Genomic DNA, 72,089 nt, shown 5'->3' on the forward strand with positions numbered 1-72,089 from the left:
ATTATTTCTGTGGCTACTCTTGTTTGGAAATAAATAAACAAGCAGGATATAATTGAGGGCTGGTTTATCCTTGAAGATTTTTTTTTCCCTCCCTAACCTTGGGGAATTTTTTTTAGAGAAAACCAAAGCAGCTATTCCCCTACCTGTTAGACTTATAATAAATAAGAAATTTGGGGAGTTAAGCTTGAAAATCCTGGTGATCTATGACCTCATGTGGTTATCTCCATTCCTGTTTTTTTTTTTTTTAATTAAGATTTAAAGATCTTTTTGATGACAGGTCACACCATATGGCACTTGGATGGATGAAAAACAGAGGTCTATTATTTAAAGCTCTGAAAGACAGAAGGCCCCCAGGCAGTGCTAGACAAGGGTTTGAACTGGGAAAGAGAGATATCTCAGTGGGGGATAGAGGGGGTGTCGGCAGATCAATAAGGCAAGTGTATCAGGAGGGCCTATGGATTAGCTAATCAAGCTCAAATAGAGAGACTGCTGATAGTTGTTGGGTATCTAGTCCAGGGTGATGAGAGATGTCCTTTAACAACCCAGAGCTAAAGGCTTGATAAGGGAAGTGTTTGGAGTGCAGATTTAGATGATATTCAAGAAAGCGAATTGACAGGCTTTGAAATAGTAGAAAATGCTACAGTCAAGATAATATGAAAAGAGAAAAGAGAAAACTTTGTTTACCTCTGTGCCAGGCATCATGTTTGCACTAGGCAGTTTGCAGGAAGTGTAGACTGGCCTTGCTGCAATGAAACAAGTTCCAGGAGAAGAGTGAATGTTGATAGGGTTAAAATTTATTTATATGTCAATGGTACACAGTAAAGAGAAAAAAGTGTTAAGATTGCCACTGAGGCAATTAAATATAAAAGTAAATATTCTTCAGGTGGTTGTCTCTTTCTACAGATTTTATTAATTTCTTTCAAAAGTTTACTTCCTTTTGGAAAAGACTTTAGTGAAATGTCAGTTACATGCTATAAAATTTAACCAAGTATGCAATTTGCTGATGTTTAGTAATAATACAGGATTTTGTGCCCATCATCTCAACTTATTCTTAGAACTTCCCAATATCCCTGAAGAAATCAAGAGCATAGCTGCTAATAGAGTTCTCTTCCAGTCTTAGGCTGTAAGCCATTTATCTGCTTTTTGTCTGTTTGGACTTGCTTTTTCTAAGCAATAAGTATAAATGATATTAAGCAATAGCTAATCTGAATTTTTATGTCTAATGTTGGATCAGTATAATGTTGCTGAGACTTATCTGAGGTCCAGTCCTTGCCAGAATTTTTCCCCCCTTTTGTTGATAAAAGAATTTCACTTTCTAGGTATGCCACATCTTTGTTATTTATTCACTATAGAGAGACATTTGGTCTGTTTCCAATGTGGAGTTATTGTGTTTGGGGCATCCATGAATGTATGCATACAAGTCTTCCATTTCTCAGGTAAAAACCTCAGAGAAGAATTGGTCTTAGAATATGTGAACATATTTTAACAATAGCTTAATATTCTAGATTGGCAATAATTCAATAAAGTCCCAGGTATTTTCTAAAATGTTTTACTCTCCATCACTAATATATGAGTTCTAATTTCTCCACATCTTCACTAATACTTTTCACTGTTTATCTTTTACATTGCTCTTCTACTAGGTGCATGTCAGTATTTCTTCTTTATTTTCTGTTGGTATTTTTTTTTGTCAGAGTAAATAAATAAAATGCTTGGTCAGAGTAAATAAATAAAATGCTTGGTTCCAGAGTGGAAGGACAAGACCACAAACTGGAATGAAGTTTAATACTTTAATTCGTCTGCCAAAAAAGCCCCCACACCGGACATTCAGGGCCATCTCGTGAAGGAGATGAGGTCATGAGAAAGATTACATAGGGAAAGGATGTAGAGAGGTTCCAGCTTTCTGATGATATTTTAAATAATTGGCTATTGTCTAGGGGTAACTACCTACTGCTCCCTTGTCCCCTTTTATGCTACCTGGTATGGCCAGGTTGGTTGGGGCAGTGTCTATAAAAATAGGCTTGTGAAGACCTACACCATGTGGTTCTTACAAAATGGCATCTCTCCCTGTTCAGAACCTGAGAAGAACCCATCCATGTGGCCTTTACAAAATGGTGTCCCTCCTTGTTCAGAACTTAGGTCCCAACATGATAAAATCAATCAATTTGAAATTGAGAGACAAAATTTGTTAATAGAGAAAATTTTAATTTTATAAACAATTATTTAGAATTATTGCAGAAACTATTTTTTATAGGGTGTGCTTCATCATTCAATGAAACTTACCTTGAACTTGTGCTAGGTATACAAAAGTGAATGAAAAAGGGGAGGGAAGTGGGGAGAAGGGGAATGAATTAAGCAATAACTGATCTTTACATGTTACTGTAACATCTGAAGGGGGAAGAGAGGAGGGCAATCTTGAAAGCTTAAAGATAAGGACAGTTTATACTCAGTTTACCCTTCCCCCCAAGAGCCTACCTCTTATTTTGTTTAGGTTTGTGGATAAGATGGCCTGTGCCTCAGGAATTCAGCCCTTTTATTGCTTCTTTGGTGCCCACTGGTCTGTAGCACATCAATTCACACTATCTTCTGTTTGTCCCAATAAAAACCCCTTTAAAAAATTTTTTTTGGTTTTAGGGTACACTCAGCAGTGGAGCTCAGGAATTACTTTTGGCTCTGTGCTCAGAAATTGTTCCTGGCAGGCTCAGGCAAATATGGGATGCCAGGAATCAAACCAGGGTTCATCCCAGGTCGTCTGCATGCCAGGCAAAAGCCCTACTGCTGTTCTATCGCTCCCTCCCCTTAAAAATTTTTTAAACCGGGGCTGGAGAGATAGCATTGAGGTAGGGCATTTGCCTTGCATGCAAAAGGATGGTGGTTGAAATCCCAGCATCCTATATGGTCCCCCGGGGCCTGCCAGGAGTGATTTCTGAGTGTAAAGCCAGGAGTAATCCCTGAGTGCTGCTGGGTGTGACCCAAAAACCAAGAAAATAATTTTTTAAATTATTTTTTAACTCTGAATCACTGTGAGGCGCAAAATAAATAAGTCGTAGTTATGTTTCATAGAATATTTTAAAACTTATCCCTTCATCAGTATTTATTTTCTACCTCCAAAGTCCCAGATTTCTCTATCTTATTGGCTTCCCTAGAGCCTGCCCCTATGACAGTTTTCTGGTTCCTTTCCCCACTCCAACCTCCCCCTTTTTTCTTTTATTTAGGTATTTGGTTTGCAATACAGTTACTAAGAGGGTATCATGCATTACACTTTACCTCCTTTCAGTCTTCAGTTCTTGTCCAGAGTGATCATTTCCAACTATCATAGTCATATCATTTCATAGTTGTAGAGGCCCCTTCCCTGTCCTAACTGCAATTGCCTCACCCCTTCTTTAAAATTTATTACTAATTATTATTTTTTAAACAACTGTGTTACATACATGATTGTGTTTGGGTTTCAGTCATGTAAAGAACACCACCCATCACCAGTGCAGCATTCCCATCACCAATGTCCCAAATCTCCCTTCTCCTCACCCAACCCCCGCCTGTACTCTAGACAGGCTTTCTATTTCTCTCATACATTCTCATTATTAGGATAGTTCAAAATGTAATTATTTCTCTAACAAAACTCATCCCTGTTTGTGGTGAGCTTCATGAGGTGAGCTGTAACTTCCAGCTCTTTACTCTTTTGTGTCTGAAAGTTATTATTGCAAGAATGTCTTTCATTTTTTTTAAACCCATAGATGAGTGAGACCATTCTGCGTCTTTCTCTCTCTCTCTGACTTATTTCACTTGGCATGATAGATTCCATGTACATCCATGTATAGGAAAATTTTATGATTTCATCTCTCCTGACAGGTGCATAATATTCCATTGTGTATATGTATGACAGTTTCTTTAGCCATTCATCTGTTGAAGGGTATCTTGGCTGTTTCCAGAGTCTTGCTATGGTAAATAGTGCTGCAATGAATATAGGTGTAAGGAAGGGGTTTTTGTATTGTATTTTTGTGTTCCTAGGGTATATTCCTAGGAGTGGTATAGCTGGGTCATATGGGAGCTTGATTTCCAGTTTTTGGAGGAATCTCCATATTTCTTTCCATAAAGGTTGAACCAGATGGCATTCCCACCAGCAGTGGATAAGAGTTCCTTCTCTCTACATCCCTGCCAACACTGCTTGTTCTCATTCTCTGTGATGTGTGCCAATCTCTGGGGTGCGAGGTGGTACCTCATAGGTGTTTTGATTTGCATCCCCTGATGATTAGTGATGTGGAGCATTTTTTCATGTGTCTTTTGGCCATTTATATTTTTTCTTTGTCAAAGTGTCTTTCCATTTCTTCTCCCAAGTTTTTGATGGGATTAGATGTTTTTTTCTTGTAAAGTTCTGTCAGTGCCTTGTATATTTTGGAGGTTAGCCCCTTGTCTGATGGGTATTGGGTGAATAGTTTCTCCCACTCAGTGGGGGGCTCTTATATCCTGGGACCTATTTTTTTGAGGCGCAGAAGCTTCTCAGTTTAATATATTCCCATCTGTTAATCTCTACTTTCACTTGCTTGGAGAGTGCAGTTTCCTCTTTGAAGATGCCTTTAGTCTCAATGTCCTGAGTGTTTTACCTATCTGTTGTTCTATATATCTTATGGTTTGGGGTCTGATATCAAGGTCTTTCATCCATTTGGATTTAAACTTCGTACATGATGTTAGCAGGGGGTCTAAGTTCAATTTTTTGCAAGTGGCTAGCCAGTTGTGCCAACAACACTTGTTGAAAAAGCTTTCTTTGCTCCATTTAGGATTTCTTGCTTCTTTATCAAAAGTTAGGTGATTGTATGTCTGGGGAACATTCTCTGAGTATTCAAGTCTATTCCACTGATCTGAGGGCCTTTATTCCAATACCATGCTGTTTTGATAACTATTGCTTTGTAGTACAGTTTAAAGTTGGGGAAAGTAATTCCTCCCATACTCTTTTCCCCAATGATTGCTTTAGCTATTCTAGGGTGTTTTTGTTCCAAATAAATTTCAGAAGTGCCTGATTCACTTCTTTGAAGAATGTCATGGGTATCTTTAGAGGGATCACATTAAATCTGTACAATGCTTTAGGGAGTGTTGCCCTTTTAATGATGTTAATCCTGCCAATCCATGAGCAGGGTATGTGCTTCCATTTCCACGTGTCCTCTCTTATTTCTTGGAGCAGAATTTTATAGGTTTCTTTGTATAGGTCCTTCACATTTTTAGTCAAGTTGATTCCAAGATATTTGAGTTTGTGTGGCACTATTGTAATGGGGTTGTTTTCTTAATGTCCATTTCTTCCTTATTACTATTGGGGTATAGAAAGGCCATTGATTTTCGTGTGTTAATTTTGTAGCCTGCCACCTTGCTATATGAGTCTATTGTTTCTAGAAGCTTTTTCGCAGAGACTTTGGGGTTTTCTAGGTAGAGTATCATGTCATCTGAAACAGAAAGAGCTTGACTTCTTCCTTTCTTATCTGGATTCCCTTGATATCTTTTTCTTGCCTAATCGCTATAGCAAGTACTTCCAGTGCTATGATGAATAGGAGTGGTGAGAGAGGACAGACTTGTCTTGTGCCAGAATTTAGAGGAAAGACTTTCAGTTTTTCTCCATTGAGGATAATATTTGCCTCTGGCCTTAACTATACTAAGAAAGGTTCATTCCATTCCCATCTTGCTGAGAGTTTTGATCAAGAATGGGTGTTGGACCTTATCAAATGCTTTCTCTGCATCTATTGATATGATCATGTGATTTCTATTTTTCTTGTTGTTCATGTTGTGTATTATGTTAATATTTTTAAGGATGTTAAACCATCCTTGCATTCCTGAGATGAAACCTAATTGATCGTAGTGGATGATCTTCTTAATGAGGCATTGAATCCTATTTGCCAGGATTTTGTTGAGGATCTTTGCCTCTGTATTCATCAGCAATATTGGTTTGTAATGTTCTTTTTTCGAGCATCTCTGTCTGGTTTAGTTATCAAGGTGATGTTGGCTTCATAAAAGCTATTTGGAAGTATTTCCATTTGTTCAATTTTATGAAAGGGTCTTGCCAGGATTGGTAGAAGTTCCTCTTGAAAGGTTTGAAAGAATTCATTAGTAAATCCATCTGGGCCTGGACTTTTGTTTTTGTGCAGACATTTGATTACTGTCTTAATTTACTCAATAGTGATGGGTGTGTTTAGGTATGCTACATCCTCTTCATTCAAACGTGGAAGATTATAAGAGTCCAAAAATGTATCCATTTCTTCCAGGTTTTCATTTTTAGTGGCATAGAGTTTCTCAAAGTAGTTTCTGATTACCCTTTGGATCTCTATCATATCAGTAGTGATCTCTCCTTTTTCATTTCTAAAATGAGTTATCAAGTTTCTCTCTCTCTCTCTCTCTCTCTCTCTCTCTCTCTCTCTCTCTCTTTCTTTGTTGGTTTTGCCAGTGGTCTATCAATCTTCTTAATTTTTTCAAAGAACCAATTTCTGCTTTAGTTGATCTTTCGGATTGTTTTTTGGGTTTCCACTTCATTGATTTCTCCTCTCAGCTTTGTTATTTCCTTCTCTCTCCCTATTTTTGGATCCTTTTGTTGAGTACTTTCTAATTCTATGAGCTGTGTCATTAAGCTATTTAGGTATGCCCCTTCTTTCCTTATGTGTGCTTGCAAAGCTATAAGTTTTCCTCTCAGTACCGCTTTTGCTGTATCCCATAGGTTCTGATAGTTTGTGTTCCCATTGTCATTTGTTTCTAGGAATGTTTTGATTTCCAATTTGATTTCATCTCGGACCCACTGGTTATTCAGTATTATGCTGTTTAACTTCCATGTATTAAAGTTTTTCTTCTGTGTCCCTTTGTAGTTCACATATAATTTCAGGGCCTTGTGGTCAGCGATGGTATCCTGCAAAATTTCTATCCTCTTGATATTATGGAGGTATGTTTTGTGTGCTATCATGTAGTCTATCCTGGAGAATGTCCCATGTACATTAGAGAAGAATGTGCATCTAGACTTCTGGGGGTGGAGTGTCCTATATATATCTACTAGGCCTCTTTCTTCCATTTCTCTTTTCAGGTCTAGTATATTTATGTTGGGTTTTATTCTGGTTGACCTGTCAAGTGTTGACAATGCCATGTTGAGGTCTCCCACAATTATTGTGTTGTTATTGATATTATTTTTCAAATTTGTCAACAATTTTATTAAATATTTTGCTGGCCCCTCATTCGGTGCATATATGTTTAGGAGAGTGATTTCTTCTTGCTGTCCGTAACACTTGATTTATACAAAATGTCCATCTTTGTCCCTTAAAACTTTCCTAAGTATAAATTTTGCATCATCTGATATTAGTATGGCCACTCCAGCTTTTTTATGGGTGTTGTTTGTTTGGATGATTTTCCTCCAGCCTTTTATTTTGAGTCTGTTCTGACTATTCAGGTGCGTTTTTTGTAGGCAGCAGAAGGTTGGATTGAGTTTTTTGATCCATTTTGCCACTCTGTGCCTCTTAACTGGTGCATTTAGTCTATTGACATTAAGAGAAAGAATTGTCCTGGGAATTAGTGCCATCTTTATATCGAAGTTTGGTGTGTCTGTTGGTCAGTCTTGTCTTAAAGTAGGCCGTTCAGTTTTTCTTTTAAGAATGGTTTTGAGTCTGTAAAGTTTCTGATCTGTTGTTTGTCTGTGAAACCATGTATTGTTCCTTCATACCTGAAAGTGAGTTTTGCTGCGTGCAGTATTCTAGGCAAAGCATTTATTTCACTGAGTCTTGTCACTATGTCCCACCACTGCCTTTTGGCCTTGAGTGTTTTCAGTGACAGGTCTGCAGTAAATGTCAATTACATCCCTTGAATGTAATTTCTCTTTTCAATCTTGCTGCTTTCAGAATTTTGTCTCTATCTGTGGGATTTGTCATTGTGACTAGGATGTGTCTTGGGATGTTTTTTTCTGGGGTCTCTTTTAGTTGGTACTCTTCAGGCATGCAGGATTTGATCGCGCATATTCATTAGCTCTGGTAGTTTTTCTTTAATGATGTTCTTGACCGTTGATTCTTCCTGGAGATTTTCTTCCTGGGTCTCTGGGACTTCAATGATTCGTAAGTTGTTTTTGTTGAGGTTATCATAGACTTCTATTTTCATCTATTCCCATTCTTTGAGTAATTTTTCATTGTTTGATCTTTTGCCTTAAGGCTTTTTTCCAATTTTTCTGCTGTATTGAGTTGTTATTCATCTCATCTTCCAGTGTACTAATTCTGTCTTCAGCTGCTGTTAACCCATGGGAAATCTCAACCATGTTTTTTTCAATTCATCTACTGAGTTTTTCAGACCTGTTATTTGACCTGAAATTTCAGTTTGGAGTTTTCTGATTTCTATCTTTATATTCTCTTGATTCTTGTTAGTGTTCTCTTCTATACTTTCTTTGAGTTCTTTGAGCATCTTCCATATTGCGACTCTAAACTCCTTATCTGAGAGACTGACTAGTTCGTTGGTCATGTTCAAGTCATCAGAGTTGCCATCATCATTCTCTATGTCTGGCACTGGCCTGCATTGTTTCTCCATTGTCACACTTGTATCGTGGTTTTTTTCTATGTGTTGTGGTTGTATTCATTGGCTAAATGTTGTGCACTGCTGCAAAGCGAAGTGGAGCGGCCATGCTCCTCTGGCTTCTCCCTTTCTGGGCATGTAAAGTCACCTCCAGGGAAGGCTTTAGGGAAGGCAAGCAGTCTGCAGATGATCCACACACAGGATGAAACCAGGCCGAAAATGGAGCACAGCACAGAAGACAGGCAGATAGGGGTGCTGGCATCTGAGTTCCAGCAGAATTCAGCAGCTTCCTCTTTCTGGGCTTTTAAACTCACCTCCAGGGAAGGCTCCAGGGAAGGCGAGCAGTCCACAGATGAGCCACACACAGGATGAAATCAGGCCGAAAATGGAGCACAGCACAGAAGACAGGCAGATAGAGGTGCTGGCATCTGAGTTCCAGCAGAGTTCCTCAATTCTGTCTCTCACTTTGAAACAGGCAGGATTACTGGCAGGAACGCTGATGAAATCCAGTCTCAGGCAGCTGAAAACTGCATGGCCCAAGATGGCTTCTGTGCCCTTCTGACTCCCAGCAGAAACCAGCAGGAATCAGTGTGTCTGAAGCAGGCAGGATCACCAGCAGGAACGCTGATTAAATCCAGTCTCAGGCAGCTGAAAACTGCATGGCCCAAGATGGCTTCTGTGCCCTTCTGACTCCCAGCAGAAACCAGCAGGAATCAGTGTGTCTGAAGCAGGCAGGATCACTGGCAGGAACGCTGATGAAATCCAGTCTCAGACAGCTGAAAACTGCATGGCCCAAGATAACTTCTGTGCCCTTCTGACTCCCAGCAGAAACCAGCAGGAATCAGTGTGTGTACATCTGACCCACCTCTGAAGCAGGCAGGATCACCAGCAGGAACGCTGATGAAATCCAGTCTCAGGCAGCTGAACCAATTATTATTATTATTATTATTATTATTTTTATTATTATTATTATTATTATTATTATTATTATTATTTTGGTATTTTGGGCTACAACTGGTGTTGTTCAGAGGCCACTCCTGACTCTGCACTCAGAAATCTCTCCTGGCAGGCTCAGGGAACCATATGGGATGCTGGGCTGTATTGAAGGCAAATGACCTCCCCCCTTCTTATCACTCTGGCTCCTATTATTATTTTTTAGACTTAGTCATTGTGAGATATAGAGTTAAAAAGTCCTTGATACGATATAAAGCTTATCACAAAGAGTGGTGAGTGCAGTTAGAGAAATAACTACACTAACAATAGTCATGACAATGTTAATGAGTGAGAGAAGTAGAATTCAGGCAGGGGCTGGGGGAGGAAGGGTATTGATGATAGGAATGTTGCACTGGTGAAGGGAGGTGTTTGTTTTATGGCTGAACCTCAACTACAAGCATGTTTCTAATCATACTGCTTAATTAAATATATTATTAAAAATAAAAAACTCATGAATGAATTTAAAAAAATTGTTGATAGTAAAGCTTCAGTCATACAATGTCCCAAAACTCAAACCTTGACCAGTGTTTATTTTCCACCAATTTCCCTCCTCTAATCTTATAAAAAAGACTTTGTATAGAGGACACAGAGTGCCCCATCTTCTAACTGCTGGCTTTTTGACCACAAAGCTCTTTCTTATTTTTGTTTTTGTTTTTGTTTTGGGGGCCACACCTGGCAGTGCTCAGGGGTTATTCCTTGCTATCTGCTCAGAAATAGCTCCTGGCAGGCACGGGGGACCATATGGGATGCCAGGATTCAAAACAACCACCTTAGGTCCTGGATTGGCTGCTTGCAAGGCAGACACCGCTGTGCTATCTCCCCGGCCCCACAAAGCTCTTTCTTGATCTGCATGGAGAAATGAAGGTGTTTTTGGGTTTCTCCCTACAACAACACATTTAGTCCTTTGGCCTGTAAGGGAAAAATATCCACTTGTACATTTTTGGAGACCAAGACAATAATGAGTCCTTCAGTATATATGATACCTCACACGTGTTTTGCTGATTCCTCTCTCCCTGAGCTGCCAAGGTGAGCCCAAAGGACTGAAGTGCCCCGGCCCCAACTCCAGAGAGAAAGAGAGAGGCTGGTTCCGGAAAGAATGTTCAGAGCCTAGAGTTGGAGTGCTGTGGTCCTGCTGTTTGGAGTGCTGCTAGAAGAACAGCTAAAAAACCACCTAGACAATGCTAAGGCAGCTAGACGCCAATTGTTGCTAGGAGAGTGGCTGGCCATTGAGATAAGGCCAGAAAGTCGGGAAGGGAGGAAAAACAGCGGCTCCCACCACAGAGTAAGACTGGTCAGGGAGTCTGGGACAGACTCAGGACTTTGGAACAAGAGCCCTAAGACAGCAGGAGGGAAGAAGCCCTGAGACTGCTAGAGAACAAAAGGGGCAGCTGAGCTGTGTGGCTCCATTGAAGAGTGGCAGATTCCTTCCCCCTCTTGGCTGGTTTTCCTCTTTGGTTCCATCCATTCCTGGACCTAAACCCTTAGGAAAGACTGGATGCTCTACAAATGGAAAGAAGAAAGGACAGCTCAGCATGACAACCATAGCGGGGGTAGAGGGGAGGAAAGAGGAAGCAGGGGGACATGACCAGTCACTGTGTCTTACATTTGATTTGCCCTTGAGTTGCCTTGGAATAGAAATTTTATGGTTTCAAGCTCAGACAGAAAATAACACAAAGCATGTCTTTCAGAGAGGGTCTTTTCTTTCCAATTTATCTGAAATTGCCCCCTCTGTAGCAGGCTTTAAAGATGCCATTGAAAAACTAGCTAATGTGTTTGGTGTGTGTGTGTGTGTGTGTGTGTGTGTGTGTGTGTGTGCGCGTGTCTGTAGCATGTTCTTAGGCAATATTTCTCAACCATTGACCATATGGTCCCCTTTGGGGCCCTCAAGATAATTCTATGAGACCACAGGTGAAATAGTTTAAATGTGAATAGCAGAGACCTAATGGTAGGAGAGTGGAGAGCACAGAAGAAAATAAGGTAAGAAGAAGCCATGGTGAGAAAAAAAAAAAACCCTAAGAATGGCACTTTGGATCTGTGGAAAGGTCCTGAAGCATGAAGGTGATGGTAGCTTTGGAGAAGCTGTAAGATGACCATACCTAGAAAATAGAAAACCCAAAAGATACTGGCTCAAAGTGTGCTTGGAAAGATAACATGTCCTACAGGTGTCAGAGAGCACAAAGAAGAGTTCAAATTTTAATCCGAAGAACAAGGAGAGTTTAATGAGTTGTTTAACTGAAGTCCGACAAACTTCAATCTGCGAAACGTATTTGCTTAAGTAATATATGGGATCAAGGAGATTACAAAAGTACCAACTGAGCATGGATAGTTGTCACCCCCAAAACAAAAAAAGGTTTATTTTTTTTTATAATTTTACAAATATGGAAGTAGAAATGCTCAGGTAGGTAATTTAGTCAGACATGAGCTGATGTCCAGTGTAGCTGTCATTGTTGTGGAGGTTGTTCATGAAGTCAAAGGTATGGCCCAGGATGTTGGAATGCTGACCCAGTTAGGAAAACTGCCAGGAAACTAGATTGCTCAGGGTGGGGTGCAATCTCGAAGAATGCCAAAAATTGGGATTCTTGAAATTAGCACACCCTGAGGGGGTCAGATTACCTGGCACTGAGGCTTTCCCCACCCAGGAAGTTATGCAGAGAAGGGAAAACTAGGGCAACACCCATAAATGCAGACCAAGAAAGAGATGGTCAGATAAAACCCCACCCAGCAGGCCTGTCCCTCCTCAAACCAGCTCTAAAAATGCTCTAAAAATGACTGGAGAGAACTTGCCTTTTCTTTCATTTTTCCCAGTAAAATTCCTCTCACTTTTTCCTGTTCTGTGTCTGCTGAGTGTATTCTTTTCTCAAGAGAGATAAGAATCAAGGGCTGACGCACAAATCCATATACCATTAACATTGGGGTTTCCAGTAACACAGACAAGTCAGGATTCAATTACATTATTCAGATGAGGATGATTTAGATGATTTTACCCACTGAGGTAGAGACAGGAAAGGAGAAGAGAGCATGGATCTGAGAGAGGTGATGAAGTACAATTTACAGAACTTGCTAGTGTATGGAATGTGACAAAGAAAGAAAAGGAAGGATGAAGTTTCTATTCTGAGATGAATTCTGGATGGTCAGTACTATCCTTAAGCTAAACAGAAGCGAACTGAAGTGGGAATGGAAAAAAGAAAAAATGAAAAAAATAATTAAAAAGAGAGTCATTTTACATGTCTCTTTTCCTTTGTCCCTGGGATAAAGCTATGTGGAGATGTCAAGTGGAGATCGCTGTAGAGAGAAATCTATCTGGCACTTCACAGAAGAATGACTCAAGGATTGAAATGGGAACACAGAAAAGCAGCTTCATGCAATACGGAATTTGAAAGCCTAACTAGTGGAGAACTCAATTACCAAATAGATCATGCTCTTTGAACTAGAATTGAAGAGTTGCCATTATAATTAAAGTTGTGTTTTCCTACCATGGAATGAAATTTGGACACGCGAGTGAATATTGCAGAAACAGTCATAAAAAGGAAATAAGTCTTTATTTCTTTTTGTTGGTAAATACTGTGTCTACCCTACCAGGCTTTTCTCTATTTCAGCTCTTGGTTAGGCCAATGATTCTCAAAGTTGCTCACACACTGGAATCAATTGAATATACTTAAAAAAATTCTCTGTCCCACATTCAGAGATGATTCTGTCTTAGTGTTTTGGTTGTGGCTTGCCTCTCAACCAGGTGATTTGAAATATTAGAAAGACTTTCAGGAGTATTCAAAGCTCCCCAGGGGATTGAAGGAAAGTTTGAGAAGCTCTGCCTTAGAGATAACCTTAAAATAGGCCCATTTATAACAACTGTGAGACCAGGCTGGGTTCATTCTAACAATCTATCTTATGATGAATTGTTAGCTTTTGATTTGTATTTCCTCACACCCAGCATGCTTCCTGCCTTAGGTAATGATCTCAATGTCCAATGTATTTTCTTTCTTGTTTTGCCAGGATGCTGGAATTTACCATATGCCAAATGATTTACCTCTTCTAACTATTATTTCAAATGTAAATTTTTTCCCTACTGAGAATGGTCCACCTGTCCAACTGGTGCGTAATTGTTTATGCCATAAACCATTTGCAGAGGAAAGGAGATGATGGGCAAAAATCTATGTCAGTTGCTTTTTGGGGTCATTTCTTAAACTCAGAGAAAATAATTTAACTTTCCAGGCAGAGCTGTTTTTTTTTATTTTTAGTTAATATGAATTTCTCAAGTAAGAAAAAAATTGCATCTGCATTTAAATGATTGCAAATTGGTGATTAGTATCCAAGGATAGAAAAACTACAAGGTGTCAAGAATAGGACCATTATCATAGTAATGGAATGGTTGGAAATCTAGTTGGAAATGTTCACTCTGGACAAGAACTGGGAATTAAAAAAAAGTAAAATGATATGTATGATGCCCCTTCAGTAAACATGGTGCCTAAAAGGGAGAGAGAGAGAGAGAGAGAGAGAGAGAGAGAGAGAGAGAGAGAGACAGAGAGAGACAGAGACAGAGAGAGACAGAGAGAGACAGAGAGAGAGACAGAGAGAGACAGAGAGAGAGAGACAGAGAAAGACAGAGAGAGAGACAGAGAGAGACAGAGAGAGACAGACAGAAACAGAGACAGAGAGAGAGAACAGAAATAGAAAACCAAGAGAGTGAGAACAGAGAGAGAGAGAGAAAGAGATGAGAAAGAGAGAAACTGAAAATATTGGTGGCAGGAAATGAACTCTGGTGAAGAAATGGGTATTGGAACATTGGAACATTGTATGACCAAAATTCAGCTATCAACAATCTTTTATCTCTGTATTTCATGATTTAAAAAAAAATCAAAACAGGTGTCAAGAAAGGCCTCAGAAGAATAACAGAAGAGACAGAAAGAAATGTGCAATTTAAAATCAAGCATGCAGCCAATGTGTTTGTCTCTCTCTATTTCATAGTTATATATATATATATATATATATATATATATATATATATATATATATATATATATATATATATATATATATATATATATATTTGGGGGTGGAAGGTGGAACTAGGAGTGAAAAACTGGTAGAGTATTTCCAGTGACTCCAGAGCTTGCCCCAGGTCTCTCACATGTAGAGTATGCAGTCCAGCGCCCTGAGCCACCCCTGACCCACATATCATAATCTGAACAAAGTTCTTGTTGACCCTGACCTGGGTTGCCATGATAAGAAAAGAGGGCTGTAAATATACAAGTCAAATATAATTTAATTTTCAGTATTTCAAAATGTATTTGTTTGATCATATGTGTCACAGTAACTTTTTAGAAATAACAAGATGAGAAACATGGCTTAAGCTAAGGTGGATGAAAGTATTATTTTATTATTTATTATGATTTTCCCCTCTTCTTGCCTTATTTGACTGTGATTTCCGATACAAATACTATTTATATTTATTAATACAAATATCACCAGATTTCTTGCAGTGGAGTTTATAAGGCAAACTTCTCCAAACTTCCACTCTCTTATTTTTTTGATGTTTGGGCCACACCTAGCAGTACTCAGGGCTTGGGAACTTTATGGGATGTGGAGGATTGAACCGGGGTTGACCGCATGAAAGGCAAATGTCCTCTCCAGTGCGTTATTGCTCTGGCCCCAACTTCCACTGTCTTATGGCAATAGTTTTCTTCTTTTTACTTTTTTTTTAGTATTTTTTTCCTAGTATTTTCTAATATTTTTTCTAGTATTTTCTCTTCATATTTCTAAATAATGAATGTTTATGGTTACATCTTAGAAACATTATATAGATATTACCTATGAACATTTTTATTTTATAAATTTTGAAATTTGATACATATAGAAAAAGATATATGTATGTTTGAAAGAAATAATAAATATATTTTATAACTATAAATTATGTATAAGATTGACATACAAATATATTATCAATGCTAAACCTATAAATTTATGATATAGTTACATATGTAATATACAATATGTAAGAAAATACGTTGTATGACATACATTTTAATATACATATGTAGTAAAATATGCTGTTTCAACTGTATGAATACACATATGGTTCATAGATATGATATATGTATGTAGTTAATTTACATGTCACTGCATGTTAACCTGTATGATAACATGAATACTATACTTTAGCAATAGAGTATCATATAAATAATAAAAATTCTAAAATCATGTTTGTTTTATACCATAGAAAGTGAAGATGCTATTTATCAATGACGATTGCTAAACATAAAAACACCTTCAATTTATGGTGTTTATGTATATGGCATCATGGTGAATTTGCTGACATTTAAGTCATTTAGCCATAATTATTATTTTTTCTGTTAAAAATAAAGGCAGAAGGACTGGAGCGATTGCACAGAGGTAGGGCTTTTGCCTTGCACGCAGCTGACCCAGGACAGACATTGGTTTGATCCCCGGTGTCCCATATGGTCCCACAAGCCAGGAGCAATTTATGAGTGCATAACCAGGAATAATCCCTGAGCGTTACTGGGTGTAGCCCAAAAACCAAAAAAATAAAATAAATAAAGGCAGGGAGGGAATTTAAGAAGAAAATTGTTTACTTACATTTTGTTATATTCTTAGTATCTGAGGATGCTATCTTTTATACATCCTCATTCACTTTTGTGATATATGAAAGCATCTATTATTTGGCCTGTAAATATAGCCAAAGCCTACAAATATAATCAAATATAATGGACACTTTTGAGTTTTTCCCTGGGGATATCCTTCTTTTTCTCTCTGCTTGTAGCTGAAATAATTGATAGTTTCAAAGACAGGTGGAAAAATATTCCCCATCTCTCTTCGCTATCATCTTGAGAATCATTTTTAAGTCTTTCCTGTCTAAGATTCACCTGTTTCCTGGATTTTTTTCATTTCCTTCCTTAGTTTGGCTTCAGCTGATTTAGGAACGTAACATCATGGAGAATTTTATTTTTTTCATTTTTTTTCATTTTTTTCATTTCCTTCCTTAGTTTGGCTTCAGCTGATTTAGGAACGTAACATCATGGAGAATTTTATTTGCTTTCTCCTAACAAATTTTCAATTCCCAAGAATACTTCCTTCTTTTTTTTTTTTTTCTTTTTTTTAAATTTTGGACCACACCCAGTGACACTCAGGAGTTAGCTCCTGGCTATTTGCTCAGAAATTGCTCCTGGCTTGGGAAACCATATGGGACTCCTGGGGTTGAACCCAGGTTTGCCCTGGGTCAGCTGCATGCAAGGCAAATGTCCTACCGCTGTGCTATCGCTCTGGTCCCCAAGAATACTTTCTTAATCCTTAAGTGCTCTATTTATTTATGTAGCTCTTTCTGTTTGGAATATTGTTTTATTGCTGCAAGTAAATTAACTATAAACTTTCTGCATTTTTTTCTTATATACTTTTTTATTTTTTGGTTTTTGGGTCACACCGGCAGTGCTCAGAGGTTCTTCCTGGCTCTACACTCAGAAATCGCTCCTGGCAGGCTCGGGGGACCATATAGGATACCAGGATTCGAACCACCATCCTTCTGCATGTAAGGCAAACGCTTTACCTCCATGCTATCTCTCCTGCCCCTTATATACTTTTTCTTTGTCTTGATTCTCTTCACTCTTTATTTCTCGTTTTCTTTAGGTTTGTTTTTGTTTTGTTTTGTTTTGTTTTTGAGAGTGCTTTCCTTAATGTGCCATTTCATTTTTGCCTACTTTTATGTTTATTTATTTAGGTTTTATTGCCACATCTAGCCTTGTTCAGGGCTTAATTCTGGCTCTATGTGATCAAGAATAATTCTGGTGGAATTCAGTTGGCCATATGTGGTGCCTGGGAATCAAAGCAGAATTAAAAGTATGCTAGTCGTGTGTCTTACTTCCTTTACAATCTTTCTAGTCCTGCTTGCCTTTTCTTTGGTGGAGATGAGGCATGGACAATCTCTAGCTCTGCCTGCTTTTGGGGGAGTATTGGGAGGCCTTGACTTTAGGTCATCCCCAGTGATGCTCAGGGTTTACTCCTGGTTCTGCCTGCACTCAGGGGTCACTCCTGGTTGGTGTTGGGGGACCATATGTATACTGGGACTTGAATCTGACTCAGCTTCATGCAATGCAAAACACCTTTCCCAATGTACAATTGTTCTAATTCCCCTGCATGCTATTAAAAATGAAACACAAAGAGGCTGATTGGCAAGTTTGTACATGCAAGGAGAAAAAAACAGGTATGGAAACATTTTAGTGACAATCTGCCTCACCCCAATGTTGATATCTGAGGGAGTGTGTGTGTTGTGTGTATATATGTGTGCATGTGTGTTTTGAATTTGTTGTTTTTATAGAAAAGAATCTCAAGTCCTTGCCTGGGACAAATAATACTGCAAGACATCCATTTGAGATCCTAGTTTGGGATCAAAGTTAAGTTCCCACTATCTTCAGACAATCTTCATTGAATTCTTTTTTTTTTAATTTTTAAATTTTGATTTTTGGGCCAGATCCGGTGGCATTCAGATGTTACTCTTGGCTCTGCGCTCAGAAATCGCTCCTGACAGGCATGGGAGACTATATGGGATGCTGGGATTCGAACCACCTTCCATCCTGGATTGGCTGTGTGCAAGGCAAATAAATGCCCTACTGTTGCACTATCTCTTCAGCCCTGTGGAATTCTTTTGATTCCTGCAAAGGTCTCTATTTCTATCTTCAACTTTGCTTACAGCCAAGTCCTCAGAGAATCTCATATTTATTTATTTATTTATTTATTTATTTATTTATTTTTGTTTTGTTTTTTGGGGGGGTATTTATTTTTAGTATTTGGGGCACACCCAGCAGTGTTCAGGGATTACTCCTGGCTCTGCAGAATCTCATATTTCTGCTGAAAGTAAGACACCTGTATTTTGGTGACAACAGTTCAATCAGCTGGAGATGTACGATGAAGTCTAATCTCTTAGACTTTGAATCAATTCTTTTGTGTAGTCTTTAAAAATTACCTGCTGCCTTTAATTTCTCAGTTAATTCTAGTCTATAAGAAATATTCTGTGTTGCTTGAAATACTCGGTGTTGTAAATTCCTATTAGGTGTATACTAACACTTGAAAATTGTTAATTTAAGTACTTTGATTATACTCACAGAGGACTTGATGGAGGCCAAGAATCTGCATTTTAAACGAACCCTCTAGTTCCATTGGGTACACATAATCCTCAGAAGTCTGAGATATAGACTAATGGGAAAAGCCAACCCCCTACTCATGACATAGAACACAGGGGCTCTCTGACTTGAAGTCTCTCTGGCCCTACCTAATTTTAATCCCTATTCCCCTGATCTTGGGGTTCAGCTCTTTCCAGAATTGATCATGCTGATTGCCTCTCAGTTCTCCCATAATGTAGTCATTTCATTTATGATGCCTTTTAACTCATTTGTCAACAAAGCATAATTTCTTTTGAGGCTCTCAGCTCAAGGACCAACTCCTCTGATGGGCTGATCTTAGCATTTACATAGCTATTACCATACATATTGCTTTCATTAGTTTGTCTACCTCTTTTATTCGATTGTGAATTTCAGCACACAGGGGTATATCTCTATTTATCTATGCCCCTATTTTAGAGTATACACTAAAATTAAATAGTGAGCACACTATCTTGGTTGATTTGGTACTAGAATTAGCCTAGGGATATTATGTTTTATGAATAAACTTACTTGTTGAGAGAATCAATTAATCATACAGATATTAGAAATTTGGGTGCTTTTTCCCCCACTCTGCATGCTGCTTCCCTAATACGAGTAAATCTTGAATCCTGGAAGTGGCCCATGGGACTTTCCAATTGGGGAATTCTCATTGGATCTGTGGATTATCTAATGTTGTCATTTCTCAGCTGACAAATGGTTGAAGCAAGTCAGTCCAAAGTCATTGCTCACAGCTTGGCCTCTACACTGTTTGTATTTTTGGCTTGTTTCTTAAGGCCACACATTTCTTGGCTTTTTTTTTTTTTTTTTTCAAGAATAAAAATTGCATTTACGTTGTCTACTTTTCCCATGTGAATTGTATGGTCAGTAAAATGATAATTATTAAGACTTGACAACCAGGTCTTCAAGAGAAAATAGATACTTTTTTGGTGGCAGTATAAACCAGGCATACTGACATCCTCTCCCCCTTTACTTCTCACATGGCACTGGAATTTACAAACCTTTTTATACAAGACTTCAGCTGAGATTAGGGCACTGGAATCCAGTAAAATTAAACAAACTTCTAGAGCACTAGCCTGGTTTCAACATAACCATCTGGGAAGAAGGTAAATACTAATTTGTGATGATTTTCAGCAGATAATGAAAGGGATTATGTGCTAAGAAACAAAGACACATGGACTTCCAGAACTGTCAGTATGCAGTTATTCAGTGCTTATTTCTTTTACCTTGAATAATTTCTGCTCACCAGTAAGTAGAGTACTTCTGTTAATTTTACTTTTGTATATAGTAAATACTCAGAAGTTCATAAAGTGAAATAAATAGCTAAAAAAACTTTACTTTAATCTTTGACTTTCAATCTGTGTCTCAATCTTGATTAAATCATAAAATGCCCAAGAAGCAGAGAGCCAGACACAGAACGACAGGGTGCATTGGAAACTATCAATTATCAGCAACCTCAGAAAATTGAATGTCTAGATGTATATTTGTTTCTTTATGATAATAAAATGTAGGAGTCAAGAAACCAGCAATTTGGAACTTTAATGCAATATTTTTATATTTCCTTGATCATTATGTTTTACATAAATAATGTGCACTTGCAACATTTGCATTTTCTTAAAACACTTAATTATTCTTGCATGTATTTGAAAAATAAGCAGCTTCTCTTCTCTTAATTTAAATTTTTATTGATTTTATATACACGGAGATTCAGCAACTTCAGTAGTTGCCACTTTAAGTGACCACAAACAAAATATATCATTACTTTACATAATTATATTACATTTTATAGTTAGCTACAACATGCCCATGTTTTGTTATAAATTGTATTCCTTTGGCTATATGTTAATACTAATTGGTGCTTGAACATAAATCCATATCAGCAGTGTAAAGGAGAAGGAAAAAAAGGCTAAAATTCCTTATAAATTATTTTTATTCTTTAGCATTTGTATTAGCACTACTTTTGTCTATTGCTATATTAAAGTTTTTGATATTAGGAAATATTTAAAAAAAACAGTAGCACCTTTTTTTGTCTTGCCTTATTTTTGCCAATAAATCATATGTTACTCATCAAACAGTATCAGTATGTTAAATTGTTTAACATTTTTAGGAAAGTTACAAAATAAAATTTTATTATAGTATACATACAGACTCCATGTGTGCAGATAAAATATTTGGCAAGGTGAATGTAAATCTTGACACTGATGTGAACAAGGAAAATTAGGATGGAAATAAGGGAGAAACAATACATATTGCGTTGGTTATGAAAAGGAATTCTTAAAAATAGGAATTAAAATATATTAACAAATTGAAGTGTTAGGGCCCAAAATGATTTGGAATTCAAAGCTTTAAAACTTTTGTGAGAATAGACATCTGAAATGACTGGGAAGAAGTCAATAAAAATAAACTGGGGCCACAGTGGTAGGGCATTTGTCTTCACATGGCCAACCTGGGACTGACCTGAGTTCAATCCTTGCATCCCATATGATCCCCTGAGCCTGCCAGGAGCGATTTCTGAGCAAAGAGCCAGGAATAACCCTGCCAGTAACACACTGCCGGGTGTGGCCCCAAAACAAAAACAAACAAACAAAAGATCTGGTGATTTGTAAATAGAATTCATTTAGCATGTGAATTATTGCCCCTTCTTTTTGACCTCATTGTTGAATTTGCATTTACATTATATGATTGCTGAAAACAACACTATTGCTTATTTTCAACATGTGTCCCCAAGTTAGTAAAAGGGGGGAGGAGTAGCTCTGTTATATTTGGGGGGGAAAAAAGTAACTGTTATATTTTAAGACAGAGTTAAAGCTCTTGGGTCCAATTTGTTCCTGATGTCATTCTGAGAACATTGCACTGTGTTTCACTGGAACAAAATCAGGACCTTTTGCATTGATGTGATGGGCCAATGACGAATGTCAAGCTAAGAATGGGAATCTGTCCCCCTGGGTTCACTCCCACCCCACCTCATTTCCTCTCTCTTCCTTTTTCTCTTATAGACACTTCCATCCACAGCTCATCCTGAGCTAACCCCAAAGGCACTTTGTGGAGGGATTAAAGAATTACAGGAATGCTTAAGGCAAGTGATTCTTTAAAAGCCTTTCAAAAAAGCAATTTGGCCTGTGATAGAAAAGCATCAATGCCTTTTTTTTCTAATTTTTTTAACAAAAATTATATCAAAATTAGTAATAAGCTTTACAAATTGCTGATAAATGGGCTACTTTGTGTGATCTTGAAAAATAAAGATATTGTAACTATGCTATGGTACAAGTGCCACAGGCATTTTCAATGCAGCGTGGGTGAGGGGATGCCTTGTCTGTCTGTGGCCAACTGCTCCAGGCAACTCACATTCTGTCCATTATGTGGTTTCTGTCATATCTCTTCCATAAAGGTATAAACTTGGGGGCCAGCCCATTGTTTAATCATCTACATGTAATACTGTCACGTAGCTGAATATTTACAGAAGACAGACCCAAATCCAAGAGCATTTCAACTACCATAGTGAAACAAAAGACATGTTTTAATTATCCTAAAAACATTATAGGTAGCAATTCCTTTGTAGAATATATGAGTGGGAGATTTCAAAGCACTTGTCAGATAGCATCCTAACCTCTCTTCTTGGTGTCTTTACATCATATAATCATATATGAATATAATAAGTCTAATGATTTTAAAAAAATCAAAACAACCTTGATCTCTTTCTGACACAACCCTTTTAATCACTTAGATATATTTGTGATGTTCTCAAAATACTGTTTTCATATTTTATCTCTAAGTATGTCCCAACCACAGGTAAGGTATGATACTATGAATGAAATAGTTTTTAAAAATGTTTAAATGTTTAAATTGAGTAATTTAAAATGCATTTAAAAATTGTTTTACAATTAAACATTTTTCCGCTTTGTACGAGTCACTAATTAAAAAACTCTAACAGGAATTCTCAGTGAACTCATTTTAAACTTAAGTGGCTTGTGAATATTCTGGAAGTTATCAAGAGTGTGATAGGAGTGCTATCTGTAAAATATTAAGTGCTTTCACAGTGAAGCTATCAATTCTCACTGCTTTGCTTCTCTTGCTGGGCACAGCCAGTAGAAAGTCATGTGTAACAATGAATGCTAAGAAAACAATCACTCTCCCATTTTTACATTGTTTGTGCAGACAACACAGCTGTTTTGTTTTGTTTTGGCAAAAGCATCATTGTTTTAATGACTTCTGTCCAAAAGAAAGACTGTGGAATTAAGTGAATATTCCTCTTCAGGATGAGCTGTATTTATTACTGGAACGGAAGTTGTCATATCCGTGATCATTAGCTTTGAACTTTAGGCATGACTGCTTTTCCTCCACGGACTGCTTTTCTTCAAATGACTGGCACCAGCAACATAAGCATGACTGTACAAAACAAAGTAACTCATTATGTGTTTAGCTTTGGCTCACCCAGAATATATTGGCCAGGCTTCTTTCTATGTTCTTTTCCCTCTTAAGAATGTATAATCACATAACATATGCTAATTTTTAAATTAGAAAATATAAGAAAACATCCATGTAATTAATTTGTGTTATTTACTTTCTTTTTAATTGAAGTACTATGATTTGCAAAGCGATTCGTTGACTTTTAGACATAAAAGTTCCAGCAGCAATCCTACCACCAGTGTCAACCTCCACCAATGTTTCCAGGTTCCCTCCCATAATTCCCCCCCCACCCCCCATTTAGATAGGCATGTTTTTAAGTTTGGTTGTTAAAAATTTGAGTCTCATGACTTCAGTGTTGTTGACTTTGTGGTTTGGATGTCTAGCTCTGTCCTTCCTTAACACCACCAGTATACCTGAATTTTTTTGATCCATGCCCCTTTATATCTCATTATATTTGTCTTTCTTCATCTTCCCGTCACTCTATTTCTTCCCTTCTCCCTATACTCTGTGACCTATACTCTCTCTCTCTCTCTCTCTCTCTCTCTCTCTCTCTCTCTCTCTCTCTCTCTCTCTCTCTAATGCTATAATATATTGTGCTCAGGGCTTACTCCTGGCTCTGTGATGAGGGACCACTCCCAACAGTGCTCAGAGAACCATATAAGGTGCCCATGATTGAATCTGGGTCAACCACATGCAAAGCAAGCACCTTACTTGTACTAGCTATACTATTGCTCTAGTCCCCAATTATTTATTCTTGATTACAAGAGCAGATAGAAGTTAACTACTTTTTCCTTATGCAAATAGACATCTCTCATCCACACATATCAAATGCATGTGTATAATTTATCTTCATAAGATCATGTTATTTCAAATTATACCATAACTTGCCTGTTCTCACTTGCTAAGTGTAAGAAACATCTTTATATGTCAATGAATTTAATATTACATTGCCATTTTTAAACCACATGTTATTCTCATGTTTTAAAATAGTTATACAGCATGGTTATAAATTATTTAGTCTTAGTTTTATTCTTTTTGTTTTGTTTGTTTATTTTTCAGCCACACCCAACCGTGCTCAGGGGTTGCTCCTTTCTCTGCACTCAGAAATCATTTCTGGCAGGCTCATGGGACCATATGGGACACTAGGGATCAACTCTTATTCAGTCCCAGGTTGGCTGCATTAAAGGCAAATGCCTTACCATTGTGCGATTGCTCTAGCCCTATTCATTAATTTCTTATTGAATTTTGTTTTTTAAGCACAGGTTTTATTCAACTTATTTTCATGCCCTTTTCTGGTCCTTTATTTTGTTTTTTTTTTTCACCCAGAAAAAAGAATATCTAATATTTATTTATTGGAATATCTAATAGATATCTAATATCTAATATCACTTTCCATATGTACTTATATGTTTATGTATACATGTATGTAAATGGAAAGTCAATATTGCTTTCTATTCTGTAAAATGGTATAATTTACCTTTATAAAGATTTTCTTCCAGCTCTGTAAAATTATGAATCTATAACTGGGCAAATATTTTTATAGATTATCATAGATTTTGTAAAATATCAGGGTTTTGACTTTCCGATAATGGAAATAAATGAGTAAATAATATGTCAGAGATCAATACATGTAATTTCATTACTAGACCTCCAAATAGAAATATTAATATATTGAGAGGGTTATATTGGATGTCATACTAAGAAGAACTTTTAACACTTTAATTATTTTATTTATTTTTAAACATATTTTGGCTTTTAGGCCACACCAGCTGTTCTGGCTCTACACTCAGGACAGATTTCACTCCAAGCAAGGCTCAGGGGATCATAAATGATTGTCACAAGAACTTTAATATCCTCTTACCTTAAAGCAGTTTTTGAATCTTTTGCTCACCAGATACAGAGCGATTGGATTAATGCAAGAATTCAAGGATGCCATGTTGATGCCGATGTAGTCCAACACCAACAAAAAGCTGTGAAAATAATCCAAACCATGTCCATGAAAAAAAAGGTGCATGTATTCTTTTGGAAGAAAAAAAGCCCAACATAATGGCTTTAATTGTTTTTAGCTGATAATGATCCTTATCTCTGTCATCCACACCCACTTTCATGCCCAGTTCTCTATTTCCAAAGGAAATCTAATTTGGAAATGCTAAGGTTGCTGAAAAGATTAACCAAATCAAAGGACATTCAAACCTGATATATTTAAGTGTTATTCTCTATTCCTATATGCAACTTTGGTTCTCCATCCCTAGTGCTCATTAAATTCCCTTTATTCCTTTTTCTAAAATAGGAGTAAAGAATTAAAAAAAAAATCAGAATCATAATTGATCCAAGGATTAAAAAATGGTTTTCTCGTTTTGTCTATGAGAGAAAACTAATGGGGAGACTACTATAAGATGTTTATTTACAAAATGATTTCTATTTTGTCTTTCTTACCTCAAAAGTTCACATCTATTTGGATCATTCGGATCATAAAGAGTGAGCTTCAAAATCCTGCTGAGGTGGAGCGGAAGCCAACATAAGGCAAAGACAAGGACCAGGCAAAATACTGTTTTGGCCACTTCTCGTCTCTGAAATAAAACCATAGTCAGATCCTTCGAAAATGACTCATTATCATCACAGCATTCTCATTTCCCAAGTAGAGTATCCAATATTCTTTACAAAAAGTCATGGCATTTGTAAGAATTCAAGACACTATTTTATTTTTATTTATTTATTTATTTATTTGTTTATTCTTTTGGTTTTGGGGCCACACCCTGTGACGCTCAGGAGCTACACCTGGCTATGCGCTCAGAAATCGCTCCTGGCTTGGGGAACCATATGGGACGCTGGGGGATCAAACTGTGGTCCATCCTAGGTTAGTGCATGCAAGGCAAACATCCTACCTCTTGGGCCACCTCTCCAGCCCCAAGGACACCATTTTAAATGGAATGTTTAATATAAGTATTTAATATAAGAGAGTCATCTTTGGGGCTGGTGTGGTGGCACTAGAGGTAAGGTGTCTGCCTTGCCAGCACTAGCCTAGGACGGACCACGGTTCGATCTCCTGGTGTCCCATATGGTCCCCCAAGCCAGGAGAGACTTCTGAGCGCATAGCCAGGAGTAACCCCTGAGCGTTACCGGATGTGGCCCAAAAACCTAAAAAAAAAAAAAAGAGAGAGAGAGTCATCTTTAATGCTGTCTTTTTGTAGGCTCTTTTAGGTTACATAGAATCTCTCTGGGAAGATCAATAAAAAAGAATTATGCTCTAAATATGAACATTTTCCTTTATTATTTTCCTATTAATAATTATAATAAGTTAGAATTTCTTACCTGCTTTAGGTGATCATTTAAAGCAATCTGCATGCCACTTTTCTTTCTCAACATTTCACATGTCATCAGGGTATAAAAAAGGGCAGTGATAGCCAATGGCAAGCAAAAATAGAAGCTAAACAGCCACCAATCTTTAGCTGTCTTGTAAAACTAGGGGGGAAAGAGAGAATTGTAGTTTAATACTCCTCAGTAAGAAAATGTATGTATCAAATGTTAAAGTACAACACACACAACGTATACATCAAAGAACATAACTGACTATTTGTATTAAATGAATCAAACTTTTCCCAGAGGATCTCTCCTTGCAGGCTCAGGGGACCATATGGGATGCTGAGAATCAAACCCACATACAAGGCAAGTGCTTCAATAGTTGTATTATCTTTACTGCCCCTGAAGATGAACGTCACTGTGTCATTATTCTTTCCTAAATATCTTTGAATAGCTAACCAAGATGAAAAAAATTTGGCAATGGCAGCTTTCCTTTTAAAAATGAGTAAGCTTGGGGCTGGAGAGATAGCATGGAGGTAGGCATATGCCTTTCATGCAGAAAGATGGTGGTTCGAGTCCCGGCATTCTATATGGTCCCCCGTGCCTGCCGGGGACGATTTCTGAGCATAGAGCCAGAAGTCACCCCTGAGAGCTGCCGGGTGTGACTCAAAAACCAAAACAAACAAACAAACAAAAAAACTTGAGTAAGCTTGCCAGTGAAGCATCCATACCAGGATGATTTCTCCCTGATATTTTACTGAATCATACACTCCTTTTCATCAATGCTCTTGATATATGTATCATAGATATATGTATATATATATGTATATATATTATACATAACATTATATGTAATAACCCATATAGTACATACCCAGCTGGGAAGTGCAATGTCATACCCTGCTGTGATGAGGACTTACTCTTTGTCATGGTTGAGAGACCATATGCAGTGAAGAGGATAGAATGGGTTTGGCTAAAGCCTTACCTCCTGTACTCTCTGGCTTCAGTTTAATGTAGGATATATATTACTGATCAATGGAAAATTTGACTATAATAGCAATAAATTCCTTGTTGTGAATTTGGTGTATAAGTATCCCTGGGACCTAAGGGATTCTGAGAGAAATGGTGATTCAGCTTCTTGAAGCTTAGCTTATTTGTCACTGTTAAAACTCATAATCTTGGGACATCTACTCTTATATGTGCCAAGAGCAGTCATAAATCAACATTTTTCCAGAAAGGGAAGTCCAGGGAGAAAAGAGCTAAATATTATAAAGTCGGAACAGAGGAAAAAAGGAAAAAGTCAAATGTACCTCCATGAAGGATGTTTTCTGCATGGGATGAAGCATGCAGATTCGCAGAGAGCTTCCTTTATAGTCCATGATGATCAGATTAAAACCCATAGCTTCTGGGACAGCCAAAACCACCGAGACCAGCCATATTAACACAATTTCTACTGCTGTCCATTTTGGAACACCGATTCCTTTAATTCGACTCCAAGAAGCCACAGCTCGATATCTGAAGAGGAAAATTAAATTGTCAAGCTGGCAAGCTGGCAGAGCCTTTTTTTCTTTTAAATCAAATGGCATAGGTTATTTCTAAGTAATGAAGCCAGGAGAGGTACAGATAAGAGTTGGGGGTACTTGGCTCAAAGAGAAGCTCTTACCTGTCAATACTCAGTGCACAGAGACTCAGCACAGTGATTCCCACAGAAGCCTTCTGGATGAAAGGCACCAGCTTGCACATCCCTGCCCCAAAGGGCCAGTCCTCTGCCAGCAGCTGTGTGAAGGAGGTAAATAGTGTGAGTGAAGTGTCAGGAGGCACATCTGAAAGATCTTACACAAGGGGAGAGAAAACCAGTAATATGTGGAGTAAGATCACATATTTCAATTTTGATTCTTTCCTTTCTGGACATCTTTGAAAAGTACCAGTGTTCAATGCATATAACAGAAGAGTATATACTGGGAATGATTATACTGGGAATGATGAAAAGGTAGCCAGCTCATGAGAATGTGTCATGTATATATAGTAGCTTTGAGGTAAGGGCTTAAGTCTGGCCCTGGAGTCCCATTGCTTGATTCTTTTTATAATAATGAACCTTCAGTGCTAAAAACCTCTCTTATACTGTCATGGGCTAGCAAATACTCAGGTCACAGCCAAATCAAAATAGAGTTTAACTAAACATAGATGGAAAGGGGCCAGAAATACAGTGTATCAGCTAGGGCATTTACCTTGCATGTAGTTGGCCTGTGTGCCATCTCTGGAACCACTTATAGTTGCCTGAGCACAGCAGAAGTATGCCCTAAGTACCATTGGGTGTGGTCCACAAATAAACAAAAATAAATGGAAAATGGTCTTTAGCTAGGGAGACTGGCTATTCCAGATTGTATGTTCTTTTTCTTGTTCTTGACTGTAATGAGACTGTAATGACACCACAGTAACTAAGGCAGAGTTAGAGATCAAACCTAGGTCAACCATGTACAGGACAAGTACCCTACCCACTGTACTACAGCTCTGGCACCCATATAACATTTACTTAAAGGTTTTCTTTCTTTAGCTGATGCTTAATCAAACCCCCAAAGATAGTGGCTTCAGACTATGCCACCATCTATTGTTTAGCACTGTTCTTTTCTTTCTTAGGACAGCTGGGTGTGCCCCACATGGGTAAATGAATCATGCTAGGTGAACATCTGGAACAAATGTTCACGAGGTTTAGGAAAAAAAGAAAAATATTTCAAATCTCCCCTTAAAAATATGTCTTAAAAAATAGTCTTCCCAACCAAAGGGAAAACTGTTCTGAAACACAATTGAGTCTTTCCGTCTTTTCACCAGTGAAGATTTGTTTGATGAAGTTTGTCAAGCTCGTTGATTGTTCTCTGTAGAACAGCACGACAGCTGAAATGGGTGTCTCATATGCATGACTTTGAGTTCAAAATGGAACTAATTTCACTTCTAAATTAGATATAAAAAATTATGACCTAAAGGGCAAATGTTGGTAAACTGAACATGAATATGTTTACAGAAATTCCTGACAGCCTATAAAGACAAACATATAATAAATATAAAATTTGGGGTTGGAGGGATAGTGGGTAGGGTGCTTGTATATTACATGTAGACAATTCAAGTTCAATACCAGGCACTCCATATGGTTCCCTAAGCTGTGCTAAACGGGATTCATGAGCTCAGATCCAGGTACCAACTTTGATCATTGCCAATGTGGCCTTCAAATTCAAGAATGAAAATGGAAATAAGGAATGGGGCAGGACAGAGACTATGGGTAAGGCACTAGCCTTGCAAATGACAGATCAGGGTTTAACCCTTCAGAAACATACATATTCTCTCCTGAGTACTGAGAAATAAGTGATTTCTTAACACAGAGCCCTAGGTAATCATTGAGCACTGTCAGGTGTACCCTTAAAAAAAATCTCAACAACCCACAAACAAACAGAAAAGAATTGCAAGCACAGAAGTTTGCTTCTCAGCACCATACAGGGTCCCAGCTGCAAGATGCATATAAATACCAGCCCCATCCTCAGCATCCCATATGCTCCCCCAAGCCTGTCAAGAGCAATTTTTTTTTTTATCTCAGAGCCAGAAATAATCCCTGAGTGCCACCAGGTGTGACCCAAAAAACAAAACAAAACAAAACAAAACAAAACAAAACAAAAATGCTACCAGACCCAGTTTGTTATCACTTCTCCTGACTGTGTTTTGTGTAATGGTTCTAAATGTCCCTAGATGTATTGAAAGTAGCATTTAGACTTCATACCTTTATTAATTATACAATATATTTTATCTTATTATTAAAATTTACTTTATTATAAAAATCTATTCATATTATACATCGGCTTCAAATTTGTCATGTTTGTTGGTAATTCTCTCTTCATGGGGCTTAAGAGGTAGTATGTAATAAGGTGCTTGCCTTGCAATCAGCCAAGTTTGGTTGCATCCTTGGCACATATCCTCAGAAATGACCTCTGAGCACAGAATCAGAAGTAGGCCTTGATCACTTCTAGGAGTGGTCCCCAAACAAAAAACACAACAAAAGGTGAAGCTTCATTTTCCTCTCTTTGAATGGGGATGATTTATGATTTACTTTTAAGGACTTGAATATGAAAAAAACCCTTTTTGCATGACAAAAGAAACTCAGGTTAAAATAAAAAGACATTCTACTGAATGAGAGAAATTATCAGAGCATAAAACATCGATTAAAGGGCAAGTATTTGAAAGATATAAACTCAGAAAAGCTAAACAACAAAAGTAGCTCTGTTCAAAAACCAAGGAGAGATGAACAACACAGTAATGAAAATGGCAGGAAAGAAAAAAGATAAACAATCAGTATTGGCAGGGAAGTAGTATAAAAAAAAAAACCCTCATTCACTGTTGGTGAGATGTCATTTGGTTCACCCTTTATGGATAACAATCATTAGGATTCTCAAAAAATAAGGAAGGATATTCTATAATGCCCAGAAATTCTACTTCTTGGCATCTAAGTCCCAAAAACAAATACATTAATTCAAGAGGATAAATATACATGCCTTTTTTTAGCATAGTGGCCACAATAAGGAAACAAGCCAAATATCCAATAAAAGATGGAATAATAAAGAATATGAGGTATAGACCACATTAAATATGCAGTTCTTAGAAAAAAATGAAACTACAATTTTCACAGAACTGAGGGATATCAGGTTTAGAAAATAAGGTGAGTGGATAAGGACAAATACTGGTTGATCTCACCTAACTGTGACTTACAAAGAAACAAAACAAGATAATAGACAGTATTAAATGATGGAAAGCATTTGTCTTGCATTTCAAAGCTTATCATCAAGTAGTGGGGGAATGGTTAGGGAGGGAATGAAAAGATGGAGTGAAGGTATCACAGAGACAGTAGTCAAGGTGTTGTGCACTTGGTAGGAATGAAAGAAAACTGCAGAAACTTCACAAATCAATACCATAAATATTAACAGTATGGTAACCTTGTTACCTAAGATATAATTTTAAAAATTTGTAAAGGAAGAGTATACAACAGAGTGATGATTAGAGGGTAGTTCATAAAAGCAAGGTAACTTCCTCCATACATGTTCTTGGAGCAGTTGTTCTAGGGGTCTAGCCAACATGTCTTGAGTATACTCCCTCAAGGGCTTCCATGGCAAAGTCAATATGGCAAGGAACTGAGTCCTCCTGAAAATAACTGGAACTAATTTGCCAGATGTGGAAGGATTTTCCAGCCTTAGGCAAACTTTCAAACAGCAGCCTTCACTCCCCACCCAATGTCTTGATGTCATGAGAGACCCAGAATTAGCTACCCAGCGAAGCAACTCCAGAATTTCTAACCCATGTACACCAAGTCAATAATAAATAAGGTATTACATTTTGGTATCCATTTGCTATTCATCATTAAACCACATAAACATATGTGCATATTTCTGAGTATTTGTGTATGTATGTATCCTTGATCAGTCACTTAAGTTTAGATCCATTATTGAACCCAGGTGGTCCAATTCTAGAGCCTACAGTGCTTTGAAAAAGATGATATCACACACACACACACACACACACACACACACACAAATTTAGAATTATATGAAAACGTGGAACTTTAAAATCAAAACCAAGGAACCAGAGAGGTAGCATAGAGGTAAGGTATTTGCCTTTCATGCAGAAGGTCATTGGTTCAAATCCCGGCATCCCATATGGTCCCCCGAGCCTGTCAGGAGCGATTTCTGAGCATGGAGCCAGGAGTAACCCCTGAGTGCTGCCGGGTGTGACCCCAAACCAAATAAATAAATAAATAAATAAAACCAAAACCTATAGCTACATTCCAAGCAACTGTAAATAACCTACATAGAAAGCCAAAATTTCTCCTAATCACTTGATAAACAGGTATAATCTCACCTCAGATCCAATCCCTAGCACTATCTACAGTGCCTTAAGCACAGCCAGGGGATCACTCCTGAGCACAAATCCAGGACTAGCCCCTAAACACCATATGTTGAAACCCAACCTTCCCACTTCCACCTGCCAAATTTTATTTTCCACATAGACACGACCATATAATTAAAATGAATGTATGTCCAGGCTATTCAAAGGAAAGAAGTTCAGCCAATGAAAATGAGCTCTGCATTATGTTCAGGCCTTGTTTTGTGGTTGCTGTTATTTTTGGCTTGGTGTAGAAAGTGGATTATTGCTCTTCATAGCACTGTGAAGCCTGCAGCCCAACCTCTGACTGAGGTTATCATAGTGGACAGGGAAATGCAAGTTGACACTTTTTTTTTTTTTTTGGCCACACCAGTTGACGCTTAGGGGTTACTCCTGGTATGCACTCAGAAATGGCTCCTGGCTTGGGGGACCATATAGGACACTGAGGGATTGAATCACAGTCTGTCCTAGGTCAGATGCATGCAAAGCAAGCACCCTATCACTGTGCCACTGCTCCAGCCTCCTTTTTAAATACTTTTTTTTTTTTTTGCAAGATGACACTTTTAACAGTTCTCTACAAGTTCAACACAGATCAGAAACCTAATCATAACCAAGTGATAGAGTTTTCTGATCTATGCTCCTTAGGGGAAGGAATTGTAAACTCAGGAGTGTAAAACAACATCAACTGTCAGTATTTCAGACTTACAGGGCAGGCCTGAGTGCCTGAGAGGCCCCAGAAGCTGGGGATCCAGAATGCCCACTAGCACTGGTATTAATTTAATGGGAGGATGATTCTGAAAGCCTCATTCTTTCTCAGGATGCTGTCTGGAAGCACAGAAAAACCCAATCTTTTAATGGCAGAAATCACACTCCCTACTCTTACTCACTTCAGTCTTGTCTTAGTGGCCTGCAACAAGTTCTCTGGACACCTTGTGTCTCGACTATCTTTAGCATGCAGAGATCTCTCACTAAATGTTGAAGTAAGCCGTGGTAGAGGGGACTTGGATACGTTTTAAAACAAAATCACTTTTGTTCGTTTATTTTTGGGGCCACACCTGGTGGTATTCAGGGCTGACTCCAGGCTCCCGAACTCAGAAATTACTCCTGGCAGGCTTGGGGATCATATGATGTGCAGGGATTGAACCCAGGTCAGCCACATGAAAGGCCAACTCCCTACCAGCTGCGCTATTGCTCCGGCTGCAAAACAAAATCACTTTTATCCAAGATACTAACTGTACAAAATTTTGGCAAATGAATGTTTACAGAGGGCCAGAGAGATAGTATGGCCCAGGTTCTATCTAAGGTGTCTCATCACCAAGAGTGCTCTCTGAGTGCAGAACCAAGAGTAAGACCTAAGCACAGCTGGATATAGCCCCCAAACAAAAAAGTACATTAAGTTTAAATGGGTTCCCTGTCATTTCTGAACTGTCAGTTAGAAATTGCTTTCATTGAGTCCAGAGCAATAGCACAGAGATAGGGCATTTGCCTTGCATACGGCTGACCCAGGACCTAGATTTGATTCCCAGCTTCCCATATGGTCCCCCAAGCCAGGAGTGATTTCTGAGTGCATAGCCAGGAGTAACCCCTGAGTGTCACCAGATGTAGCCCACAAAAACAAACAAAAAATTTTTCTCATAACTGACACTGATATTCACGTTATCCAAAGGGCATTAGGTCCTGAGAGCAATGTGGCTTTCATTTCACAAAAAAAAAAAAAAAAAAAAAAAAAAAATGATCTGGCTGTGTTGACCTTTCCCTGAAAGGTTTATGCTGATCTGATTTTCTACTTCCTTTTTTATTTTATTTTATTTTATTATTTTATTTTATTTTATTTGGTTTTTGGATCACACCTGGCATCGCTCAGGGGTTAATCCTGGCTCTACACTCAGAAATCACCCCCTGTAGGCTCTACACTCAGAAATCACCCCCTGTAGGCTCGGGGTGGGGGGGCATATGAAATGCCAGGTTTCAAACCATTGTCCTTCTGCATGTAAGGCAAACACCCTACCGCTGTGCAATCTCCAGTCCCCTGATTCTCTACTTTCTTAGTACATTTCTTGAGTATGAATAAACACAAATAAACAAATACTAGACTGATGAAAAGACGTGACACTATGGTTATGTTTCTACTCATGGGTGACCAAGATTTCATAAATTTTATGTTAGAACATAAAAGGAAGACATGGAACTGGGTCCAAATAAATTGTTTGTCTGATGATTTAAAGTAAATTTCTAGAAGGGTAAGTAGAAGCACTAGAAACTGTATTTAATTTCTTTGGAATTAATTGAGTTATGCAACATCTCTTCAACTGGGGGGGGTTTACCCTTTTCATTGATCATTTTCCATTAACTTGCATTTTTGCAAAAGTAAATGGAGGAAACGGATAATATGCCCCCCTGTAATGCCCAAAGGTTTAAACCCCATAATTTCTGAAAATTCCAAAGTTAGTACTGTTGCACCAAGAAGTTGATAGTCTCCTTATCAAAATTATATATACTATATCAAAATATATATTATGTATATCAAAATTATATGTTATTATAGATTATTCTACAACATTTTGGGGGGATATTGGGTCACATTTGGCAGTGCTCAGGGGTTACTTCTGGCTCTGCACTCAGAAATTCTTCTGGGAGGCTCGGAGGACCATATGTGATACTGGAGATCAAACTCAGGTCTGTCTTGGGTCAGCTGCTCTACAGCTATGCTATCACTCTGGTCCCTATTCTACAACTTTTTAAGTTGTTGCAAGTGTCTAGCACACAGACATCACTCATTAAATGTATATTGATTGATAATAGTGAATGCATGGGTGAGTAGATGAGTAAATGAACTGATCATAAAACAATGATCATGTGATAAAGCTTTTGTCATGGGGGCTGGGAATGAAGCACACATTTATTTGTATGTGAGAGCTCCAGGATTGAGCCCTGGGACTGCATACACCAACGTGCCTCTTTGCACAAAACAAAAACAAGACCCCTGGATTATGAGTGTTTCAGTTCTTATTTTAGCAACGAAATTTTTAGAGAGCTAAAATGACTGCATTTCTTTGGTGTTATCTATGTGTTTCCTTTTGCCAGATGATCAGGTCTTCTTAACATATACATGCAGGGTCTTGGGAATCATAGCAATTCTTTTGGCTGTCCTCTTAGAGCTCTGCCTACCGATGAGGCCAGAGAAGGTGAAAAGTACAAATTTTTCTCCCACCCTCTATCTCTTCAAATCTGTCAAGAAAGTGACTGATGTAAAACAGAACCTACTGTTTCTCAATATCGAATGGGATTCTACCAGAAGTCTTAGTTATGAACTGGTGAAGGAGGTTGCAATGAGGCTGGAAATTGTGTGAGATCACCAAAAAGGTCAGATAAATAACATATTAAAGAGGATAAACATGGTAACTTGCAAAGATTACTGTCTGTTCCATCTCATGATGTACTCTAAACATCTGGCATTAGAGAACTTTTTTCACAGCGTCAAAAGAAGAAAATAATGGGATGGTTGTATTTCATACTTTGGGATGAGGGCTACTTTTTTGTTTTAAACTTGGTTTCCTGTAGCAGATAACAGCTTTTTTTTTTTTTTTTTTAGTTGGAACTCAAGGGTCAAATAGGTTAAGGCATCCTCATCTTCACCAAGGATTTTTATGTTGGAACTTTTCTTTCATACCTAATTTTAGGTCAACTTCGGGTGAAAAAACAGAGGTATTTTCTTGACACACATAGAACTTGTGTGTTCCATGGACATGTGTGTCTCATGGACATTGAGACTATGTAAACTATAAATATATCAAAAATAATGTCAGATTATTTTTAGTGCTACCATATGAATAGACTACAATGTGAATAGTGCCCTTTGGAGTTGTGTAAACTCTGTTCCTCCGAGTCTGTTGTGTGCACACCCACAAAACAGAAGACTTCCTTTGACTCTGAAAAGGTCCTTATGACTTAATGAAAGAGAATGTTAGTTCCATGAAGATTAGTTCATAAGATGGAGACTCACTTTCATGGGACAAAATTTCTAAAAGAAGCAGAGAAAGCAAAAGTATTTCTTAGGAGAAATTTAAGTTCATCTCCAATTTTTCCCTACTAGTATTATGAAATTTATTTCTAAAACAGGTCAATAAAGAAATAGATTATTTTCTCTATTTTTTTTTTTTTTTGGTTTTTCAGGCCACACCTGTTTGATGCTCAGGGGTTACTCCTGGCTAAGTACTCAGAAATCGCCCCTGGCTTGGGGGGACCATATGGGATGCTGGGGGATCGAACCATGGTCTTTCCTTGGTTAGTGCTTGCAAGGCAGACACCTTACCTCTAGCACCACCTCGCTGGCCTCTATTCTCTATTTTCTAATCTTTAAAATATATTAATAGTTTGTGCTTTAAATATTTTTTTAAATATCCAACTAAGAGGCTGGAGTGATAGCACAGCAGGTAGTGTGCTTACTTTGCACGCAGCAGACTAGAGTTCAATCCCCGACAGCCCACATGATCCCATAAGCCCTCCAGAAGTGATTCCTAAGTGCAGAACCAGGAGTAACCCCTGAGCACTGCTAGGTGAAGCCCCAAATGCATACACACACATATATCCAACTAAGAAAATTATGAAAAGCTATTTGCAACTTAGCCTATTTTTAGATTCACTTATTTGAATTGGATTTTCTAAGAAGGTGACCTTGACATCTGAAGAATTATAATATGGTTCTCTCGGCTAGAAAAGAAATTTTCCCACCTAATGAATCCAACAAACCTTATGAAATAAGCTTTCTATCCTATTTAAATCGAATTGTTTTTATGGATATCTAATGGAACTGATTACTAATGGAATCCAAAGCCCTTTAAATAATTTGAGAAGATTGAGTGATAGGAAAGAAGTGTACAATGTTAACATCTGGAGAATGGTTCTTCTCCTTTCTGGAATCTACCATGGAGCTACAGGAGACAAGAAAGAGAACATAACTCAGAAAACATAAATGTAGATGAGATGAGTCTCAGGCAAAGAAAATCACTTGAGACATGCTTCAATTAACTTTGCTAAAACATTTCTGACTCAAGTCTGAGTCACTATCTTTCTCCTTCTTTTGACTTCCCTCCCTTCCTTTTTTTCCTCTCTACCCTTTTCCTTCTTTCCAGTCTCTTCTACCAAGACACATTGAAGGAAGGGAAAAGGTGCTGGATCACACCCCTGCAGTGCAGTCATAATCCTGACTCTGTCCAGGTATCACTGGCAGTGCTTGGAGTACCATATTCAGTTCCAGGAATAGAACCAGGGTCATATCCCTGGATGCATGGTTAGCACCTTCACCTTTGTACTCTCACTTTGTACCCACAATTACTATCTTTCTCTTATTTTCTTTTTTCAACAAAGAATCTATGTAGGAAAAGAGAAGTGATAAATCTCTACATTCAAAGAACCAGAAAGAAAGAAGTCTAAGATTACATAAATTGTTGGCTAACATATACCATGCGCCACACTCAACCATCTCCCAAACATAACCAACTTTGTAACTTTGCTAAGTCCAAAGAGAGAATGTTTCACATCATAAATTACATCTTGAATCTTATTTCAGCTTAGGCTTTCTCTGTCAACACACTCTAAAGCACTTAATCATTTATTAGCATTTGGCATGTTTCTTCAGAAATAATCAACTATAGCATATTAGCCACACCGAGATAACCTTATATGGCTTTCTTTGCGAAATAAAGGACATGGTTCTTTGGCACTAACACGACAGGGTCTTGGCTAAGTCATCCTTTTCTAAAGATGTGAAAATATCTTCAGTATTGAACAAACAGCTTGTTTGAGCAAAGGGAAAATATATTAAGCTTTTGATATACAAGCCTTGCCATCCTAAAAAAGAGTATTTCCTTGATTTTTTTTGTTTTTTGGGGGGGAGGTGGGGTGGGATGGGGGGATATCTCTGATGTCAGGGATTACTCCTGGCTCTGCACTCAGGAATTACTCCTTGGGGGCTCAGGAGTCAGATGAGATGGCAGGAGTTGAACCCAAGTTTGCCTCCTGCAAAGTAAGTGCCCTATCTGCTGTACTATCATTCCAGCCTCAGGTTTATGCCATGACCAAGCATCATATCAAAGGCAAATGCAAGGAAATGTCAAGTTAATATATAAGTTAATACATAAGTTATATATATAATAATATAATAAGTTAAATATAAGTTAATATATAAGAAACTTTTATTGACCAGAGACAATCATTGGCTAACCTTTTTCTTCTCAGTAATCCATACTCAAGCAATGAAGCCCTAAATTTAAATTAATGAGTTTTGAGCTTGAATTCTACCAACTTGTTAATCCAGTCATAATCATTATCTTCATGTTAAAAAGGGATCAAACTTTTCCTTTTCCTTTCTATTTGGATATTTATTAAAAAAACATAATTATATTAATAAATCAATTCCCTTATATATAGATCTACTGTCAACAAACATTTCTCTGGTATAAACTGTTAAAGAAACACTTCTCGGTAGTAATATTTCTTTTGATTAAACCTAGATTACTTAGAGCTTATTGGTTATTGATACATCTTAAACCTAGTTATTTTTGAGTTTTTGGGACACATCCAGTGGTGCTCAGGAGTTACTACTCCTGGCTCTGAGCTCAGAAATCATCCCTGGTAGGTGACCGTATAGGATGCAGGGAATTGAACCTGGGTCTGTCCTGGGTCAGCTGCATGCAAGGCAAATGCCCTACCGCTGTGCTACCACTTTTGCTCTTTAAGCTAATATTTTTAGTTTGTTTAATTTTTTCTTTAAATAAATAAATTTTAGTTATGTTCTGGTTAAAAACTTCAGATATTAAAATATCACTAAAGTATCTCATTTACTTAACTGGTGATGGAAGTACTGGAGAAAGCAGAAACCCTCTTAAATGGTTTCTTTACTTCAGATATTGCTTATATATGCAAGAGTGTCTGTGTATTGACTGGAAAATTCTAACCTCAAAAGTTCAGTTGGATGGTGTTTCATTAACTTTTACTTCTAACTAGGAAATGCATTGATTATACAGAAAATTGTTACAGTGCCAGAGGCTGTCTAGGATCAGAGAGTGAGAACGGCGATTTTGTTCTGATCATTTGACAGTGCCACAAGCAGAAAATGTCTAATTGCCCAACAAGGTCACTTTACTCAAAACTCATTTGTGGGTGCAGTGAGGCAATTCCTTGTTTTGACACGCCAGCATTTTAATGTTAGATGGATCCCGCCTTAACTAGTTAAACGTTAAAGATCAGCCAGCCTGCCACTAAGAGTATTTAAAAGGTTTGAACAGCAAAGCCATCTGAAGGAAAAGAATTCACTTCTGTGGGTCAGCAGTCTCAAAAGAACTCCACAGAAAGCCATGACTGGTTGGACTTAAGACTCTTATCAAAATGTTGGGTACATCAATATCTACCATATCAGTTTATAAGCAGGTTTGTTTACAAATGCATCTTGTTTAAAGGAATTCCAAGTCAGTTTGCTTTTGGACCACGCCAGATAGTGCTCAAGGGTTTACTCCTGATTCTGCATTCAGGAATCACTCATGGCAGTCCTATGGGAACCATATTGGGTGCTAAGGATCAAATGGGTTAATCTTATCCAAGGTAAAAATCGACCCTGATAAACTTATTTATTTAAAAATCGTATGCACTATCTCTCCAGTACCAAGAATCCTAAGTCAATTATATTAGATAATTGACTATATTAACTCACATATCTGTATATATGACACAGATAGTGTGAAATGGTTAAGTCCAGAATTCATTTAAAGCTCTTTACTCTTTCAATATTTTCAACCTTTCTGAGTCTGTAGCCACATTTGTTGTTTTATTTGGAGGGGGTGATGGTGGCTTGGGCCATTCCTAGTGATGCGCAGGGCTTACTAAAGGTTTCTCTGCACTTGGAAATCACTCCTGGTAGGTTCAGGTGAGGGGGACCATACAGGGTCCTGGGGATCACACCCAGGCTCACTATGTGCAAGGCAAGAAGAGCCTTACCCACTGTGCTATCATGATGGCCCCTAACCAAGTTTTAAAATATCTCTTTAAACCAAACCAATCAATCAATCAACATCATAAACCTTTATCAGCATCCACAAGTCCACTCAATTCATTTGCTTCCTACCCAGTTTTGACAGTAGGACTACAATTTAGCATTTTCATTGGCTCATAAAGGCAATAAACATCTAGATTACTCCATTATATTAATCTCGGAAGGCTTTTAACTGGGTTGGCCATAAGAGGGTTTCTGGCATTTCCCCAAACAGACCTTTCACAAATTCTGAGCCAGTCAAATAAAACTAGATTATAATCTCCCATCTGAGAAATATCTAATTTCACTTAATTTTAAAATTCTCACAACACTTTGCATTTGAAAGTTTCTCAAACCATTTTTGAGCATTTGAACAGAAATGTTTCTGCCAAAAAGAAATGATAGGACTTAGCCTGTGGGTTTATTTCAGACCCTAATGGAACAATGACTTCAATTATGAAACCCATTTTAGAGTGTGCTGCTTCCAGAATATCCTCATAGTTCATAAAGGCCAGCTGGCAAGCAGGATCATCAGATTTCTCCTATTTCCTTCTCATTTCTAGAGGTGTTTCCATCTAGGGTCTGGTTTCTCATCTAAATTTCAGATCCAAACCTGAGGAATCTCTACAATTCCTTTAAAGCATGGTTGTTTGGATTAGGCTTTCCAGAGATTGATGAGGGACAATTTAAAGTGACTTATAAATGACTTATAGTGACCTCCTGTGTCAAAGACTGAGTATCCCCTATGATGGTTTCCCTTACCACATCTTTTCCTATACAAAGGCCAGCTTTGCAAATCCCCAAAGCACTTTCCCATTCTCATACACTTAGGTTTAATTTTGATCTGTGATTTTTCTATTGCTGATCATGACAATGATGGACACATCTTTACATTTTTCTACTTATTTTACTCGCATTTAAAAAAAAGTTGTAAAATGCCAGTAGGTGAGCACAAGTTGCCTTTCTATTTGAGATGCTGGGCTGCATGTAGAATTCCAAAGCAGCCTGGAATCCAATAATGTGGCAGCTTAGATCCTGACTTTGCTAGCTTTCCTGGCCTGCTCTTTCTAAGATTCCTAGTAATCACACAATAATGCGCACTCCTAAAGCCATTACACATTTTAAATTGAAAGTGGAAATTATAAATGGGTGTTCTTAATACAACCCACAAAATGCTAGATGGAGGACCAAATTGCACTTAGAACTAAAGAGCAGCCTGGAGATAGCAGAGTTGTTGTGCAGGCCATTGACCCAGCATCAATCCCCTGTATCCCATTTGGTCCTCTGAACACAGCCAGGAGTAACTCCTGAGTGCAGATCTATTTCTGAGCATGGGCAAAAAACAAAACAAACAAAAAAATCCAAAAAACAACAACAAAAAAACAAAAACCCAGAAACAAACAAACAAGCATAACCCTTGGAAGCCCCAATCTGATCCCCACCTTTTTCTCTCACCTTCACCTCATATTCTTGTGAGGCATTGCACTATCAAATAGAGCAACATCTGTTTGGGGCAGTAGTGGAAAGGAGTAAATGGAAGAATGCGTGGCCCTTGAGTTATTCAATAAGAGTCGAGAATGAATGGGGCAGTTATTCATAGCAGGTGAACTGTCACCCTTCTCAGCAGTCCAAGAGTGTCCTCTAGGCCAGTTACTTCCCAAAATCTTATTTCAACCCCTCTCCTTTCTGGTCCTCCAAGACACTGCCCCAGCATAACTTACATGCGCTTTCTCGGGGGGAACATCTATTTTTGTTTTGATTTTTTTGTTTTTTGGGCCACACTCGGTGACCCTCAGAGGTTATTCCTGGCTATGAATATCGCTCCTGGCTTGGGGGACCATATGGGACGCCGGGGATCGAACCGCAGTCCGACTTAGGCTAGCGCGGGCAAGGCAGACACCTTACCGCTTGCACCACTGTTCCAACCAGGGGTAGCATCTTAAGCACAGATTCTTATTGTAATTCTGGTGCAGACTTGCATTTGTGACAAACCCTCGGGTGATTTTAACCTGACCCCACTTTGCCTGGATCACACTTTTAGATGAGGGGACTAGATCCTTGTCCAGACTAGTGGATCTCAAATTTGCTGGCTCAGCATCATCACATATAGGGCCTCCTAATACACACTTTACTACTCCCAGAATTCTTCTGTCTGTCAGATCTGACATGGGCCATACTGTTTTCTTTCCAACAAGTTTCCAAATATTGCTATTGGTCTGGGATGTGCCATTTTTCTAGGCTTAACCAAAATACACTGAAGTTGCAGAGAGAACCCGATTCTAAGGATGCCTGATGGACCAGGAAGGGATGGTTCTTTCAGAGCAACCTCCCTTCCCAAAATTGACCCTTTATTCCCCTTACAAGCCAGACTCCCTCCCACTGGCCTGCGGCAAGTGCTGGGCGCCCTTTACCTTGTAGACGTTGATGGGGATGTCGATGATAATATGCAACAGGTCTCCCAAAGCCAGGCTGGCGATCAAGATATTAGGCCCATTACGCATGCACTTGTTCTTGTAGATGATTCTCAGCAGCGTGGAGTTCCCGATGATGCCCAACACGAACACCAGGCAGGACACCACCGTGTTGATGTATTTGAAAGTCTCCTTGATCTCGATGGTTCCTTCGCACGGCGGAAAGGACTGCGGGCGCCCGGACCTCCCTCCTGGAGGAACCTTGGGAGGTGGTGTAGACGATCCGGGCAAGCTGGCGTTGGAGCCCCACGACCAGGCAGTCTTACTGGGGGATGTCATCAACTCTGCAGCTCCCAGAGGTGGCAAAGTGGTGGCCACGGCAGGTTGGAATCCCCTCTCGGTTCCTTGGACCACAGCCATTCCGCACGCCCAAATTAGCGCCACCAAGGCGGCGCGTGGAGGTGGCATGCCGCCGCCAGCTCCCGTGGGCTTCGAGTGGCCGCTGCAGCGGAAGAAGGGGGACACTATCAAGTGAAGTCGGCTCCCCAGACACGCCCCTGCAAACCGCTAGCTCAGAGCGCCGTCGCTCCTTCTCGGCTCGGCTGCAAAAGTGAGTGACTCAAGTAGACGCGCCAGCGAGGGGGGACTCTGACGTTTGGGTCCCCGCCTGCGCTCCAGCTCAGGCCTCCCACAACCCCCTCCCTCCCCCCAAGCCAGGGTTCAAAAACTCCCTAGGGGACTGGGCGGGGGCAGTCTGGAAGGGGTGTGTCCAGGAGGGAAAGATGCAAAGCAAAGGCAAAGGTCTGAGCCTTTTGCAGTGCCTGGAGCTAGACATGGGACAACCGGGTCAAAGGCGCGCAGGGCCTCTGGGGGAATCAAGACAACTGGAAGGCAAGAGATATGGTATGGTATGCCAAGATCTGCACGTAGGGAACTCCGAGCCTGTGCCTGAAGTCCTGCACTCACTCAGTCACTCACTCACACACACACACACACACACACACACACACACACACACACACACACACACACACACGCACATGCACACGCACACGCACACGCACTCCCGACTGACTGTGAAAGAAGCTGATTTTCTGGAAGCCAGCACACCGCTTTCCCGGAGTCCCCAAGAGCGCACTGGCTGACTCAGAAAATGTGCCAGACTTGGGACCGTCGGGTCTTAACTCAAAAGCGTCCGTGCGCCCTTTGAGCGGCTCCAAACTGGCGTCCTCTCTCTCTCTCTCTCTCTCTCTCTCTCTCTCTCTCTCTCTCTCTCTCTCTCTCTCTCTCTCTTCTCTCTCTCTCTCCTCTCTCTCTCTCCTCTCTCTCTCTCTCTCTCCCTCCCTCCCTCCCCCCCCCTCTCTCTCTCTCTCTCTCTCTCTCTCTCGTTTTTGTTTGTTTGTTTTTTTCGGTCACACTCGGCAGAGCTCAGGGTTTACTTCTGGCTTTGCGCTCAGAAATCGCTCCTGGCAGGCACCGGGACGCTAGGGGAGGTCGGGATTCGAACCACCGCGCATCCTGGATTGGCTGCTTGCAAGGCAAATGCCTTACCGCGGTGCTAACTCTCCGGCCCTCCTTTAATTTAAAAAAACAAAAAAAAAAAAAAAACTTTATTGATTGATTGGTTTTTGGGCCACACCCAAAAACTGACTCAGAAAAAGTGCCGGACGTGGGACCATCGGTCTTAACTCAGAAGCGTCTATGAACTCTCCGAGAGGTTCCAAACTGGCGTCCTTTCTCTTTCACTCCTTTTTTGTGTTTGTTTTATTTTTTTGTTTTTGGTCACACTCGGCGGAGCTCTGGGTTTACTCTTGGTTCTGCATTCAGAAATGGTCCCTGGCAGGTTCGGGGGAACCAAATGGGATGCCAGGATTCGAACCGAATCCCTCCAGGGTCTGCCGCTTGCAGCAAGGCAAACGCCCTACCGTACCGCTATGCTATCCCCCCCCCCCAAGGCCCCTCTCTTTTACTCCTTAATTCACTCATCCACCCTTATTAATTATGAAAAAAAAAGTTTAAATCCCCCCAAACTAGACACTCAAGACTGGACAAGAAGGTTCTAAGACTGATCTGAATTCCACCCCAAGTCAAAATGTTTTACCTCGCAGCAGGAGCAGCGCAGAGCCAGGGGGTGGGACGGATCCTCCTTTTTCGGGGAGCTCCGCTGGCTGGCTGGCAGCTAGCTAGCTGGCTTGCAGCCTGCTCGGGAGGCAGAGCACGCCTCCCTTCAGCTGCAGGCCGGTCTGGATCTGACGAAACCCGGGGAGCATTCCAGATGGAGCTGCGTCCGCTGCCCGTGGTGCCTGTCTCCGGGTCCCTAGCTCGGAGTCCCTTCCCCATCCATCTCCGCCAGGCTCCTCCCTCCCGCGCCCGGCCACCGGGCCGCAACCTTGCCCCGGGGGCCATGCCTGGACAGCATCAGCAGGCGCTGCCCGTCGCCGCAGAGGGCAGTCCCGGGCAGCCGCAGCGTCCCAGGAGGTTGTTCCCTCGTCATCGTCCGTTCTCAGATCTTTCCGCTAGCCGGTCGCTACCGAGCACCAAGTTCACGCACCGCCGGCCCAGTGCAGGGCTCCTCCCCAGGAGCTGCTGGTTCGGGGCTCGCGGGGTGCACCCAGACAGTTCAAGCTGTTGGCGTCTTTCCTTTCCCTGTAACTAAATACGAACCCCGCAAGGATCTCTTAAGACACGAGATTTGGGGGCGCAGTTTGGGGGCGCAGTGTTTTTCTCTTTTTTGCCCTCCCAGTTTCAAGTTCACGCCAGTTACTAACCTCTAGGAAGTCAGACCCTTTATGTTCTTAAGTTCTGTCCAGGGTGAGAGCTAAATTCGTTCGTTCGTTCATTCATTCATTCGTTCGTTCGTTCGTTCTTTCTTTTCTTTCTTCTTTCTTTTTCTTCCTTTCATTTTCTTTCTTTCTTTCTTTCTTTCTTTCTTTCTTTCTTTCTTTCTTTCTTTCTTTCTTTCTTTCTTTCTTTCTTTCTTTCTTTCTTTCTTTCTTTCTTTCTTTCTTTCTTCTTTCTTCCTTCTTTCTTTCTTTCTTTCTTCTTTCTTTCTTTCTCTTTCTTTCTTTCTTCTTTCTTTCTTTCTTTCTTTCTTTCTTTCTTTCTTTCTTTCTTTCTTTCTTTCTCTTTCTTCTTTCTTTCTTTCTTTTCTTTCTTCTTTCTTTCTTTCTTTCTTTCTTCTTTCTTTCTTTCTTTCTTTCTTTCTTTCTTTCTTTCTTTCTTTCTTTCTTTCTTTCTTTCTTTCTTTCTTTTTCTTTCTTTCTTTTCTTTCTTTCTTTCTTTCTTTCTTTCTTTCTTCTTTCTTTTCTTTCTTTCTTTCTTTCTTTCTTTCTTTCTTTCTTCCTTTCTTTCTTTCATTCTTTCTTTCATTCTTCCTTCCTTTCTCTTTCTTCTTTCTTTCTTTCTTTCTTCTTTCTTTCTTTCTTTCTTTCTTTCTTTCTTTCTTCTTTCTTTCTTCTTTCTTACTCTTTCTTTCTTTCTTTCTTTCTTTCTCTTTCTTTCTTTCTTCTTTCTTTTTTACATTCTTTCTTCCTTCCTTTCTCTTTCTTTCTTTCTTTCTTTCTTCTTTCTTTCATTCATTCATTCTTTCTTCTTTCTTTCTTTCTTCTTTCTTTCTCTTTCTTTCTTTCATTCTTCCTTCCTTTCTCTTTCTTTCTTCCTTCCTTTTTCTTTCTTTCTTTCATTCATTCTTTCTTTTTCTTTCTTTCTTTCTTTCTTTCTTTCTTTCTTTCTTTCTTTCTTTCTTTCTTTCTTTCTTTCTTTTCTTTCTTTCTTTCTTCTTTCTCTTTCTTTCTTTCATTCTTTCTTTCATTTTCTTCCTTCCTTTCTCTTTCTTTCTTTCTTTCTTTCTTTCTTTCATTTTCTTTCTTCTTTCTTTCATTCTTTCTTTCTTCCTTCCTTTCTCTTTCTTTCTTTCTTTCTTTCTTTCATTCTTTCTTTCATTCTTCCTTCCTTTCTCTTTCTTTTTCTTTCTTTCTTTCATTCTTTCTTTCTTCCTTCCTTTCTCTTTCTTTCTTTCTTTCTTTCTTTCTTTCATTCTTTCTTTATTTCTTTCTTTCTTTCTTTCTTCCTTTCTCTTTCTTTCTTCCTTTCTTTCTTTCTTTCTTTCTTTCTTCCTTTCTCTTTCTTTCTTTCTTCTTTCTTTCTTTCTTTCTTTCATTCTTTCTTCCTTCCTTCCTTCCTTTCTCTTTCTTTCTTTCATTCTTCCTTTCTCTTTCTTTCTTTCTTTCTTTCTTTCTTTCTTTCTTTCTTTCTTTCTTTCTTTCTTTCTTTCTTTCTTTCTTTCTTCTTTCTTTCTTCTTTCTTTCTTTCTTCTTTCTTTCTTTCTTTCATTCTTTCTTTCTTCCTTTCTTCTTTCTTTCTTCTTTCTTTCTCTTTCTTTCTTTCTTTCTTTCTTTCATTCTTCCTTCCTTTCTCTTTCTTTCTTTCTTCCTTCCTTTCTCTTTCTTTTTCTTTCTTTCTTTCATTCTTTCTTTCATTCTTCCTTCCTTTCTCTTTCTTTCTTTCTTCTTTCTTTCTTTCTTTCATTCTTTCTTTCTTCCTTTCTCTTTCTTTCTTTCTTTCTTTCTTCCTTTCTTCCTTTCTCTTTCTTTCTTTCTTTTTCTTTCTTTCTTTCATTCATTCTTTCTTTCTTTCTTTTTCTTTCTTTCTTTCTTTCTTTCTTTCTTTCTTTCTTTCTTTCTTTCTTTCTTCCTTTCTCTTTCTTTCTTTCTTTCTCTCTTCTTTCTTCTTTCTTTCATTCTTCCTTCCTTCCTCTCTCTCTCTTCTTTCTTTCTTTTTCTTTCTTCTTTCTTTCTTTCTTCTTCCTTTCTCTCTTTCTTTCTTCTTTCCTTCTTTGTTCTTTTATTTCATCCTTCTTCTTCCTTTCTTCTTTTTCTTTTCTTTCTTTTCTTTCTTTTCTTGCTTTCTTCTCTTTCCTTTTTACTTTATTTCTTTCTTTCCTTCATTTTTCTCCTTTCTTCCCTTTTCTCTTACTCTTCCTTTCTTTTTTCGTTCTCTTCTTTCTTCTCCTTTGTTATTTTAGTTCTTCCTCCCTTTCTTCTTTACTTCCTTTTTCTTTCTTTTTTCTTTTTTCTATTCTTTCTTTCCTTCTTTTTTGCTTTCTTTTCTTTATTTTTCTTTTTCATTTTCCTTCTTTCTTTCTTCTTTTTCTTTCTTTCCTTTTCTCTTCTTTCGTTCTTTCTTTCTCCTTTCCTTCTTTGTTCTTTTATTTCATCCTTTCTTCCTTTCCTTCCTTCTTTTTCTTCTTTCTTTCTCTTCTTTCTTTTCTTCTTTTTCTTTCATTCTTTTTGTTTTCTTTGCTTTTTCTTTTTCTTTCTTTCCCCTTCCTTTTTCTTTTCCTCTTCTTTCGTTCTCTTATTTCTTTCCTTCTTTGTTACTTTATTTCTTTCTTCTTCCTTCTTTCCTTCCATTTTCTTTTCTTTCTCTTTTCTTTCCTTCTTTTTCTTTTTCACTCTTTTTTGCTTTCTTATCTTTCTTTTTCTTCTTCCTTCCTTTCTTCCTTTTCCCTTTCTTTTCCTTTCTCTTTTCTTTCATCCTCTTCTTTCTCCTTTCTATCTTTCTTTCACCTTTCTTTCCTTCTTTGTTCTTTTATTTCATCCTTCTTCCTTTCTTCTTTTCTCCTTTTCTTCTTTCTTTCTCTTCTTTCTTTTTTGCTTTCTTTTTCTTTTCCTTTCTTTTCTTTTTCTTCTTTCTTTCTCCTTCCTTTTATTTCTTTCTTCCTTCTTTTTCTTCTTTCCTTCCTTTTTCTTCTTTCCTTCCTTTTCTTTTTTCTCTTCTTTCTTTCCTTCTTTTTGCTTTCTTTCTCTTTTTCTTTTTTCTTTTCTTTCTTTTTTCTTCCTTTCATCCTTCTTTCTTTATCCTTTCTTCCTTTTCTTTCTTTCCCTTTCTCCGTTCTTTCATTCTCTTCTTTCTTTGTCTTTCTTTCTTTCTTTCTTTCTTTCTTTCTTTCTTTCTTTCTTTCTTTCTTTCTTTCTTTCTGTCTGTCTTTCTTTCTTTCTTTCTCTTTTTCTTTCTTTCTCTTTTTCTTTCTTTCTCTCTTTCTTTCTTTCTTTCTTTCTTTCTTTCTTTCTTTCTTTCTTTCTTTCTTTCTTTTTCTTTCTTTCTTTTTCTTTCTTTCTTTTTCTTTCTTTCTTTCTTTCTTTCTTTCTTTCTTTTTCTTTACTAACTGGCTTTTCTCTTCTTGCTCTATCCTAAAGTGTCAAACCATGTGAAGTTTATTTTGGGGGTACAAGTATCAAAGCCAGGACTTTTACACTTGTAAGGCAAATGCTCTACAGCTGAGCTGGATCCGGCTGCTGCTAAGGGATTTTCTTAGGTGGAGGGACATCACATCTCTCAGGGGACATGATGATGAGAATTATTCTAGATCCAGACTATTTTCTAGGTAAAACCATAAAATAAATCCATCTCATTCACTGTTGAACTCAAGTTGGAGTGAGGAAGGCTTTTGGGGCTATGCCCTGCAGTTCTTGGGGCTAACTCCTGGCTGTCCTCAGTGGTCATTTCTGGTAGTGATTGTGGTAGTTACTATCAGGAGTGCTGGAGTTGAAACTGGGTCAGAGCAAAGCAAATGCTTTTAACCCAAATGTACTATTTCTCTGGCCCTTAAATAAAGTGAAATGACAGTGGCCAGAAGTTCCACACAAAGATTGTATAAAATGAATCACCAGTTAATGCTGAGTGGTGCCCATTGGACACATGACTGTTCTCTAGACAACTCTATTCTTTTTGGATCTGTGGCATTTATTTCTTGCCTGACAATTACTTCTGAAAACCTAGGGGAGCATTTCTTGCTTCACAGCAAGTTGTGGGCATAGGTGGGTGGTACAGGTACCTTGACTTTATTTTTTTTTTCTTTTTCAGGGGAGAGTGCAAATGCAGACCCCCACTACCACAAATTATGCAGTCAAGTTTCCCACATTTGGGGAAATCGCAGGGGTCAGCACACCCAGAGTGCAATGGGTGAGCCTCGCCCTGGGGAAACCACCCTTCGTGATCATGGTATCTCCCCTGCCAGGTAAGTATGCACCTTGACTTTCTAGGTAGCTATACATGCAGTGCTTCCTGAGAGAAGTAGAAAAGTCCATTTTTATTGGAAAAAAAAAAAAAACCAACACGGTGAACTTTAAGTGTGAAATATGGCCTGTAGGAGGATAGTTGAGGAGTAAAACTGCAGGAATGAGAAATATGATCTAGGATTGTGAGTGCTAATTCCAAATGAGTTATTTTGAACATGGTACTTATCCTCCCTGTCTCGGCAAACACCAGGTCAGAATTTAATTACTGCATAGCTGAGCCAAACCTTCTGTGAATAAGGAATGCTATCAACACATATTATGTGATTGCTTCTGAACCCAATGTACAAGTCTTCTTCCCATCAACACATACATATGAAGCTTTCCTTTCTCTCTCCCTCCCATTTATTTTCTGTGTCTACCACCACTTCCCTTCTTAAACTTATGCACCAAGTCCTGGATGTCTCTTCTAAGCCTTGCCATAATTGTCTTCTTCCTTTTCTCATTGGCTTTGTGACTGTTAAATGTAACAGAGCAATTGATCACACAGAATTTCGTGGATCATTACTGATTATGGAAATTTATTTCTTTTTTCCAGAAAGCCAGTGTAAGGTTATTTTTGTATTATTCTAATAACAGCCACAGGTTTAGCTCAAGGAACAATTTTTATAGTTTTCATAATTATCCATTACATTAATTATATCTTATAATTAATTCATAGGCCTCAGGAACAAAACAAATAATTTTAAAGTCAACAAACCATCCATTCCTCATCTGGAATTTTTGTTTTGTTTTGTTTTTTGGGCCCTACCCAGTGATGCCCAGGGGATACTCCTGGCTATGGGTTCAGAAGTAGCTGCTGGCTTGGGGGACCATATGGGATGCCTAGAACCAAATCCTGGTCTGTCCTAGTCAGCATGTGCAAGGCAAATGCCCTTCTGCTTGTGCTCAGTTCCTATTTATTCATTTTAAATTACTCATCTGGAATTTAAAATACAATTTAGGGTCAGAGAGATAACACAGGTGTTGAAGTGCTTTGCCCTGCCTGTGGTTAACTTGGTGTGATCTACAATACCTCATGGTTTCTCAAGTAAATCAGAAGTAAATCTCAAGTAAATCTCAAGCACAGAAGTGGAAATAGTCCCTGAGCATTACTGGTTCTAGTAAGTCCTCCTATCCAATAATAAAATAAAAGAAATTGAAATAAAATGGTGACTGCTAACTACAGAGCTTTTCATGCATATTAGGCATTTTATTTTAGGATCTCATTTATGCATTTGCAGCCACCTTTGAAATTGGTGTTGTTGTAGGCAGAGAGATGGGAACATCCCAAACTAAGGCTTTAGTAGTAAAAGCAAGATGTGTTTAAAAGAAGATTCTAGGGGCCAGAGAGATAGCATGGAGGTAGGATATTTGCCTTGCATGCAGAAGGAGTAACCCCTGAGTACTGCCAGGTGTGATCCAAGAACTAAAAACAAAAAATACCAAAAGCAAAAAAGAAGAAGAAGAAGAAGATGATTCTAGAAGGGGCAGAGTGATATCACAGTGGTAGGGCATTTGCCTTGCATGTGGCTAACCTGGGTGGGACACACCAGGTTAGATCTTTGGCATACCATATTGTTTCCAGAGCCTGCCAGGAGTGATTTTTGAAGGCAGAGCCAGGAGTAATCCCTGAGCATCACAGGGTGTGACCTGCACCCCACACAAAAAAACCCAAACAATAAATAAATTTAAGAAAAACAAGATTCTAAAATCTGAAATAGCCTAAACCCATGAAGACTATGTCCCTTTGAAATGCAAATCTGAACTCTTTGGAGGGATAGAAACTGAGGCACCACCTAGCGAAGTGTGGATCCCCTCAGAAAAGGAGAACTTCCAAGAGACACTGAATTAAAGGTCTTGATCAGAACATAAAAGCTCATCAAGAATCTAAGGTTCTTCCCCTAGACAATAACTTAGCAAAGAATTCTTATATCCTGTTCTTCCCTGTCCTCAGTCTAGACTTTAAGTTCAAAGTGCTTGCCCATCCCCAAAGCTAAGAAAGTACTAGAAGAAAAAGGGTTTTGTCCTTGCCATCTAGTTCAACTTTTATGGAAAGCGATATGGAGATTCCTCCAAAAACTGGAAATCGAGCTCCCATACGATCCAGCTATACCACTCCTAGGAATATACCCTAGGAACACAAAAATACAATACAAAAATCCCTTCCTTACACCTATATTCATTGCAGCACTATTTACAATAGCAAGACTCTGGAAACAACCAAGATACCCCTAAACAGACGAATGGCTAAAGAAACTGTGGTACATATACACAATGGAATATTATGCAGCTGTCAGGAGAGATGAAGTCATGAATTTTTGCTATTCATGGATGTACACGGAATCTATTATGCTGAGTGAAATAAGTCAGAGAGAGAGAGAAAAATGCACAATGGTCTCACTCATCTATGCGTTTTAAGAAAAATGAAAGACATTCTTGCAATAATAATTTTCAGACACAAAAGAGAGAAGGGCTGGAAGTTCCAGCTCACCTCATGAAGCTCACCACAAACAGGGATGAGTTTAGTTAGAGAAATAACTACATTTTGAACAGTGCTAATAATGAGAATGTACGAGGGAAATGGAAAGCCTGTCTAGAGTACAGGTGGGGTCAGGTGGGGAGGAGGGAGATTTGGGACATTGGTGATGGGAATGTTGCACTGGTGATGGGTGGTGTTCTTTATATGACTGAAACCCAAACACAATCATGTATGTAATCAAGGTGTTTAAATTATATATATATATATATTAAAAAAAAGAAAAGGGGTTTTGTCCTTCTCAGGGATCATGCTCTTTGCCCCATTCTCTTCTTATAAATGAAACACTTTCTAAGTTCTCTCATTTTGTGTTGTTTCTTGCTTCCCGTCCTGATTTCTTGCAACCAAGAACTTGAGTGTCCTGAAACATTGTGCTGTCATGATTTTGTAGGGCATGAAGTGGCTCCTCAGGAATTAACTATATGGGCACAAATCTAATTGCTTGTAGGACTAGGATTCAGAATCAGGATGTGAATTTCAATATTTGACCTACAGATGGTAGGTTTAATTACTTGCATGGTGTCTAAATAGATCCCACCCCCTTGTTTTAACAAAGCAGTGCTTCAGACATATGTAAAGTTTAACTTTAAATAGAGTGAATATTATAAAGGTAACTTTGTGGAAGATTTATGTTGATCCTCATATGACATAAGGAAAAAACAAAACAAAACAAAACATAATAAAGTCATGTCAATTTAAATTTGTGCATAGGTTTTGTTTCAAGGGCATGATGCGAAGATCCTAGGCCTAAAAGCATTTGTGGTGCATGATGAACGGGCCCAACTTGTCATACTCCTGCTTGCTGATCTACAACTGCTGGAAGATCTTATGACTGCTTTTTCTTCTTTTATTTTTCTTTGCGCCTACATTGAGCAATGATATATTGGCATTAAGTTTTCTAGGGCCAGAGAGATAGCACAGGAGTAAGGAGTTTTTCTTGCGTGTAGCCAACACAGGACTGACCCCGGTTCGAATCCTGGCATCCTATGTGGTCCCATGTGCCACCAGGGGCAACTTCTGAGTGCAGAGACAGGAGTAACCTAAGATCCCTGCAGGTGTGGCCCCCAACGAAAAAATTTTTTTCAATATGTAATTTCAATTACCTTGTTGATCTTTATAGATATAACAGTAAAATTGTGTTAATTTTGATTGCTGCGAGAGCCGGGATCTGAACCACTCGCCTGCCAGGCAGTCGGGTAGGGGCACTCTGTTATTGCTACGGGTGCTGGGAGCTGAACCTCAAGCCTATCAGGTAGTAGGGGAGGAGACCACAACCTCCACTATACCTTCTGACAGGTAGAGGAAACCGGGAAACCTTATTGCTATTGGGCAAAGAGGAAGGGACCTACACCTTCTAGCAGTAGCAAGGGAGGAGACTAGTGGGTGGAGCCAAACATCAGTGATCACAGCCATCTTATCCACCTAGAACCACACTCCCGAATAGGGACCCAGCCCCACGCCACAGGTGATAAAGGAGGGCTGAAATATGAAGGCTTTACACTCCAAGCTAAATCACCAAATGCAAAAAAATTATGGGTAAAATTAGGAAGACACTAAAAACTGGGGATATGGAGAGAAATCCTAGAAAGTTTCCAAGTCCACCAAAATGCTTGGACCCAATAGATGAGGACCTAAAAGCAACAATGTAGGCCATGGCAAAAGAAATCAAGAATCACTAGCCAGCAAGTTCACAAAATTCATAGATGAACAAATCAACCAACTTAAAGAACTTTTACAGAACATGAGAAAATCCATACAAATGGAATTAAAGAAAATAAAACACGTCTTAGCAAGCCATAATAGCAGAATTACACAATTGGAGAATCACATAGAAGAAGTTGAAGAAAAACTGTGAACCAAAGATGACAAAGAAACCATTAAGGAAATAAAAGATAAAGCATTGGAAGAAAAAGTTAGGTATTTAATGAACAAAGACAAAAGAAATAATCTACGGATTGTAGGGGAGGAAATAGGGAAAGGGAAAGAACAAATGGTAAGGGAATAATAGCAGAAAACTTTCCCACCCTCTGGAAAGAGACTCTGGTGCAAATCCAGGAGCCTTAATAAATAGACCCTAATAAACTGACACCAAGACATATAGTAATCCAAATGGCAAAGAAACAAAGAGAAAGATGAACTCCTTAAACCAATAAGGGCAAAAAAAATCCTCAAGCACAATAAAAGAAATGTAAGAATCAAACTAGATCATACATTTGTAACAATTCAAGCAAGAAGACAGTGGAATGACATATTTAAATGACTGAATGTAAGAAACTTCCAACCTAGAGTCCACTACCCAGAAAAACTGTCATTTATATGGGAGGAAGGACTAAGCACATTCTCAGACAAAAAAGAACTCACATTAATTGCGAAAACAAAACTGATTCTAAATGATCTACTCAGACATAAACTACACAATCCAAACCCCCGGTTGTAACAACAAAAACCATACACAATACAACTGCACAAAAGCCCTTGCTGTATATATAATCTCCTTTAATGTCAATGAACTAAACACTTCCATTAAAAGACACATAGTAGAAAGTTGAATTAGAAAACTAAAACAGGATTTCTGCCGCCTGAAAGAAACACACCTACAAGTAGAGGATAGAGATAGGCTTAGAATAAAAGGATGGAAATCAATTATTCAAGCTAATGGAAAACAAAAATATCTGGGACAGCCATTCTTGTATCAGACCAAATTGCATTCAACCTCAAGAAAGTGATCAGAGACAGAGAGGGCCACTACTTATTGATCAGGGGAACACTAGACCAAGAAGTACTAACTCTGGTCAATATTTATGAACCAAATGCAGAGCCAGCAAAATATGTAAAGCATTTGCTCGCAAACCTGCTACCATATGGAAGGACATGTGATAGTAGTAGCAGATTTCAGTACTCCACTATCACCACTGGACAGATCCAACAAATAGAAAACTAGCAAAAAATAATAAGAGCCCTAAATGAGAAATGAATAGACACTTCTCTGAGGCGGACCAAAAGATCGTCAACAGACACATGAAATCATCTTCACCTTCACTCATCATTAGGGAAGTTCAAATCAAGAAAACAACGAGGTACCACCTTACACCAGTGAGGATGGATCACATGAAAAATAACAGGACCAATTTCTGTTGGCAGGGATGTGGTAGAAAGGAATTCTCATCCACTGCTGGTACGAATGCTGCCTATTACAACCCCTATGAAAAACAGTGTGGAGAGTGCTCAGTAAACTCAGAATTCAGCTCCCATATGACTCAGCAATTGCTCTCCTGGGTATCTATCACCAAGTAGAAAGGACATTCATCCCAAAATATGTGTGTACTCCACTATTTATTGCAGCACTCAATACATTAGCCAAGACTTGGAACCAACCTCAATGCCCAACAGTAGATGAGTGGATCCTGAAGATGTGGTGTTTATACACAGTGGAATACTACATAGCAATTAGAAATGATTAGATATGCATTTTGCAGCAACATGGATCTACAAAATATGTTAAATAAAGTAAGCCAGAAGATGAAGGATAAATACAGAATGGTAGCACTTTTCTGAGGTACTTAGAATATACACCATCTATACATCTATACAAGAACAAATACAATGGTCTAATAAGGTAGAAACTCCAGTACTGTAGTTGTCAGCATTTACTGGGAAGTAGTGTTCAAAACAAGTGGAAGAGGAACAACACAAAACCTCGATTATCATTATACCATAAAGAAACCAGCAACAATGGAACAAATGGTTTAGAGTGAACAGGTATGTAATCAGCTTTTCTACAAAGGTCTATAATAATGTCTTAGGGAGCGTATACACAGATACAGATGAAGAATATGATTGGAAGCCAGAGATTCCAGCGACAATGTTTCCTAACAATGAATTTTAATGCCTTAATCTTACTAAGTATAAAATAACCTCGCAGCTTCTCTGTCCACAGGGATTTTGGATACAAAGGTGGACACCCTATTTTGACACCTCGGAGCTCAGTCATACTAGCTACCATATTCAGTTTGCACTATGAAAATATCTTGATAAAACACTCTAATATATCCTTTATCTCTGGTTTATATCCTCTATTAGGACCTGAAGCATATGAACATTCAGACCACTGAAACAGTTAACTGCAAACCACAGACTTATATTACAGGACTTTCTCATCGAATATGCTTGGGCAACTTTTCATTTCCTTTCTCTCTCTCTTCTTCTCTTTTCTCCCTATTACTTTCCTTTTCCCATTTCTTCTTTCTCTTCTTCCTCTTCCTCATCAACTCAATCAATGTCAAATAATACCCACATAGTTAGGTTCTCTATAGGAAAGGAACTTTGATACATAAGATGCAGCAGACACATACTACATAGGGTAACCACCTCATAAGTAGACCTCTTTAACACATTGTTTAGCATTCAAGATGCAAAACCTATGTGTATCCTAAAGTGCTCCAGCCATTATCTAACCCTGAAACCTCCATTTAGCAAGGCCCAACCCCATCACTGACGAAATGCCCAGAAACTGGGAAAACCTCCCAACTCTGATGCACTGACCCAATTTTTTAATTTGATTTATTCATTTTTTTACTATATTTACCTATTTTTTTGTTCTTTTCTCATCTTTATTTCCCTCAATTCCTCTTTTTCTTAAGCTATACCTAAGCTAATTATTTATCTTAACTCAACTAGTCTTTAAGAGCTCAGACCCATCCTATTAGGGTTAGACCTCTAGCAACATCTTAAGAATTAATCACTAATATGTGAACTTCTCTATGAGAGCCAGTCCTAAACTTTAAACAATCCATGCCTATAGTGTATATAGCCCATTCTATATAGTATCCCTCGTCCCCACTTCAGAAATCCTACTATCCCTTCACCCCCCATTTCCTATCCAATATCCCACCTTATTAATGCTCTTTTGCCTCAGTTCTTAATCCATTAGGTATCTAACCCCTTATGCCTAACTCATTAGGTATCAAGATCAACCTCCTTCCTGCCCCAATAAGCCATCACCTAGTTCCCAAGCGAAGGGACATCCACTGAGCCCAACATCTTGTCCGCCAACAAGAAACTACAACCAACATTCCTGCTGACTCATGCTCTGTGGCCCTCCTTCTCACCCCCCTAAAAGTGGACTGTTGCTTGATACCAGACTCAGCTCCAGAAGGATCCCTAGTGAAAGAACTTTACCTGAGTCCATTCTGCCACAAATCATTTCTCAAAGTCAAGAAGATGAGGGCGTGTGATGAAAATGCACCCTGGATTCCATCTCCCCACAAGAATATCTCAAAAGACAATGGGGAAGCCTATATTTCCTTTATAAGTTGAAGACCTATACAATACTACCTCTTAACCTGTTTATCCCCAAATGTAAGGTAGTCTCCTACATCATTTTTTTCCTTAATTAGTTTTTTAACTTATTTAGAAAAATTTATACATATGTGAGTATATATATTTATATTTTTTGTCTTGTTTCTGTTTCTTCTCTTCCTTAACTTCACCTCTTTTGGTTCTGCTTTGTACAAAAAAGTACAAAAGAAGTCATACCTGGGATAATAGCTCAGGTCAAAACCAGGGCACAGAGATAATGGAGCCTGTCACTCCCACCCTCTAATGCACCAGCAATATAATATAGCACCATTTCTTCTTGCAAAGACACACTAACAAAGGGAAAATTTTACATATAGAAACAAGCTCTTATCTATTATAAATAAGAACTTATATCTTTTTGCAATACAGGGGCACCTCCCACCTTGAATATATGCCATGTGGACCCAACTTAGACTCCTGTGATTAGACAGTGACCATCCAATCCCGAACCCTAGACCCCAGACATAGAACCAACACAGTTCTCTGCAACAGATCCAGGAATCAAACTAGCTCTGGGACATTCTTAATACTGCTCTGACACCAACAGGTGCCAGTTTTGATGTGACATCTTGACAATGAGGAAATGGCAACAGCTTGATCTAAGAACAGGTTATCTTACTTCACCATCTAATGATAAGATAAAATCAGAAGACTTATCCTTTGATCTGTGCAAAAGCCAAGATCGCTATCTACAGAAGACTTGTCTGTGACAACCATGACTGGGCAGAACTTATCCTGGGACCAAAAAAAAAAGACCCTAGTCTAGGCTTTGGTCTACTATCTGTACAACCAAGATCTCTAATTCCAGAAGACTAACTGAGACAACTGAAACTGAGCAGGTCTTCTGGAAAAATAATGAAAAACTCTATCCTAGGCTTCATCCTAGGATCAGTGCAAAACCAAGATCACCAACTACAGAAGACTGATTAAAACAACAGTGATGGAACAGAACTTCTAGAACTGTAAAGAAAGACTCCACCCTAGGCTCCATCCTTTGACCTGTGCAGTTACCAAGATCTCTAGATACAGAGGTCTGATTTTATCATCCATGATGGAGCAAAAGGTTTCCATACACCATAAAATGACTTAGGGGAGAGTAAATGAACATTTATGGAGTCTGTAATTATTCCCATGACAGTATACTTCAAGGGCGGAGAAACCCTGTATCTCTTAGACCAAGGGAATTTCCTTTACAATCTCCCCATATTTACTGTGCCTATGCAGGAAAAATAATCAGAACAAAATCATTTTTTTTGTTATTGTTGTTGGTTTTTTTTGTCTTTCAGTTTTGTGTGTGTTTTGCTTTGTTTTTATTTAAGGACTGTGGTTATTGTGTGGTGGTTGTCTTTATAGTTGTGGTGCTTTTTGGATTTTTTTGTTTTATTTTTCTTTATGTTTTGATATGCTTTCTTTCTTTTTTTCTTTCTTCTCTCAAATTAATATTTATAGCCTCTAGGGGCCGGGCAGTGGTGCTAGAGGTAAGGTGCCTGCCTTGCCTGCGCTAGCCTAGGACGAACCAAGGTTTGATCTCCCAGCGTCCCATATGGTCCCCCAAGCCAGGAGCGACTTCTGAGTGCATAGCCAGGAGTAACGCCTGAGCATCACCGGGTGTGGCCCAAAAACCAAAAACCAAATATATATATTTATTTATTTATAGCCTCTAGAAGGACTCTGCCCATTTTTGCTCTTTTGATTTTTGTCCCATTTTATTTCTTTCTTTCCTTCAAACAGAACCACATAACTTGGACTATCTTATTCCACCTCACCAATTGAGGGGGAAATAATGGAGGGTAGCAAGACCAAACAGTTGTATGATCTTTAACTAGAAATAAAAAATGTTCAGACTTAGATATCAAATCCAAACTCAAAGACAACAGAATCGATACCCAATCTACAACAAGCTAGACACAGAGGGGACCACATATACTAGCAGCCTGGGAGGGGGTAAAGGAGGGAGCTATGGGATGCATGCTGGGAACAGGGGTGGAGGGAGGATAACATTGGTGGTGGGAATGACCAATTCAATGTCACTCTGTACCTAAAATATCACTGTTAAAGATATGTAATTCACTTTGGTAAAAATAAAAATTATTATAAAAATTGTGTAAATTTTATTTAAAATGAGGAGCAAAAACTTCCATATTTCAAGACAACAAGCAACACTGGCTGGGAAACATTCAGCCTGGACTAACACCTTGATGTATACATTGCCACAGGAAGAGCTTTACTTGGCATGTAGAGGGGCTGGTTATGTTGGGGTTTGGACAGTCTCCGGGCTGACTTGTCCATAGTTTCACATGATGTGTGTGAATCGGTTTGCCTTGTTATAGGTGAGTCTTCTTTCTGCTCTACTCTCTGCCACTGGGTCATCAGGCCCCTGAAAATGACTCATTCATAGGTTCATCGTATGCAGGAAAGGGGTTGAAGGACCCCCTAGGGCAGTGTGGACCTCAATCCAGGCAGCTCCAGAAAAACCAGCCTCTGGTCGGGGGACCATATGGAATGCCAGGATTCAAAGTACCGTCCTTCTGTGTGCAAGGCAAATACTCTACCTCCATGCTATCTTATGGGCCCCTCTGCCTGCCTCCTTGTCCTGCCTTCCAACGACTCCACTCCTTGAACCGTTAAACCCTCGAGCGACTCCACCCTCAAGCCATTACACTCTCGAGCAGCTCAGTTGTTAAGACTGTTGAGCCTGGTGGCCAATGCTAGCAGAGCAGTGAACAAGTTAATGACCCGTTTAAGGACCTCGTTTCCTGTGGATGAGTTGCTTGCGGCCTTAGACTTAATTCTGTGAGCACTCTCAAGACTGAGGTTGGTTCTTACTAAGGTATTTCCCACCCTCCAGAGTCCATGATCACTGGATCCATTGCATTTGGATGAAGCCCCTCATGACTCTATGATGCCTTAAGGGGCCCTCTATAGTCATTTTCAGCAGTGAGATAGGACAGAGGAGTGACTCTGAAAGCAGTCTATGGGCTCCTCATGATATTCCTTTTGAACTGGGGTTCAGATCAGCCTGCTATGGACCTCAGGGTTTCATGTTGCTTCACTATGATAAATAATAAAACACAATGTGTGATTGTCAGTGATCTCTTAGAAACTAATCAGACAAACTACCATACAAAATTCTTATTTTTCCTTCAGCGTCATAGAGTCATGAGGGAAACAGACCAGTGTTGGGAAGGGTAAATGAACATTATTGTACGAAGTCCCGGACAACCATTATAACAAACCTCTAGAAAGCTGGAATTTTATTTTGATCAGAAGCTCTCTCTACTCGGTTGGGAAAGAAGTAAAGACCTTTTACAATAGAAACCCTGATCAGATCCACTCAGCTTTCAGTCTTAAAAGTCAAAGATAGACCAGACTGCAGAATTGAATTTATGTCCTTTATTTCTCTATTCTTTAAAAAAAAATATATCCTTACTTTTATTCACTCTCATCACTGATGTTTTGTTTGTTTGTTTGTTTGTTTGTTTTTATCTGGGGGCCACACACTGAATTGCTCAGGGCTTACATTTGGCTCATTCCTGGTTCTGCACTGTTTTCAGTTCATGCCATAAGGATTATAGTTACTACTTTAATGACTGAAAGCTACTCCTGTGCTGTAACCTAGAACATTTGGTATACATATTGTCCTCATGTTATCAGAAATTTGGGATATTCATTCTGGCAAATTTTAGCAACTTGAAAGTGTAACTGAGCAACAGAAATGTTTCTCTGGGGGCAGTTGCATTGCAACACCAGAAGCTTACATATATCTGGTGTAGTAAATAAAAATAAAGGACATGCTGTTAGAAGATGTTTGAAGAAACATGGTTTGTTTTGACCTGTCCAGAATTGATTGAACTGTTTCTGTAACGTTCCCACTTGCCTTTCCATGCTATGGATTGGGGCAGTATTCCAAGACTTTTCAGGAACTGATGTCTCCATTTTCTAGTGCGTTTATATAACTCAATGACATTGATGTAAAAGTTTCGGAAAAGCTATTTGATTTATTTAAATCTTGTTTAAGATAGATACAAGGATAAAGTTATATTTATATGAATGATCCTCCAGTTTGGGTAATTTAAACTGTAAAGAGCTAAAATTCCACACCATCCAAAATATGAAATGATAAAATTAGGAAGAGATAAAATAGTAGATATGGCATTGCATGCAGCTGACCCTGACCCTGGTGGGATCCCCAGCACCCCCCCCCATGGTCCCTTGAACCTTGCCAAGGAGTGATTCCCTTGGTGACACCCTGAACACAGCAAAGGAAGCCTTCCTTGGAATTTTCTGCTTGACCAACCAACCTAGAGCCCCATCCTCCACTACCTGATTGAAAAGCTCTTACTGTTTTTCCACAGTTCTGACCTCAAGCTTTCTTAATTTTTTATTCCCTGTCTTCTTAGAAGTTTTCTAACATATTCCCAAATCTATTTTCTCTATCTTAAGCAATCTATTCCTATGTACTAACTCACTTCACTTTCATTGCTTTCGGGTCTGATATTTTTTTTTTTAGTTTGGTTCTTTATCCCTTAATAATCTTGTTTCTATCTGTATTTCTAATAACCCGAAATAGTGTGTGGTATAGTCTATGTTCTTGAAAAACATCTGATGATGTTTTTTTTTTTTCTCTTTTGGATGGTAGAGTTGGGAATGGAACTCAGACAAGGCAAGTGCTCTACTGTCGAGCCACATTTGCAGGTATGTTCAATGATTCTCAGGAGTAGTTAGCTGATGATATTGCTAAAATGGTAAATAGCAGGATACTTTAAGTCATGGTACTGACAGCAAAGATAATCATGGAACAGAAGTAGGAATGAAGAACAGGAGGATTTCATAAAAACTAAACTTTGGATGAGTGAATAATTTTGAATGCATTTTCAAGGTTCTGCAGTGTTAATAGAAAGGCTAAGTCACTTGTTTCCTAGGCAGACAATCCAGCTTTGATCACCACCAACATTTCTGTTCCCCGGAGCATCACCAGAAGTGAGCTTAAAGATTCAGGAACACCACCTGAGTACCAGAAGTATTACCTTCATTCCCTTCACCCTCAAAAGATTTTAGGATGAACCAATACATTAGTAATAAGTAGATTACAGAACCTGATGATCAAGAGGAAACAGCATGCCCCAAAAACTGGCATTATACCATTTCAAGTTACAGCATTTTAGCTTACTTAATACATTGTAAAATTTTACTTTTTCTATAGAAAATTGTTTCATGCATCCTAGATGAAAATTGAAAGTTATGGTTAAAAATTGTGTTTATGTTTGGTTTTCAATTTTTCTGAAAGCTAAGTGGAAGTGAAAGATGGATTTCACTTTCTCTTGATCAGCAGGAATGAGAGGACTTGAAGCAGCAGGGCTTGGAGAAGAATAGTGTCAGGAAGTGCAGAAACTGAGAGGATATGTGGAAATAATGGTTTTCTGCATGGGAGAAGAGAGGCTGGCACCATTATTATCATTAAAAGCCAGTAGAAAGATTGTGAGCACTGTTTCATTACCACCACCACCACCACCACCCCAGGCAAAAAACTGACTCAGCCAATTCTGAGGTTTGAAAATTTTCATCCAATCAGAGATCTGCTACTATGGGATGACATATTAAAGGGAAAGAAAGTACTATATGTACAGAAATAGGTTTTGTACAACTATAATAGCACAAAAAGTACTACTATGACATGCATATACCCACCAAGAATTTTAGTTATGATTTTTTTTTCAGTTATAGTGGTTTCAAAGCAAAATAAAACTTTAATTTTGGGAAGGCATATGTATTTATTGCTTGCTCTTTTTTTTTGTTTATTTTTTCTGGGTTTTATTTGGGTTACACTTGGCTGTCGTCAGAGGTTCCTCCTGGCTCTATGCTCAGAAATCATCCTGGCAGACTTGGGGGACCACATGGGATGCCAGGGATTGAACCCAGGACTGTCCAGAGTTGGCTGCATGCAAGGTATATGCCCTTACGCTGTGCTATTGCTACAGCCTAGGTAAGGCATATTTATTAATTAGATAATCAGTGGAAATATTTGGAAAACTTATACTTCATGGAAGATCACTTGCTTTGTATGTGTGAAGCCCCAGATTCATTCACATCACAAAGATAAAATAAAGCTTTGATCACTTTTTTTGTTTTTTCTTGTTGTTGTTTTGTTTTGTTTAATTTTAGGGCCACAATTGGTGACCATCAAAAATCGCTCCTGAATTGGGGGACCATATCAGATGCTGGGGGATAGAACTGCGGTAAGTCATAGGTGAGTGCATGAGAGGCAAATCACTACTGCTTGGGCCAACACCAACCCCAAATGTGTTTGACTTGAATTTTTTTTGTTTGTTTTTTGTTTCTTGTTTTTAGATCACACCTGGCATAACTCAGGAGTTACTCCTGGCTCTGTGCTCAGAATTCGCTCCTGGCAGGCTTGGGGGACCAAATGGGATGCCAGGATTCGAACCTGGGTCTATCCTGTGTTGGCCGTGTGATCTGTGCTAAGAAGTCATTTCTGAAAGATTCTTTTTTGAAATTTAGATATTTTATTTTATATTAAAACACACTGATAAGGATTTTCCAGAGCTGAGGGGTACAGGCAGCCATAGCCAAGAAATCTCAAGGGTCCCAGAAAATAGACCCAAGTAGAAAAACTCCAAGACATGTTGTACTCCAATTCCAAAGCCCTCTCAGACTCTCTCAATCCATTTCCCTGGTCCAGCTGAGGGGAGGGTGCCTACCGGTGTGGGCAGGCCCATTGTCAGTCTGGCTGGCAGGTCCATACCAGGATGGCTACACAGGTCCTCATGGCCAGGTAGCACTGACTGCATGCCTATTTGCTGCCAGAGAATGACCAAGTGCCCGATCAGAGGGAATGGGAAGTTGCTACTAAAGAGCCCCACAGGTAACCAAAGTCTACCTCTCTTCCCTGTTCTCCAAGATGCTGGTCTCAGGATCGGAAGTGACAGTGAGGACATCAAAGCAGGTAGCCATAGCCGGGACAGCAAAGACTATGACAGCAGTTTGGATGGCCTTGGCAGACCCAGTGTGAATGGCAGAGGCAGGGCCAAAAAAGATAGCACAGCTGTAGGGCATTTGACTTGCATGCAGCTAAGGCACGACAGATGGTGGTTCGAATCCCAGCATCCCATATGGTCCCTTGTGCCTGCCAGGAGCGATCTCTGAGCACAGAGCTAGGATTAACCCCTGAGTGCAGCTGGGTGTGACCCACCCCAAAATGACAATAATATTGCATCTGAACAGTTAGCATGTAAATATTATTGTACACATAATACCAGTTCAAGCAAAAAAATAGGTACCTGAAAACATTATATGAGTGCTGTGTCTTGGATTAGAGGGTTTACAAGGAAATAGTCAATAAAAAAAATTAAGTCATAGGAGCCAGAGTGATGGTGCAGCAGTAGGGCATTTGCCTAACACCCTACTGACCCAGGATGGACCACAGTATGGTCCCCCAGCCTCCCATATGGTCCCCCAAGCCCCGGTGTCCCATATGGACAATTTCTGAGTGCATAGCTGGTAGAAGCCCCTAATAATTACCACTTGTCACCCCCCACCCCCACAAAAAATTAGACATAGCCAGGGATGTCTACCTGGTAAGGTAACTAAGAACTTTTTATCTGGAAACTCTTGGCTAGGACATGAGTTCAGTTCTATACCATTGCTTCTTTATAAGGCTGCTGTAGGAAGTATAGATCATTTTGTTTTCCAGGAGTATAAACATATATTGCTCTGTTTGTTTGTATAAAAGTTACTGCCAAGTATTCTCTCCCCCAACTTTTAAAATGTAGACTGTTAGGAGTAAGGTCTATTTTTATTTAAAATATGTATCCATATGAGATGTTATTAGGGAATATTAGATTCATATTGACTTGGACAAAATCCATACAGCCAAGCAAATATGCAAATAATAAAGGTAGGAAACTGAAAGTCAGAAAGATAGAGTAGTCAGGATTTTGCTGCATTATCAAAGGTTCTGAAAAGTATGTCTAAAGAAAGCCTTGTAAATAATTAGTGTAGAAGGATTTTTGAACAAGGAGTCAGAATAATCTCAATACTTAACTTTTCTAGCAGTTATCTTTTCAAGCTGCCTAAACACCTCTCTAAAAGCCCTTATAAATGATCATTTTATAGAAAAGTGTTCTCTATATCATCATGTTACTAATCTTTTGTAATAATTTTAATGACTTTTACTAATAGTAAGAATGCTATTAACAGGGCCTGGAGAGATAGCATGGAGGTAGGGCTTTTGCCTTGCATGCAGAAGAATGGTGGTTTGAATCCCGGCATCTCATATGGTCCCCCGAGCCTGCCAGGAGCAATTTCTGAGCATAGAGCCAGGAGTAACCCATGAGTGCTGCTGGGTGTGACCCCAAAACCAAAAACAAATAAATAAATAAATAAAGCTATTAACGCTGAATGCTCAAAATACCTTTATAGATTTCAAGTATTATGAACTTTAAGGAGTTTTTATTTGCCATATTAGGAAATGAAACAGAATATTTGGTTTATTTCATTTTTGAAAAAAAAAAAAACTGGTAGTCATGGGATCCTTCTAGTTTTGTGCTCTTGGGGCCCTCCTGGCTGTGCTTGACAAGGCTTGTGGGGCTGGGAATCAGCCACATGTCGGTCTCTGTACTGTTGATCCAACTGCCTGAGCACAACTACACAGGAACGAGAAGAAAAGTATAGCGATTAGCACTCAGAGCTGGCATGCTGCCTCATCAGATTGAATTTCTGGCACTACAATGTCCCCTAAGTAAAGATGTGGCTTTGGAGCCCCTAGAATGATCTTTCCGCTTGCCTGGGTATCTGTGGCACTGCAGGACATGATAGCATCACATTCTCTGGGCCTTGAACTGAATTGATTGCTCTGTTGGTTGGAATTGCTAATGGGGCCTCCTGATCTCCTGAGCACTACTTGGGATCCTATATCATCCACAAACCTAGCATAACAGTTTGAATTCGCCTGCAGCATTAATAAGATAAGGGAAACCTACTTGATGTCTCTGTTTCTCAGCCTTTTCGTCTATGAAATGGGTACTCTATGAGAAACTTCTTAATCATTTTCCTGATAGGATTCTGTGAGCCCAGCACTTTTATGGTGAGCAACATAACTCTCTTCCTCATGGCTCAAATCTCTGAAAAGTGAATACAAATATTAATATTTGGCAGGGACCACATCCAGTGTTGCATAGGGTTTACTTCTGACTGTAGTCAGGAGTCACTCATAATGGGGTTCAGAGGACCAGATGGAGTGCACGTATTGAATCTCGGTTGGTCATGTGTAAGGTAAGGGGCCTATCTTCTGTAGTATCTCTGCAGTCCTTCTTTTATTATTATTATTGTCGTCATCATCATCATTATTATTTGTTTGGGGGCTTTACCTGGTGGCAATCAGGGGTTATGTTTTGCAGGCTCATGGGGACCATATGGAATGTTGGGATTTGAACATGGGTCAGCCATGTGCAAGGTAAATGCCCTATCTGTTGTACTATAGCTCTGAACCACTCCTTTATTATTTTTAAAAATAGATTTCATCTGAGTATATCTGAGTGAGTAGGATCAGAGTTCAAACTCAGTGTTTCTTAGGTCCTGTGGTACTGGGGGCCACCCACACCAAAGTCAAGTTATTTTTGTTTTGTTTAAAGGGCTCAGGCCAAAGCAGTGGCACAGAGGTGGTGAGGGGGGACAGAGTGGTGGTATAGCAATAGGGCATTTGCCATGTTCATGGCTGACCTAGGACAGACCTCGGTTTCATCCTTTGGAGTCTCTTATGGTCCACCAAGACAGGGGTGATTTCTGAGTGCATATCAGGAATAAACCTTGAGTGTCACTAGGTGTGACCCCAAACCCAAAAATAAACAGACAAATAAAGGTCATGATATGAAGTTCCTAGGTCTAAAAGCATTTGTGGTGCATGATGGATGGGCTCAACTTGTCTTACCCTGTGCTGATCCTCATCTACTGCTTCCAGTACTACTGCTTATCTACTTCTTATGCCTGACTTCTTTTCCTTCTTTTATTTTTCTTTGCACTTACCATGAGCAATAGTATATTGACATTAAGTTTTCTCCCTGTAACTTCTATTTCCTTGTTGATAAACTTTATAGATGTACTAGTAAAAATGGTGTAAGTTTCATTTAAGTTTAGGAGCAACTACCCATATCTTACATGACTCCTTTCATTCTAAGTTTTTAGTTCTAGCCAATTTTTATTTAGCTAGCATTTGTGAAGAAGTTTTTTAATGTTAATAAGTGTGAAATTGTTAACAAACTTAATTTTATAAATATAAGAGTTGAAGTATCCTGGAAAGTTTATAAAATTTTTACATTGGCTAAAATCATCTGTCAAAAGCAGAAAGCTTGGCAAAGGACACTGTCCTGCTATCTCTTAACTGGAAGGTCCTGAAGACAGAGTTGAATGCCCTTCAGAATTCACACCTTAAAAAGGTTTGCCATAGGGAGATTACCCAAAGCAATCCTTTTCCCTTGGGGAGAAGAAGCAAAGAAAAGCCCTTTTAGTCACAAATCACTAAATCATGAATTCTGAGGGGACTAGGCAAGTGAAGGACACAGAGGAAAGCTAGTTCCAGTGCTTCTCTGCACACATTTCCTTAGGAACAGACCCATTCATCCAACAGTGGATGGAGGAGGAGCTTAAGAAGATTGAAGAGAACTGCACAAATCAAAGCCTTGAACATTTCTATTCCCCCACCTTACATTAAATGACTCTAAGTACTTGGGGGTTAAGGATTCTTTTAAAATTAACAGTAATTTTTATTTCACTAAATCAATCGGGCTTGAATACAAAATTTGAAGAGGATTTCAAGTGTGCCCGAGCTTGTGATGCCAATCATAATTTATTTTTTGGGGGTTTAAGTGGCCAGACATTGATGTGCTTACTCCTACTGTGACCTCAGGGTTAAAACCTGGCAGTGCTTCCCAGGCAAATGACTGCTTTGGCTGCCTACAAAGCAAGTGCTCTGCCTGCTATGCTAATCTCGATGATACCTAATAGAGCCATTTGAAAAACAAAAAACAAAAACAAAAAACAACTCATTCTTTTAAAGAAGAAAAAATTGGAATAATTTGTACTTGGACATGTTTCTTGTTAAATTTTTCCTAAAATCTTCTTTGTGCCTTATCAACTTACCTTATACACATGATCAGCTTTTATAACAAATAACAACCATAAATGAGAAGTGTGTTCTTTATGAGAAAATTTTAGATTTTAAATGTCATCAATGATTAATTCATAGTGCTTAATTTCAGCCTATGCCTCTAAAACAAGGAAAATTTGCCAAGTTTGTAGTAGGTAGCAATGTGATCTTTTCTATTCATAACAAACACGAGTAACAGGAAGGCCACACTTCCTTTATTTTCTCTTTGAGAAAGCCAACATAGTTCAACTCTTTTAGGCTATGTTCTAAGTAAATTCAAGACATTTAATTCAATGACATGGTGTCTTGTTTATGGTTCAAGTAACTGTGTTTTTGTAGTACATGAATAAAAGATGTTATCTGGAATATAAAACTATTAAAATCATCCACAAGGACTATTTAGCACAACTGCAAAGATCATTAGAAATTCCTTTCAAAACAGGTACTTAAAAATCCTGCTTTAGGGCTGAAGCTATAGTGCAGTGGGTAAGAGTTTTGCCTAGCATGTGACTGAGTTGGGTTTGATGCCCAACACCACAGAATCAATGCCTGAACTCTACCAGAAGTGATAGTTAAGTATAGAACTGGGTAAATCCTATGCATTCCTCTGTGTGCTATTAAAATAAAAAATAATGACCTGGGGAGATAGTACAAAAGAGATAAGGCATATACTTTGCATGCAATTCACATTATTAAGTCCTCCACACCACATAAGTTTTCCTAAGCACCTCCAGGAATCATTTCTGAGTAGATTTAGGAATAGTCCTTGAATACCATAGTGCATGGCCCATCCCTCAAATTTAAAAACAAAACAGAAATCTGTACTTGCTTGTTTCATGAGTACATTCTTTGCTATGCATTAGTTGTAGAGAGAGCACTATCACTACTGGTATTAAAACAATTTTTGTTATCATCTTAAGACATTTCATTGGGCATCATGTTATTTCATGGAATCCAATTACTACTTAAATGTCCTCAGACTCCGAGCGTTTTCTTCAGTTTGAATCTTGCTTTGTCTCCATTTCTAGTTTCCATTCATAGCCTAGTGATGTATGCTTGTTTTTATCTTTCCTGTTTTCCATTCATAGCCTCGTGAATGTATCCTGAGAAATTAAGAAACAATCAGAGGAAGTTAGAGAGGAGAAAAAAGAAAATTGGAGTTTATCAAATCACTGTTAAAATCAAGGAAAAGGTGTTTTCATAATTTTTAAGAAAGGAAAACTCAAATATGTTTCTGGTTTACTACACATATATCTAGTTGTGCTTCTTGAGGAGACATATGTTAAAAAGAAAACACGCCAAGGGTGAGGATTTTGAGGTATTACATTGAGTAAAAGTCAAAATTAGACAAATAGATAATGATTTTCTCCCATAGACAGACTGCAAAGGAACACAGTAGAGGAAATTCTGCAAGTCACAGAAATTCTACAAATCATCTTCCAGAACTAAGTCAGCCCAGGTGGGGTGACAGAGAACCTGGGACACTTGTGGAGGAACACTGACACTGATGGTGGGGGGTTATTGGGAACATGGAGATTTAATCACTAACAGCATTGTAAGTGCTAGCTGATAAGTTGGGCAAAAAGTAGGCAAAAAGGTTGGGCCAAAAGAAAAGTGTTAATTCTGTTTTAGGCCTTCTGGAAGAACAGTTTATTGCTACCTGTGGACACAGGAGTTTTAAAAAGCTTTATTAATAATGGATTTTTCAAATGGATCAAATTATATGCTCTTACAGGAAATAAACTTCCTGCAAGGCCAGCCAAGCAGTGCTGTAATGTTATAGGGAAGGATTCAATAAAGATGGCAGGTACCAAGTTCAGGAAGAGAAGCTAGTGAGAATATATCAGTAGGAATACCAGAAAGTAGTTAATTCTTTGAATGTCTACATTGCTATGTGTGTGGGTGGTGGTGGTAGTGGCTGAGGGCTGATAAATAAAACACAATGTAAGGCTTACCATCTTAATAATTTTTAATCATAAGCTTCATTATATAAAACTGAACTATAAATATTATTCCCCTAGCCCTGTTGCTGGGAGCCCCATTTTGTTTTTCTGTGAGATATTTACTATCTCATATAAATATATCCCTACAGTATTTTTTCTTGTCCATTTTATTTGACATAATATCCTCAGGTTCACCCAGATTGTGGCATTGGACATAATTTTGTCTACCTTTTAAGATAAACTAATATTTCATAATATTTCATCATGATTATTATATACTCCACATCTTATATATTCATACTTCTGTCCATACACAATTAATTGATTCACCTAGGGACAAATGTTTGTGCAATAAAAATGTGACATATGGGGCCGGAGTGATAGATGTACAGTGATAGGGCATTTGCCTTGCACATGGCCTATCCATGATGAACGTGGTTCGAGTCCTGGCGTCCTATACAGTACCCGATGCCAGGAGCAATTTTCTGAGCGCATAGCTAAGAGAACCCCCTTTGCATCACCAGGTGTGGGCCCAAAAACAACAACAACAACAAACAACAACAACATAAATGTGAGATATATATGTATGCATATAAATAGACAGGATAATTTTCATATCCCATATTTCTATTTGAAACCTAATCCCATGTGATGGTACTTGGAGGTTGGTGCTAAAGAGTGGGGGAGTAAGGTCCTTTGTGAAAGAGACTCCAGAGTGCTCTCTTCCATCTGCCAAGAGGACAGAGTTCAGGAGGCTTCTAACAGTCATCTTGCAGGTTTCTTCCAGACACCTAACCTGCCACCACTGACTTTGACATTCCAGCTTCAAAACTGCGAGGAGTGAATGTTTGCTGCTTAAGCCTTCTGGTATTTTTATTACGGCAGTCAAGCATGGGTGTGCAAATATCTCTTTGAGACTCAACTTATTATTTGACTACATACTGAGAAGTACACATATGATAGTTCTAAGAAATGCTAAGGATCTGACTGTTTTTACATAGATATGGACCATTTTTTTCATCACTTGTTTATCTTTGATAAGTAAGTAAGCTTTCAGGAGATAATTTCCAATATCATTACACTGAAAAAGATGAATAAGCCTAAAGTCCTGTTATACTGAGAAAATTTATTTTGTTTCTGCCACAGTCATTTTTACCTCCTGTACAATGGGAGAGGCTCTAAAACCAAAGAAGTGGTTTACTCTCTAATGCAAATCACCAAAACAACCTTTGATCCTTTCCTTCTGGATTTTTATGGGAAAAAGAAGACCCATTTCCAAGGCTACCCAGATAAGAGAGAGAAGCCACAGGG

General features: G+C 38.7%; 1 protein-coding gene and 1 non-coding gene across 2 annotated transcripts; both read right to left on the reverse strand.

Moving 5' to 3' along the window:
* Positions 1–22,491: 22,491 nt before the first annotated feature.
* EDNRB (endothelin receptor type B) lies at positions 22,492–43,305 on the reverse strand. Its single transcript, XM_049778732.1, has 7 exons — positions 42,723–43,305; positions 28,033–28,145; positions 27,680–27,884; positions 26,382–26,531; positions 25,506–25,639; positions 24,931–25,039; positions 22,492–23,048 (listed from the first exon to the last, which is right to left on the reverse strand). The coding sequence occupies exons 1-7, from the start codon at positions 43,188–43,190 to the stop codon at positions 22,914–22,916; spliced, it is 1,314 nt and encodes a 437-aa protein (XP_049634689.1). The 5' UTR covers positions 43,191–43,305; the 3' UTR covers positions 22,492–22,913.
* A 6,280-nt stretch (positions 43,306–49,585) lies between these two features.
* LOC126017172 (U1 spliceosomal RNA) lies at positions 49,586–49,748 on the reverse strand. Its single transcript, XR_007498829.1, has one exon. It is a non-coding gene; the product is annotated as a U1 spliceosomal RNA (small nuclear RNA).
* Between the last annotated feature and the right edge of the window lie 22,341 nt (positions 49,749–72,089).

The sequence above is a fragment of the Suncus etruscus genome, chromosome 8, assembly GCF_024139225.1.
Source record: "Suncus etruscus isolate mSunEtr1 chromosome 8, mSunEtr1.pri.cur, whole genome shotgun sequence".
NCBI classification, from domain to species: Eukaryota; Metazoa; Chordata; class Mammalia; order Eulipotyphla; family Soricidae; genus Suncus; species Suncus etruscus.

What these genes read in the sequence shown, in the direction of transcription:
- EDNRB (XM_049778732.1), bottom strand. Translation starts at nt 43,190, where the DNA reads ATGCCACCTCCACGCGCCGCCTTGGTGGCGCTAATTTGGGCGTGCGGA. An exon ending in TCCCCATCAACGTCTACAAG is followed by an intron (nt 28,146 to 42,722) that starts GTAAAGGGCGCC and finishes TCCTTCACACAG; the next exon opens with CTGCTGGCAGAGGACTGGCC. An exon ending in AGAAAACATCCTTCATGGAG is followed by an intron (nt 26,532 to 27,679) that starts GTACATTTGACT and finishes TTTCCCCCCTAG; the next exon opens with TTTTACAAGACAGCTAAAGA.